General features: G+C 39.1%; 1 protein-coding gene and 1 long non-coding RNA gene across 9 annotated transcripts; both read left to right on the top strand.

Moving 5' to 3' along the window:
- The first annotated feature begins 24,271 nt into the window (after positions 1-24,271).
- Positions 24,272-58,280, top strand: LOC18426041 (actin protein 2/3 complex subunit-like protein). Of its 8 annotated transcripts, none has more exons than XR_016059675.1 (13): positions 24,272-24,392; positions 35,753-35,936; positions 36,010-36,072; positions 36,171-36,276; positions 42,265-42,369; positions 42,467-42,527; positions 42,676-42,805; positions 44,967-45,033; positions 45,265-45,456; positions 47,476-47,601; positions 49,285-49,405; positions 57,644-57,868; positions 57,955-58,280. XR_016059675.1 is itself a non-coding variant. In XM_088872567.1 (12 exons), exons 6-12 carry the CDS (start codon positions 42,513-42,515, stop codon positions 58,012-58,014), a joined length of 810 nt encoding a protein of 269 aa, XP_088728693.1. In that variant the 5' UTR covers positions 24,272-24,392; positions 35,753-35,936; positions 36,010-36,072; positions 36,171-36,276; positions 42,265-42,369; positions 42,467-42,512; the 3' UTR covers positions 58,015-58,280. The 8 variants fall into 8 exon arrangements, 3 of the variants coding, with proteins under 3 accessions (XP_088728693.1, XP_006830635.2, XP_011620361.1); XR_016059674.1 differs by lacking the exon at positions 47,476-47,601 and adding an exon at positions 43,299-43,396; XR_016059670.1 differs by having other exon boundaries at positions 42,451-42,527.
- Positions 37,358-40,180, top strand: LOC148781275 (uncharacterized). The gene is made up of 2 exons (XR_016059676.1): positions 37,358-39,372; positions 39,523-40,180. It is a non-coding gene; the product is annotated as an uncharacterized LOC148781275 (long non-coding RNA).
- Positions 58,281-72,089: the final 13,809 nt, after the last annotated feature.

Raw genomic sequence — 72,089 nt, 5'->3', positions numbered from 1 at the left:
CCATACTGCATGACCCTAAACTGCTCAGCCTCGGTCCATACTACATGACCCTAAACTACTCAGCGTCGGTCCATACTCATGACCCTAAACTGCTCAACCTCAGTCCATACTGCATGACTCTAAACTTCTCAGCCATGGTCCATACTGCATGATCCTAAACTGCTCAGCCTCGGTCCATACTGCATGACCCTAAACTGTTCAGCCTCAGTCCATACTGCATGACCCTAAACTGCTCAGCCTCGATCCATACTGCATGACCCTAAACTGCTCAGCCTCAGTCCATACTACATGACCCTAAACTTCTCAGCCTTGGTCCACACTGCATGACCTTAAACTGCTCAGCCACTATCCATACTGTATGACCTTAAACTGCTCAGCCACGGTTCATACTGCATGACCCTAAACTGCTCTGCCTCGATTCATACTGCATGACCCCAAACTGCTCAGCCTCGGTCCATACTGCATGACTCTAAACTGCTCAGTCTCGATCCATACTTCATGACCTTAAACTGCTCAACCACTGTCCATACTGCATGACCCTAAACTGCTCAACCATAGTCCATATTGCATGACCCTAAACTGCTCAGCCTTGATTCATATTGCATGATCCTAAACTGCTCAGCCTCGGTTCATACTGCATGACCTTAAACTGCTCAGCCACTATCCATACTGCATGACCTTAAACTGCTCAGCCACGGTCCATACTGCATGACCCTAAACTGCTCTGCCTCGATTCATACTGCATGACCCCAAACTGCTCAGCCTCGGTCCATACTGCATGACTCTAAACTGCTCAGTCTCGGTCTATACTACATGACCTTAAACTGCTCAACCACTGTCCATACTGCATGACCCTAAACTGCTCAACCATAGTCCATATTGCATGACCCTAAACTGCTCAGCCTTGATTCATATTGCATGACCCTAAACTGCTCAGCCTCGGTTCATACTGCATGACCTTAAACTGCTCCGCACCATGGTCCGAACTATATGACCTTAAACTGTAGCGGAGGTCTAGTTTTAGGACCTTAAACTGCATAGTCCTAGTTATATGACTTTAAAACTGCATAACCATGGTCCAGCTATATGACCTTAAACCATAATACACGTCCTAGCCGCATGACGATAAAAGGTTCAGCACCATGGTCCGAGCTATAAGACCTTAAACGATAGCGGATTTGTAGTTGTATGACCTTAAACTGCATGGTCCTAGTTGTACGACTTTAAACTGCATCACCACGGTCCAGTTGTATGACCTTAAACCATAGTGCACGTCCTGGGCGCATGACGATAAACTGCTTCGCCTAGGTCACGGAGGCATGACCATAAACTCGCCACCACATACGTGCACATGCCTTTTCGTGCGCCTTCTCTAACCTACCTGTGTGCGCGCACCACCTTCATTGCCTTCCCAGTGAGTTCATTCCTTTCATCATCCTACATCATTCCCCAGTGAGTCTCACCCATACTCACAAAACGGCGAACCATTATGCCCTCCATACTCGCTGTAAGTTAGTGGGTCACCATCATCCACTTACATTTCATACATCGTCCATCTCTCATAGGTAGCCTCAAGTCATTTCCCCAAGTGAGCCAAACCACCACCATACTCACTCCATGGCCTTCATAGGCTGTCATCCATCACCATTACGGTCCAGCTGTATGACCTTAAAACATAGTGCAAGTCCAGGGCGCATGACGTTAAACTGTTTCGCACAGGTCCCGGAGGCATGACCTTAAACACGCCCTCACAAAATAAAATTAAAGAATAACGGGCACGACGTATACCTAAACAAGGGAACGCTATGAGTAAAAATGACGGACGGGCATGGTCACGAAACTATGAGTAAAAGACTTCCGTGAATAAATATTGGGCACGATGAAAACCCGAAAGGGCATCGTGAGTAAAACTGGACAAAAAGGGGACATGGCCGAGAGGTTATGAGTAAAAGAGCCTCAAATAAAAAGAAGTTGGAGAAAACCGTCTCCACAATGCCGCTTCCCAATTTCAAGCGAAATTCGCAAAGGACGCTTGGACCAATCAATAGGTTGATGCAGCACTCATCTCAACAGGCAGCTTCAACCCTCACTCAAAGGAAGAAAATCTCTGGTGGCATAAAACTAGGGATCCAAAAAAATGAGCTTCAAGGAAAAGATTCTGACAGTCTGAGTCCAATTGTAAAAAGGATTTAGAAAACAGAAGACTCGCCAAGATGGTAAGACAAGTCTCATGACAAAGAGCATCATTCTCACAAGGTCATCAACATACTTTCAAAAAAGTTGAAGATGCCCCAAGGAAGTTAAGTCAGCTATGACCTTGGACCGGCAATCGGGGTGATTGTCCTAACAGCACAGTAGTTGGTAGGGGTGGTTGTACCTAGAGGTACCCTACTCTCTAAGGAATAACGGGTCAGTCAGACTATGGACCGGCAATCGGGGTGATTGTCCTAGCTGCACAACAGTGGGTAGGGGTGGTTGTACTAAGAGCTGGTCACCTCGACTAACTGAGGTACCCTACTCGCCAAAGAATGACTAATTCGTAAAGCAGACAGCGTCAACGCAAGGCTCTTCAACACACCATTCATCCTCGAAACATGGCTCAACACCAGAGGATGCAAGAAAACTCAGACCAAATGAGAACAATGCCCTTCAACATGGCACTCAATTGCCAGATGGGCCTGATTATAGCAGACGAGGTCCGTACAAAATCCTCAAATTCATAATCGCAAACAGTCTACATGAGGGTGAGGACTTCGACAAGATCCCTCAAAAAAGTCTCTTCTCCCCATAGAGTCTCCACGGACGAACCCGCAAACAATGCATCCCACGTTTGAGCAGCCTAGTTACACCATTACGTGAATCTCTTCGGCATTCACGTGGTCTTGTGGCTACGAAGAAAAAAAGTAAAAGCTGAAGGAAACTTTCCAAATGATTGTCCTCCTCGCTTCTCTTGAACAACAACATTTGACGAGGCAAGCTGTTTGAACGTATTTTTCATCACCTTGGTCCCTAGTAGGAATCTGATCAATAAAGCCTACAAAACAGTGAAAATTCATGACAGCCTCAAAATGCCCCCAGAATGGGTCAAGATCTTTGTCAGCACTTTAAAATACCACCTGCCAAGTTTCATCCCGATCAGACATGTCTAAGGAAGTGAACACAAAGAAACATTTCCAACAAAATCGATTTCTCACACCCTAAAACGGACCCTATAACTGGAACTACATTTTTTGTATCTCAAATCACTGTGAGACCACCGCCGTTTGATCTGGCAAGGTCGAAAACCACTATGGGTCAAGTTTCAGCTTAATAGGACACCGCTGAACAAAGATATGAGCAAAGCATGAGGGGTCGCACACTATTCCTGTGTGGCCTCACTGCGCAAAAACACCATTAAGAGTGGTTGTTTTTACAGTCATGTGTAGTCACTTTTGAGACCATAACTCATTCATTCCAAGTCGGATCGCTCCCAAATCTGGTGAGTGTATTCGTCTCATCAAGACAAACAATTCGATATGTGGTACGGCCCATGACGATATCCGAGTAGGATGAAAAACTAGAGAGAAGTTGACAATCCGTAAAGAAGTTGCAGAAAATTCAGCAACGACATGCCTCGCTCGATGGATCAAATCACGACGCTCGCGCAACAGATCAACGTGAAATTAATTTCATTGTGCGCATAAGATCTACGACTATCATTGGTCTGAACCCTGTACATGATGGACAATCAGATTTCATGCATGAAGCCGATGAAGTACTGAAATTTTGGACACCGGATTCTAGATTCCGGTCAAGACTCAAAAATTGTGAAATCTTCGTTCGGACTCTAAACCGCGTTCCGTATGTTGCCACGCGATCATGATGGCATGCTCAGTGCACTACGATGAAGAAATCACAGAAAAAATATTAAGAAACGATCGCACTATCGATTCGAAGATTTCAAGACTGAAACAAATTTCAAGTCTCATGATGATGGCTCAAAAACATGATTCATGGCTCAAAGTTGTTATCAAAACGATCGCCATGCCAAGCTCTACAAGAAAACAATAATCTTTCGATCAAATGGGCATCAGAGCAACCCCGGGTCAGCCATGGAAGATCGCACAAGTTCTCGGGCAACAACATGGACTGTTCTGGAATTGCACACATTCTTAGGCACGGGCAAAACAATCTTTTTGTACCCATTTTTAGTTTTTATTTTAATTCAATTAAATCTTAATTTTCAGCCATTAGGTCTAATTTTGATCAATCTACCCATGTTTGGGCACAATTCTATATAAACAGGCACTACGTCATTATAGAAGGACAATAGACGCTCGATTCATTCTTTAAGGATTCAATAAAATTTTGATTCCTTGCTTGAGCTTGTGAGTACATCTTGGAGAGAGAGAGAGAGAGGAGAGAGAAGAGAGAAGAAAAGGGTTGGTACCCTTCGACCAGGCAACTTTCTTTCTCTTCTCTCTTCTCACTTCCTACTTTCTCTCTCTTTTCTCTCTCTTTCTCTCTTCTTTCTCTCTCTCTTCTCTCTTTCTTTCTCTTCTCTCTCTTCTCTCTTTATCTCTCTTCTCTCTCTCTCTCTCTCTTCTTCTGTCAACTGACGAGACCTAGCGCCGGTTGATCCTCTCTATCTCCTTCTGTCAACTAGCGAGATCTAGCGACGGTCGGCCTTCTCTATCTTCTTCTACCAGTTAGCGAGACCTAACGCCGGTTGGTCTTCTCTTTCTTCTTCTGTCAACTAGTGAGACCTAGCGCCGGTTGGTCTTTTCTATCTTCTTCTGTCAACTAGCGAGGCCTAGCATCAATTGGCCTCCTCTCTCTTCTTCTATCAGTCGGCGAGGCCTAGTGCCTGTTGATCCTCTCTCTCTTCTTCTACCAGTCAGTGAGGCCTAGCGTCGGTTGGTTTTCTCTCTCTGCTTCTATCATTCGACAAGACCTAGAGCCGATTGGTCTTCTATCTTTGCTTCTACCAATCCGTGAGACCTAGTGCCAGTTGGTCTTCTCTCTCTTCATCTATCAGTTTGCGAGACTTGACGTTGATGGGTCTTCTCTCTCTTCTTTCACCAGTCGGTGAGATCGAGCGTCGATTGGTCTTCTCTCTCTTCTTCTATCCGTTAGTGTGCTTTGGCACCGATTGGTCTTCTCTCTCTTCTTCTGTCAGTCGACGAGACCTAGCGCTGGTTGCTCTTCTCTTTCTTCTTCTAGCAATCGGTGAGACTTGGCAACAGTTTATCTTCTCTCTCCTCTTCTGTCAGTCAACGAGACTTAGAGCCGACTGTTTTTTCCTCTCTTCTTTTGGCAATTGGAGAGATTTAGCACCAGTTGGTTCTCTTCCTCTCTTCTCATCTAACACAGTCGGCGAAGCCTAGCGCCGACTGCTTCCTTTCTCTCCCATCTCCTGAAACAGTTGGCAATGTCTAGTGCCAACTGCATCTCTTCTCCCTCCTCTCTTCCTTCTTCTCTCTCCTTCTGTCCATTCCCTTCTTCTCTTTAACCATTCATCTGCTACTCTTTCATTCGACCAAGAGGGATGGAGGTTAGCATCTCATCGCAGTCCTGTCGTCTAGCCGTAATGTCATTGCGTCAGGATCGCTTGGCCCGTTTTACTGCCACGACAGACCGACCATCGTGCTTAGCTAGTCAATATTGGTAATAACGTCTAGTAGCAATCTCGTGAGTTGGTCTCAATTACCAAGCCCGTTTCGCTACCATGTTATGTCAATTATCCACCTGCTTAGTCACTGCTCTGATCTTCTCGCTTGGTCGAATTTTTCTCTCCCCCTGTCTTTCTTTCTTCTTTTTTAATACGCATGCTTGTGTATGATTATCAAAGGGGAAAAGGGCGAGGTCTGACCCACCTGTCCATAACCTTTGCCATCTATGTGTGTGATTGCAGGAAAGCAGAAAATAAGAAGAATACGAGCCAAGGGAGGCAATTCTAAACCAATTTCATTACTGGGGGGCTTTCTTCGTGATCTAAGAGGGCGCCCAAGCGAGTCAGCCCGAGTAAGTCCCGAACCCGCCTTTAAATTCATCTCTCACCGGTTGGTAACACCTGCCCCTGTTTTTGAACGAGGTTCCTGAAAGAGCGATCTCACAAACGTCTCAGGTCCCTGCCGAAACCCTGAGACGCGTGCCGCCCGATCCTCCAGGGAGCCGAAGGGCGAGATCGAGGCACCAAACCAATTAGAGATAATTGTTTGAGGTGACGCACTAACAACCCCAATAGAATTATAGAGGAGGCGGTTAGAACCCAGCCCCGTAGGTACTAGTCACACCTATGGGCTACAGAAGCCTACATCAATGAGCCTAACTTTTGAGCAATTTTGAAAAGGTGTCCTCCTGCCCCCAAAAACCATGTGAGGGTGGCATTGGATGATTTTAAGAGTGCTCATTAAGTTTCGTCCCAATCCAATAATGATAAAGTAGATCAAGGAAAAATTTACATTTCGTAATGCTGCTCTCTAACATGCTGAAAGTTACCTCATAAATAAAGCTACATTGCCAAGGTCTCATATGAGTATCAGATCACGACCATTGGATTCAGAATGCTCATAAACTCCCAAATACCAATTTTCAGCTCATTTGGACACTTTTGGACCATGTTAGGCCAAACGTACCTATATCAATTAGGTCTTACACTATTCATGCGTAGCCTTAGTGAACCAATTTCCACAAACGATGATTCTTTGAAAAGGGGATAGGAGGCCGATCTAAGAGGTCACTTGATTGGTAGTCGGTCCCCTTTTGCTTTCCCTTCTTCTTTCTCACCTTGCTTTCCACTTCTTCTTCATATCTCTTTTCTTGCTCTTCTTCATCTTGTTAGGAGGTTCTTCATAAAGCGATTCCCTACGAGCTCATCTCATCGACTCCACTCTTTTGAATCGTTCGAGATACTTTGGCGTCGTGCTTAGTACGTTCTCCTTCAAGTACCTGGTAATACCTCCTGGGGGAAGGACTACCCAATTCCCAGGAGGTTAACTGTTTCTTTTTCTTCCTTCTATATCATCCCATTTCACCCCCTCATTGGTCCAAAACCCAAACCATCTTCTCTTAAGCCACCTCCCGCCCCCCACCCCCACCCCCCCCCCCCCTCCCCTCTTCTAACCTATAACCTTGATGGGTAATTCAACCCCATATATCAAAAAGCGTGCCAGCACATGAGAGCAGTAGTGAACCTGAAAGGGAACAAATTCCAAACCGTGCCAAGAAGGCTAGTGGGCTTTGATGCAATTGATCTAAGAGGGCCCACAAGGGCTCAAGCGCGTCCACGAACCCAACGCACGATGAGGTAGGCATCTGAACCCCTCACCATGTAAAATGCCTCTCACATGTTAGTACACCTATCTGCACCCACACATGGGTGCGTGCCATGCACACGCACGGGCGCGATGCCCCATGATTTTTCGAGAGGGCAATCCGGAATCATGTCGTAAACTGGTTCCCAATCCAAGACGAGATCGAGGCCCAACCAATAAGTATGCCCAAAAACCATAAAATGTATACCATGATTGTTTCTCAAAACCTCAATTTCATAAAACCTCTAGAGTGGGTCCGTTGCGACCGTGACTCGAGTGGCTAAGATTTGAGGTAAATTTTGCTCAAGGTTGAGGTTAGGAAGGCATCAGATTCAAGCTCGAATGTAGGCACAATTTTTCAATGACCTTCAAAAATGAAAAAGTGATCAAATGGCACTCAAATCGAGGGGTTTTTGTTGCAAAATGATCAAAAGGAATTCCCCTCCAATTTGTGATAAGAAAGATGACCGAAAACGCAATAGAATGTGCAATATCGAATATCAAAAATTTTAAGTTTATGGGTTTGGCCAGATTTTGATTTCATCATCAAAAGTTCAATTCAAGCCTAAATCGATTGTCTCAAGACTTCCAACGTTTCTACGATATTGGATAGCTCGAAATGTCACCAAGAAGCACCAAAAATAGTTCGGAACCATAGGGTAGGCAAGAGGCTCCTTTTGAGGGTTGGCCTTGTCATTTCTACAAAAGTATGAAGGGATAAAATGGTCATTTTTTCCCAAAAACGAAATTCACTTTTAATTACTTTAAATTGCATTATTCATAGATTAGGTTAGATGATGAGTATCCACCCATGTTTGGGGATGGCTCTGTATAAGCACTTCTACTTCATTTTATATAAAGTTTGCAAATGCAATCAAAATTAGAGTGATTGAATTGTGTCTAACCAAAAGAAGAGAGAGAATATTGTGCTTGTGAGAGTAAACCCTTGGATCATGAAGACCTTTATCATAGACCACCCCAAACCTTGATCATAGTCCACATTACCCATACTACCCTAACACTAGACCATAGTCCAAATTACCCATACAACCTCAACCCTAAACCACGGTCCATCTTGACCACAGACCTTAGACTACCCCAACCGTAAACCATAGTCCATCTTGACCATAGACCTTAGATTACCCCAACTATAAACCCTAGTCCATCTTGACCATAGACCTTAGACTCTCTCAACTATAGACCATAGGTTATCCTAACCTCACCCAACCCATATCAACTATACACCATACCCCTTTGACCCTTACCCTTTAGCCTACCTTGATCCTCCTCCCTTGCAAGGAACGCTCAAGGAGCATTGGGACCGAGCCTAGCCTTCGAACCCGAGCCCTTGGCTCGCATATAGGTGCCTGGTTCCTTCTCTCTCTTTCTCTTAGTCCTTATTCTCTCTTTCTCTTCTTCTTCTCTTTCCTCTTTATCTTCCTCTCTCTTTATCTTCCCTTTCTTTCTTTCTCTCTCTAGCATTTTCCCTTTCTCTCTAAACTGAGACAATGGCTAAGTCGATGCCTCTTCTCTCTCTCTCTCTCTCTCTCTCTCTCTCTCTTTCTCTCTCTCCCCTAGCTCGAGACCGTAGCTAGCACGTTGTCCCGCACTCTCTCACATTGTCCCGCACTCTCTCTCCCTCCCTCTCTCTCCTTCTCATTCTCACTCTCTATGTGCTTCCCTTTCTCTTTTCTTCTCTTTATCATTCTCTTCTCTCCCTCTCTTGCTCTCTCTCACTCTCTATATCTCACCGCCTTTACCTTTCCTCCATCTCTCTTACTCTAACTCTCCCTCTTCATTCTTTATTTCTCTTATCTCATTTAAACCATTACTATGAAGCTCTTATGAGTCGCATCCTGGTTGGGCTTGACCCACCTGTACGGTGACCTTAAGACTCCCCTCGGGTAGAATGGTGACCTTAAGACTCCCCTAGGGTATTTAGGTTTCTTGTCTAATACCTTTGAAAAAGAAATACCTCCTTGGGGAGGTGACGCCGTGAGGCTATTTAATTCACTTACCCCCTCCCTTGTTGTTCATCCTCCATTTTTTATCTTTCTTCTCCCCTTTTGATTACTTTACGAGGATTCAGATCATCTGTGGTTAGGATTAAAGCTCGTCGTCCAACGACTTTGTGATTCTTTGAAAGTACCTCCCCTTTGCTCCCCCCTTTCTACTTCTTCCTTCATCTCTGATCTCTCTCTTCTCCCTTTTTTATTACTTTATGAGGATTCAGGTCGTCTGTCGTTAGGATTAAAGTCAGGTATCCAGCGATTGTTTGATTCTTCGGGAGTACTCCCCCTCCACTTCTTTCAAGCATCTCTTCCTTCTTCACTTCTTACCACTGTTTTCTTTCTTCTTCGCTCCTGGTTGGGCTTGACCCACCAGTATAGTGACCTTAAGAATCCACCGGGGTATCTGAATTTCGTGCTCAATACCTTTTTTGTTGGCTTCGATAATACCTCCTGGGGCAGAAAACGCTAAAAGGCTGCCCAATTCTCAGGTGACTTCCTTCTATCATTCTCCTCTATCTTTTTTCATCCTCTTGCTATTCTCACTACACCACATTCCTTCATCTCGATTTCTTGAATTTTCAACCCTCAATCCCTCTAAAAATCTCACAAAAAAGTCGATTCAAGGGAAGAAATATTGAGCCATTCAATAAGTTGGTACGTGATGTTGTGTGTAGATGCAAGGGAGTCGAAGCCAGACCGAACCAAGAGGCTGGGGGGCTTTCGAATTGATCTAAGAGGGCTCAGTGCCCAAGTGTGTCCCAACCCAAAACAAGCAAGGTAGGCCTTACCTCTCACTTCTATTTCTTTTGTTGGTTCGAACCGAACTTACCGCACTGCCCGACCTATATCCTAGTGAGCACCGGGGTCACCTCATGCCCACATGCCCGTGAACCCAACAAGGGGGGGGGGGGGGCACGACACACGTGTTTTTCTTCTTCTCCAATCAAAAAGCTAAAAGGCACATCGACCAGCTGGCCACTCTACAAGGGACACACCACCCCAAAGTTGGCCTGGTTTGTTTGTGAACTCACACAGCACTCAACTCACACTTGAATATGGCTTTAGAGTTAACCAACTCCTACTTCTAGGTTGGGGATTTTATGATCCACGCCCATGAATTCTTCCCTTGGGAATAAAGTTCTTCAAACCACATCTCTCACCTTTCTTCTGCGAAGTGAGCATATAGCTCGCACCTGGGCTCCGACTCAGCCTAAGGTGAGAAGGGTCCCTCAGTTCCCTCACTCTCACATCCCGACACTAATGGGCATGTCGTTGTTGTATTGTGCTTCAGTGGCTTGAGAGCCAACACACACCTTGTGTGCCCAACCACTGGTGATCCATCTGCTTGTCTCAAGTCTAAGAGTGGCCCTAAGGCCACCCTTCTTCCTTACACAACTGGCACCTTGACCTCCATTGCTCCTGTGGGTAGCCGAAAGGCCACCCCAAACCCACTCCACACGGGTGTCGGCCGCTTAGCCACCGGCATTGCCTTTCTCACACACCAAACTGGTGGCTTAGCCGCCGACTCATCTCAATCGAGAGGCAACAAAGCCACTCAGCACAATCCCACTCATCATGTCAGCGGCCTATCTAATGGCCCATCACACAAAGGGCATCCAAAGGCCACCCTTTATCACACACTCACTAGGACTAGCAGCCTAACCACTGAGCTAGCATCCAACCCCGACCCACTCTCCTGCAGCGAGCCTCTTAGGATCTGGGCCCGCATTTGAGAGTGGCCCGAAAGCAACTCCACCCGCACGACATGTCAAGCACTTACCTTGGGGCAGCTCAAAGGCTATCCTTCATTCGGAGGCAGTTCTACTAAGCCATTAAGAAGAGAAATTATGGTCAAGCCCGGATATGGGGCCAAGTCAACAAAGCAGTGAGGGCCCTATTCAAGGGTGAAGAAAAGAATAGCATGAGACATTTCCCCTCTTCAACCAAGGATGTGAACCCCTTGGAGAAGGAGTTTTGCTTCTCTCCTCTTGCTTCCCTTGGTGCCAATGAGACCAAAGAAGCTTGCCACATGGTGCGCCTCAAAGGAGCTACACCCGAGCCCATTTCAAGCCGGAACACCCAGAGCAACAGCCTTTTCGAGCTGATTAGGTTCGAGCATGTCATGATGCTGGAGCCGAAGCCAATCCAATCTGAGCTAGGGGCTTTCATGAGCCCGAAGAAGTCTCGCTTAGACTCATGTTAAGACGGGAAACACCAACTCGGGGTAGTCTCGAAGTCTTAAGAAAAATGGAATCCGAACCCACAAACAGGGCAAAGACCCAAATCTAGAACAAGGGCCTGACTAAACCGGTAAGGTCCAAGACATATCAATGGTGACATGCCACAATCTTAACTGTGTGACTTTGAACCTTGCCATTGCTTCTTCGTGAGAAACAATGCAATATCCCTAACAGAGGCGTACCACAGTCTCGACTGTGTGACTTTATACCGTCACACCCAATAGGGCACTTCCACCACCTGTCTTATCCATTTCATGCATCACCTCATCCACGAGCATTTTCTCCCCACCAACCTTTTCATCTCTTATGACTCTTTCTAGTTTCCATTTCCCCAGTCGAGTTACACAACTTATGACTCTCTTGAGTCTTCACCATTCATGTTTCAGGGCAAATCAAAGGACCATTACCCTAGTCTCGAACCGTGTGGCACCTCAAATGCCCCGTGTGGGGCCTTTTTCCATAAGTCATTCTTCACCCTATTGAGAAGCCTCAACCATACCATTCTCCACTCCTTTCCCCTCAAAAGCTCATGTTTTAGGGCAAACCACATGACTCTCACCTTACACGACACCTTAAATGTCATGCGTGGCCTATTTCCTCAAGAGTCAAACTACCCCAAGGGATTCCCAAAGTTGCACAACACCCCTCTGGAGTCTTGTCATGAGAAACAAAGTCACAAACGCCCCTCAAGGGCCACATATTTTACAAAAACCTGCAGTTGTCCGTTGGACCCTGCACCTTATGGTGCCCCATGATCCAGTTCCTATCATGTGCACCCCTACCAACATGTCCCAACTTGAGTGAGGACTTTAAAAGCACCCTTACTTTGGTCTTAAGTGGGTGATGACCTTAAACTTACCCTCAACCATCCAATAAAAGTGAGGACTCTAAAAATACCCTACAGCGGTCCATTAGGGGTCAAGACCCCAAAAATCCCCCAATACATCCAACAAGAGTCATGACGTTAAAATGTTCTCGTTTACGTCTAATGAGAGTGAAAACGTTAAAAGAATCTTTATGTCCAACAAAGGTGAGGACTTAAAAGCATCCTTATTTGGTCTAAACAAGGTGATGACCTTAAACTTTCCCTCAACCGGCTCAGTACGGGTGAAGACCTCGAATGCAACCCTTCAATGTGGCATTTTGAGACTTGAAAAGGGGCATGCAAAAGTCAAACCTCTACCCTCTTTGTTCCGCGTTGAGTGAACCTATGGAGTTTTGGATGGCTGGTCCGAGCACCCCTCACTATTCCCTTGTTGCGAGCCTCCTATACCTCTTGCCATCAGTCAAGACTGTTTATTCGATGGTGCCTTGCTACTCATCGTTCTCAGGAGGCTGAACAAACCATCTTGGGTAGACATCACCAAAAGCTCCCTGAACTTGTCCTCAAGCACATGGTAGACTGTGTGAGGCCTCATATCTGCAGCCTTATCGTTACTCACCCCAAAGCATGCTGCCCCCAGGGAGCCTATACGATGCCAAAGTTGACAATCATGAGCGTACCCTTGCTCTACCCCCAAGCCTTGTCAAAGGCGGCACTACCAATACCCCCAGTGGATCAGACACTTCCACCATTATCCTGATTTCATTGGAGGAATTTTTCGCTCGAGACGAGCCAACCCATATTAGTCGCACCTCTACAATGAATCGACACCAAGGGATGCTCGCTTCCACTTCCCAAATGAGGCAGCCACCCCCACTTTCACATCATTCATAACCATCATGAGGCTACCACTCTCGCATGAGTCCTCCAACTCCCTAGTCGAGTCACACCTCTTATTGCCCCCTTTAGCCTCACCACTCCTCATCACTTGCACCATTCAAACCCTTTAATGATCGCTTCCATTTGACCACTTCAACATAGTCAACTCGACTCTCTCACTTCCCATCGAGAATCATTCGAAAACATGAATGAGTGCTCTCACTCAACCACTCGACTCCCCAATTGAGTCTCGCCCACGATACCCATCTCCCCAAGTGAGTCTCACTCAAGGGAGCCTCCCACTATTCATCATCCATTTCTTCCTTCACTTCTATTCACCATGTGCACAAAGATACATGGCTTCTCAAAGGCCTCTTTTCATATGCAATCCTCAAAGACTTCAGTCATGAGTGTCTGAATGACGTCAGACCCTTGAGCCTCCTAAAATGCTTGGAAACACCAAGGTCTTCGCCCATGAGATTATGAATATGTCATTTATCTCACGAAGGCCAGTTATGTAAAGAAAGCATAAGGGAGAACCTCAGGTCACCCACACTTTCAATGGTGCCATTATCCAAGACCCAACAAGCCTATCTTGGAAGATACCAAAGTTATGCCCTAGTGGGCAACTTCATAGTGGCATCGTCCCATACCTCCATAGTGGGCTGCACCCTCGGACGTTATGGAACCATGCTTATGATCCTTACTGTATAAATTGTATGGAACTTTGTGTCGCAACACTCACCATAGTTGCACCAAAGATGTACAAACCAGGCATGGTGAAAACCCGAAAGCATGCCACGAGTAAAAGCAAAAACAAAGGGTCGACATGGCCCTGAAGCCAAGGGTGAAAATGTTGAAAAGAAAAAAAATGGGCGTGGTGAAAGCCCAAAAGGGTGTCACGAGTAAAAGTGAAAGAAAAAAGAAAAGATGGTCATGGTTTAACAATGATGGGTAAAGCGCCACAAAATTTTTTCTAACAGGGTTTTATGAAAACTAGAAATGGTATATACCATAAAGGCTTGGATGAAAACTCAAAAACATCCCCGTCCTCTTCCACTCTCACACTTTATCATCTCACACCCCCATCCTCAACCAGACTCAACAAACCTAATTGAGTCATGCCATTCACAACTCCTACGAGTCTACCACTCCCCCAATGAGTTGCATCCCTCACAATCTTCAGTGAGTATCCATCTCATCCATCTCACAAATCAAGCCCCCACTCACCAGTTGAGTCACGTCCTTGCCTCACCTTAGGCACCATTCAAACCCAGAAATGGTTGCTTCCATTTGATCGTTCCACCTCAATTGACTCGACATCTTTTGTCACTCTTTGAGCATCATATAAGATCATGAATGAGCGCACCCATCTAAATCAATTTCCTCCCCAATGAATCCCCATCACACGCACCATTCAAATCTTTGGATGGTCACCCAGGTGGAGCACTTCACCACGGATCAACTCGACACCGCCACAATCCATCGCCCCTCAGTTGAGTCACACCCTTCCCCCAATTGAGCATTACCTTACCTGGCTCACTTCAAACCATCCATTTTACAAAACACTACCCCATGACTCACCAGAATCCCTATCTCTCCAATAGGGTCGGGTCACCCATCACACTCATGATCCGCATGAGACCACGAGTCATACCCTTGGCCAACCCAATACTCACATTCCCATCTCACATGCAACATGCAAACCCATGAGTGGTTGCCTCCTTCAACCACATCACTCCTCAGTTGAGTCATCAATCTTCTGAGTGACTGCTTCCATTCGATCAACATTCCCACCTTCCACTGGGCATCATTCGAACTCATGAATGAGCGCTCTCACCAAACACTTCATCCCCATTAGAGTCTCACTCGAGACCTTTGTCTCCCCAAGTGAGTCTCACACCTAGTATTAAACCCACTGTTCCATCCCCATCACCAATAAGGGGAGGACCTTCCCATCATGTATCATACATTCCAGCACCATGTTATTAGAAAAGTGAAAAGAAAAAAGAAATAGAGGCGGATGTAGCCACAATGCTATAGGTAAAAGAGTCCAAAAGGAAAAGAAATCTAGCATGGTGAAAAGCCGAAAGGGCGTTATAAGTAAAAGTGGATATAAAGGCAGGCGTAGTCACGAAACCACTAGTAAAAGCATTCAAAAATAGAAACAGGGCACGATGCAAGTCTGATAGGGATCATCATGAGTAAAAATGAGTTTCAAGTGGATGTGGCCACAAAGTAATGGGAAAAAGAGCCTAATAAAAAGGGATTTGGTGAAAACCGCTATGTAGCACCACTTCCACCCAATCTAGGTGAAAACCCGAAAGGGAGCCTAAACTAATAAACATGTTGATTCAACGCTGGCCTTGATAGATAGCTTCAACCGACTCAATATGCCAAAAGTTCAACAGCTTGGAGGCAATGCCCCTCAAAGGCACCCTATTATTGAAACCAAAAAGAGCTTGAAAAAAAGCTTCAATAACTTGGCTCAGCCCCTAAAGGCTGAAAGTCAGAAATATCACAAAGATGGAAATCGGATTGGCCGTATGCCCAAAGGATTTCCTCGTCAAAAGGTTAATCATAGTAAAGTCATGAGGACAACTTGGGCTATTGACTGTCAAGCCAAATAAATACCCCGACACGAAGGGTAATCATCTTATTAAGATTCCCAACTGCTGAAGGTTTAGAGTTTCAAGATGGCCATTAAAAGGCCCCTGACTAAGCCCAGTAGATTGGGGTTCAAGCCCCAAAGAGGTCGTCTTATTAAGGTTCCTAGTTGTCGAAAGTTTAGAGCTTTGGGATGGCCACTAAAAAGCCCCTGACTAAACCCAATAGTTTGGGGTTCAAGCCCCAAAGAAACAACCTCCTGTCAACCAGTTTGAGTCCTGATGTAGCAGTTCATGTGCCCATCAAGGCAATGTCTACTGAAGTGGGAAGGAAGCCCTTAAGTAATGGCCCCACCAGTAGACCCAAGAAATCTTGACGGATCGGGAAAGAAGCCCTTAAGTAATGCCCCCACCAGTAGACCCAAGAAATCTTGACGGATCGGGAAAGAAGCCCTGAAGTAATGCCCCCACCAGTAGACCCAAGAAATCTTGACGGATCGGGAAAGAAGCCCTTAAGCAAGGGCCTCGCTGCCAGACCAATCCTGATTCTAACAAAACCAAGTTATAAGCCCTTAAGCAAGTTCGTTGGTTGTTGGAACCAAAAATATCTACTGAAGTGGATTTCCATGCCCTTAAGCAAAGCACCCACCAATAGACCAAATTGGTGCATTGATGAGTTGAGATGAAAGCCCTTAAGCAAGACCCCTAGCCACTAGTCTCCTTCAAAATTTATAGTAGGAATGGATTTCCAAGCCCTTAAACAATGCCCCCAGTTGTTAGAATTGAAAGTAGCATGATTGGATTTTCAAGCCTTTAAACAAGGTCCCTAGTCGTTAGAACTGAAAGTAGCAGGACTGGGTTTTCAAGCCCTTAAACAAGACCCCCAATAGATAGAGCTGAAAGTAGCCCCAGTCATTCCTAGGGAAGAAGCTTGGCATAATTTCCTCTCAAAGGTCATGTCAATGCTAGTGATCGGGAAGAAAATAAAAATTGAGAGGCAATAATGGCACCACTGTAAGGATTCAAAAGATGAACTCAAACAATTTTGTTCTGAATGTCACACTTCTCGCTCCTCGCGAAGAGCGACATTCAACGGGACAAGTTGTTGTAGGGTATTTTTTAAACGCTTGTCTCCACGGTAAAAATAAAGGAGACGACAGTTGTAACTTAGGCCCACATGTACCAAAAATGCTTGCAGACTACAAAAGCCCATGATTAAGTGAGCCTAATTTTTGAAGAATTTGAAAAGGTGTTATCTTGGCCTTAGAAAGCATAAGAGGTAGCATTTGATGCCTCAAATATGCCCGTCTAGACAAAGATTCGACATATCATAACGAAATTCCATTTTCAATGCTGCTCTCTAACATGCCCAAAATACATCATAACTAGATTTATATTTCTAAGGTCTCTGGTGAGTACCAGACTACCACATGTGAACTCAAAAGGCCAATTAAACTCAGAATACCAAGTTTTGGTATATTTGGACCCTTGAGGGCTAACTTTCCTAAAATGATTAGGTCTTACACTATTCACGAGGAGCCTCAACAAACTAGTTTTCATATATGGAAACTATGTTTTCTAAAAACGAGATTTCTTGTGATGGTCCTATCTTAAAGCCAATGAATGACCATAACATGCAGAATTTTATGGCATGACATCCCTTCACTCTCATAATTATTTCTCGAAGCCCCGATTTTAGATTGCCTCAAGAGCAGGTCTATCACCCTTGTGACTCGAAGGTATTCAATTTGAGGTAAAGTTTGCTCAAGATTGAAGCTGGGAAGGCACCAGATTCAAACACGGAAGTAGGCACAATTTTTCGGTCGTCGGAATCCTATTTTTTAGCAACTTTCAAAAATGGAAAAGTGATTAAATGACACTCAAATCGAGGGACTTTTGTTGCAAAGTGATCACAACAACTTCCACTCCTATTTGTGATAAGAAAGATTACTGGAAATGCGATGGAATGTGCAAGATCGAAGATTGAAGATTTCAAGTTTATGGGTTTGGTCGGATTTTGAGTTCATCATCAAAAGTTCTATTCAAGCATCAAAATACATATCCAATCAATCGTCTCAAGATGACTACGTTTCTACAACATTAGGTTGCTCAGAATGTCGTTGGAATGCACCGAAAATGGTTTGGAACTATAGGGAAGGCAAGAGACCTCTTTTGAGAGTTGGTCATGTCATTTCCACAAAAGTATGGAGGGGTAAAACGATCATTTTTCACAAAAACGAAATTCACTTTTAATTGTATTACTCATCAATTAGGCTAGATGTTGAGCATCCACCCATGTTTGGGAATGGCTCTATATAAGCACTTATACTTCATTTTGTACAAGGTTGGCGATTGCAATCAAAATTAGAGTGAGACCAATTGAATTGTGCCCAACCAAGAGAAGAGAGAGAAATGTTTTGCTTGTGGGAGTATACCATTAGATCATTAAGACCTTTAGAATAGACCACCCCAACTCTAGACCATAGTCCACATTACCCATACCATTCTAACCCTAGACTATAGTCCACATTACCCATACTACCTCAACCTAAAACATAGTCCATCTTGACCATAGACCTTAAACTACCCCAACCATAGTCCAGCTTGATCATGGACCTTAGATTACCCCATCCATAAACCATGGTGCATCTTGACCATAGACCTTAAACCACCCCAACCATAGTCCATCTTGACCATGGACCTTAGATTACCCCAACCATAAACCACAGTCCATCTTGACCATAGACCTTAGACTATCTCAACTATAGACCATAGGTTATCCTAACCTCACCCAACCCATATCAACTATACACCATACCCCTTAGCCTCCCTTGATCCTCCTCCCTTGCACGGAACTATTAAGGAGCACCGGGACTGAGCGTAGCCTTTGAACCCGAGCCCTTGGCTTGCCATATAAGTGCCTGGTTCCTTTTCTCTCTCTTTCTCATTCTCCTTCTCTCTCTTGTTCTTCTTTTTTCTCTCTTCATCTCTTCCTCTCTCTCAATCTTCCCTTCTCTTTATATCTCTCTCTCTCTCTCTCCCCCATAGCTCGAGACAGTTGCTAGCCTGTTGCTCTGTACTCTCTCTTTCTCTCTCCCTCCTGCCCTCTTTCTCTCCCCCCTAATTCGGGACAACGGCTAGCCCAATGCCCCGCACTCTCTCTTTCTCTCTCTCTCTCATTTTCTCTCTCCTCACTCAAGCAGCTACTAGCCCATTGCCCCTCTCCTCCTCTCTCTTCCTCTCTTCTTCTCATTCTTGCTTTCTCTCCTTCCCTCTTTCCTTATCTCTCTCTCTCTCCCTTTCTCTCTTCTCCGTTCTTCTCTTTCTCATTCTCTTCTCTGCCTCACTTGCTCTCTCTCCCTCTTTGTTTCTCACTCCCCTTTACGTCTCCTCAATCTCTCTCACTCTAACTCTTCCTCTTCATTTTCTATCTCTCTTATCTCATTTAAACCATTACTAGGAGGCTCTTATGAGGCGCATCATAGTCAAGCTTGACCCACAAGTATAATGACATTAAGAATCCCCCTGCGTATTTAGGCTTCGTGCTTAATACCTTTTCAGTTTCTTCCCGCAAATACATACTTGGGGAGATGATGTCGTGAGGCTGCTCAATTCTCTTACCCCCCTCTCTTTTTGCTCATCCTCCATTTTCGATCTCTCTTCTCCCCTTTTTATTACTTTATTAGGATTTGGGTTGTTTGTTGTCGGGATTTAATAAGAAAAGCAATAAAAAAAAAAGCCATGAAAATGTTATGCATCTAAATACCATCCAAACAATTGAAATCTTTTTAAAAGGAAATACTTTTCTTGAAATACATTTCAAAGGCAATAGATTTTTCCAGGAAATATTTTTTCACGGATCTAAACGGCCCTTTAAAGTAAGTAATTGTGTTGTGTACTTTGCATACTAAAAGTTTGTGGTGCTTGATTATGTGTGCCATTTAATTCCACTTTATCTTTTCAGTCACAAAATCTATAAATCCCCACATAGCACATACAATGCAACATACCCTTTCTAGTAACTTTGTTGCGGATCGTCCACCCCAATTGGTGAATTTTCCCACTCATTTGCTTATTAGAGCATGATTTCTGAGTACTTGTCTGTTAACATAAATGAGGGAATTAATATATGGGATGGCTGATACTTTTCCCTCCTTAAATCAAATTGAATAGTATTTTTTTACAAATTTACTTTTCCAAAATAAAGTCTAATAATTCCACTATTAAGGAAATTTGCAAACAAAAAAGGAGGTCTTTTTATTTTTAAAATTAAAAAATACCCATCTATAATGCATGTGTTACACTCAAGTACCACTTTTGAGGTGTATAATGTATTTTTATTTAATTTATTTTTTGTAGCTCAAATTTAGTGTGTGTATTTCTTTCGCCATCCCCCACCTGAAATAAAAAAATAACTTTTAAAAACTAAAATTATCAAGATACCCCCAAATCTTGTAGTGATATTTTGGTTATTTTATATTAATAAATTTTTCATAGTTTTTATAAGTGTGCGTTGGGGAGAACTTCAAATGCCCCAAATTTGATCTAAATCCTCTATATAAAAACAATTAAAAAGAAAAAGTGTTTTATGTATCTAGGGACACAATTCTACATTTGCATCTCCAACACATCAAATATCCAGGATTTAAAGTGGTGATTCCTCTAGAAAAAATTTAAATTCAAAGGCCTAAAAAAATTCTTAAAAACATTATCATTTTTAAAATTAAAATGTATTTCTTTATATATTAATTACTCCATATCAGAGATTAATATTCCTCAAAAATTAGATACAAAGATATCTAAAAAATAAATCATAAAAAGGGGGACGCACATTTACATATCTTTTTTTGGGTAAGTCAGTGGGGGAGAAGATCCCCTACCCATTTTTTCACTAATAAATGAGAATAGAAAAATAATTATTGTACAACTCTACAGTAGGGCAGTTGCACCAATTCATGTAATAAAAGAGAAGAAAGAAAATCTAGTGGTTAACGACGCCACACAGTAGCACCGGGGCCAACATATGCACTCTTGGAGAGGGCATCACAACCATATTTGCCTCCCGAAAAACATGTGCAATGAACTATTGATGAGTAGAAAGTCCGGTACGACAATTATCTACAATCATCTATAGCTGCTATGGAGCACGACATTGATTTTGAATGACATCCACAAGCAGGGCTGAATCACTTTCTATCTGTATTGAAAAGCAATTCCTTTGATGAACCAACTGATTCCTTCTTCAAGGGCCAAGAATTCTACATGGTTATTAGAAGCAAAACCAAAATTCTATATAAAAACAACAATGAAACCATTCTTTCTATTCCTGATGACTCCACCACCTCCTGCTAAACCTGAATTTCCCAAAGAAGCACTTTCAATATTGAGTTTATAATTCTGAGCCTCGGGAAATGGCCATACCACTGAAATAAGGGTTTATGAGTTATGTTGACGCCAAATTGTTTGAAGATTACCAATGATGGCTTTTTTCGATAAGTGGAAATACCACTTTTTAACAGCTGCTAATGCCTAAACATGTAAGGTAATATGTTTCATAATGTGCTCTCTCATGGTGGATCTTGACTCAAAGACTTTCCTGTTGCGCTCCTCCCATAGAAACCAAATAGTAGTAAAAGAGATGGAACACCAGATATTACGGAGTCCATGAGATTCTAACCTGAAAAGCAATCACCTCCTAAGTATCTCAGGGGTAGAAATACCCAGGACGAACCATTTTCCACATCTCGATGCTAATGATCTTCATACTCCATGAGCAAAAACACATTGAAATAATAGATGGAAGAGGCTATCATCATGGTTGCCACAAAAGGAACATAGAAAATCCACCTGGATGCCCCGTTGCTGCAATAAAAGTGAAGTGGGTAATCAATTATGTAGTGCCAGCTATGAGAGCCAATTCGCCTGTGTGTGGCATCTAGAAGACCAAAGTGCAAGAAAAATTAGATGTGATAAACCTTGATGCCTAATAAAATTGCATGCCCCTTTAATTGAGAACAAGTCATCAACAGAGTGAATTCTGACCAATGAATCGTTTTTGGGTTGTAGTGGAAGAGTATGGTTGTCCACCTGCCTCCATATATTTCTCAAAGAGGTAGATGTAGAAGGGGGCAAATCCCAAGATTGAGTTGCACCACCAATAAAGTCTGAAAAGTAGCAGCTCCCAAATCCTCCTTAATGTCGCTACCATGCAACTCCGATAGTGATTGACCTGCTAACTATGGATCCACTCAGAAATTCACCATCTGACTATTACCAATACTCCACTATACATTGCCTTTCAAATGCGATAAGTCAAGTAGAATCCCCTTCCAGGCATGAGAACATCATCTTTTTGTTTCAACCTCCACTATAGAAGAATTTCTAAACTATTGATGTTTGAAGAACGGGCCAACAACGATGATAGGTTTTCTAAAATCCTCCAGGCTAACTTCATCATTCTTGCAATATTGAAGTCCACCATTTCCCCTACCCCCGAGATCTCCTTCTACCTGAGTGAGACACACTATCCTCTCTTTGACAAGATGAACACGTTTTTTTTTTTCACTGGCCCATAAGAAGTTCCTCAGTAATCTCTCTATCATATTACATGTTTTCTTCGAAAGAATGAAAAATAGCAGTCAGAAAGCCGCTGATGCAATGAGTACTGACTTAAGCAACTAAAGTCAACCTGCATATGAGAGACGTAAAGGTTGCCGTGACCCAATCTTACTGAACAACTCACCCACTAGACTATGGCAGTAGCTATGCCTCAAATGTCCATGAAATAATGGTAGGCCCAAATAACGGATTGACAGAGATCCTTCAAGGAACTCCAACACTCCCAGGATTCTCCTACGTGCTCCCCGTGGTGCACCAAAGAAGAAAGCCTTGTTTTTAAAGGAATTCAAGATCTGACCAGTAATCCTTTCAAACTTAGAAATGAGTTCTCCCATTACAGTGGTTGAGGAAATGGGTGCCTCACAAAAAATAAGCCCATCATCAACATAAAACAAATGAGAGACTACATAATCACACCCTGAAGGAAACGCCCTAGGAATCATGCTATGCAACATAGCATAATCAAGTTGCCTACTGAAGAAATCCATGATCAACAAGAATAAATATGGAAATAGAGGATCCCCTTGTCTGAAACCTCTTTTTCCTTTAAAATATAACTTAGGTGAACCATTCTTAAAAATAGAAAAGGAAGTAGTGGAAATACACAAGCGCACCCATGAAACAAATGGACCAGTAAAGCCCAAAGCATGCAATCTACCCATAATAAAATTCGAGGAACCCTATCATAGGTACTGCTTAAATCAATTTGCAGATACATTTTAGGTTGAATGAATTCCTATGGCAAAGAGACATAAGTTCATTTGCCATAAGGATGTTATATGTAATAAGCCTACCTTTCAAGAATGCAGCCTGCCTAGGATCAATAATATCAACAAGAACAACTCGTAAACGATTAGAAATTATTTTGCTGATAATTTTATACAAAACATTACACAACCCAATAGGTCTAAAGTCTTTCATCACACTAGGTGCATCCACTTTAGGAATCAAACATAGAAAAGTGGAGTTGATTTGCTCGAGAAGCTTACCTTTAGTGAAGAAATCTTAGGGGTAAAAAAAAGTTCATTCCCATCCAAACTTCTAGAATTCCATTGACAACCCATCCGAACTCGAGGCACTTTCACTTTTCATGTCTTGCGCATCTGCATATCAACACATTAATCACGAGACTCATAAAAATGGTGTCCAAAATATGCTATATGGCCTCAAAAGTGAGACTTAGTGTAAAATATATGAAAAATTGTATATTTTAATTATTTTTACAATGATTTCTTTTGTAAATTCCTGGTTATTATTTTACGAGAAATGACTATAAAAATAAGTACAGCCTCATCTCATAACTCATAAAAAATTGTAATTTAAGCGTTGAAAAACTTTTACATCAATCATCTCGGCTTGAACAATATGGTTGTGAAGAGAAATTAGGATTTCAAGCTCTAAAAATTATATATATTAATAAATTATCTGGACGGTTCATTTCATCCAAAAAAATAGGTGTTCATAGATCTTCAAGACCTGTACATTTTTTGAATTTCAATTTTTATTGTCAATATAGGAAATTGACTTTAGTGCCATCTTGAAGATTTGTTGCTAAAATGCTTTTTAGATGAGGATTTGAGATAAAGGTTTTATTATTTTGTTTTCATAAAACCTAGCTCTATAAAAACCTCCCCTCTCTCTTCCCTTACAACTTGTATGAAAAATCTGTCCCGACAAAATAAATGGAGGCTCTCTCTCCCTCCTTATAGCACGGGCTAATTGGTAGAGTTAATGAATAATCAAACTCCGTCGGGGGAGGAGTGGGTATTTTGAATGTAAACGTTTGAGCGGCTTACCTGGTAATAAACAGCCTCTGTGGCGCTCATTTGCTTCTGGGAGAGAGAGATGGTGATGGAGATGGACGGTCCCCTTGACTTCGAATCAGAAAACCTTGCCTTCAGCTTCAGCATCAAGAAAAAGTATGCTTCCTGTATCTCTCTTTCACTCTTCATCATTTTCTTCTTCTTTCAAACAAGGCTTTATGCTGTTATACCGATCATCTTTTCTTTGAAGTTTGAGCCATTTGGAGATGGTTTAGCAGTCAAGAAACTTGTAATTTGCTTCCATTTTTCTCCCGTCTTATGCCTTAAGTGCTTATTTTTGCCTGCATCTTTTTTTTCCTTCCTTTTATTTATTTATTTATTTCATCTTTTGAACTTCTAGCGATGTTATCTGGCTTCGAGTGAAATCCATAATTTTGAGTTGTGTGATTGATGTTCTTTGCGGTACAAAAAGAAATTGCTGAAACAGCTCGATCGTTGTCGACATTGTCCTGCTAAAAAACATCGACGTATAATGGATTTCACTTACAAATTACAAACTTAGCCTATGGGTACATTGCCACCAATAGATTTATTTTTCGTGCCACTAAATTCCTTCCCAAAAGATGTTACATGCCTTACTTTCTATATCCCAATAGGTTTTTAGTGACATATTGCTTGCATTGCTTTGTCTCTAGGCTAACTCATGCTGGATATGCTTAAAAGAAATGATGAAAAACTCGTCTGGGGCTCAGGAATCATCCCCTGTACGGAGTAATTTGGACTTGCTTGAGTCATGTCCAAGCCAAGGAAGGGCTAATTTTTTTTTTTTTCAAAAGCAATTTTTTTTCAAAGAAAAATTGGTAAAAAGCAAACAGGAAACAACATTCAAACTCTAAAAGAGATGGAAAAATATATAAAAAATGGAACTTGGAAAATACTGATTTATAAATGGAAGCAATTCAAAAAAATCCAAAAAGGGGAAAATAGAAAAATAGAGGATGTGATAAGAAAAATTCACCAGTCATCATAAAAATATCAAAATCATATATAACCATATTTATACATTGATTAGTACAATAAACAATTTTTATATTTTATAATTTTTTTGGTGCTCCTGAGTTTGTACCCAAGACTCGTCTTGGCAAGCTGCTGAGTCCGAATTGAGTAGCATATTAATTTGGTAAATTATTATTTTGCATGTTATGATAATCAATGATTCTCTTTCTTTAGTTTGTTACTATGGCTTATCTAGAGCCTAACATTATGGTAGTCATTTGTTGTCTTTATTTATTAAATAACCTAGGATCAAGATGTGTTTAAAGAGTTCCTGGTTGTTCAATGGTGATGGCTTTTGGGTCACTTGATTTCTCTATTGTTTGAATGGATCTAGGAGATGAGACCTAAAACACTTTTTTATGAGAGTTGGTTGGTGTTATGACAATCATTGATTGTCATTATTTAGTTCGTAAATCTAGATTATCTAGTCTCTAACATTATGGTAGTCATTTGCTGTCTTTGTTTCTTAAATAACCCTCAATCGAGTTGAATTTATAGAGTTTCCTGGTTGTTCAATTGGTATGGCTTTTTGGTCCTTGATTTTTCTGTTGTTTGAAACTTCGAATGGCTCTTTGAGATTCATGTTGACTCTGGATATTTAGATTCTGCAATGAGAATATGATTTTGGGAGAGATTGGGGAGGTGGATTTCAGCGTGTTGGACCCATTCTTGTTTTTCAATGATGATGAATGGGTCGCCAAGAGGATTCTTTCGAGCAACTAGAAGTCTTAGGCAAGATGATCGTTGTCACCTTTTTTTAATGCATGGCACTTATGGTGTCAGTGGATGGCATGAAAGTTGACCAAGAGAAGGCAGGGGCCATTGTTGAATGCCCAACTGCCAAATCCTTCATTGAGGTTCATAGTTTCCATGGATTGGCAACATTTCATCGGTCCTTTTTTCATAATTTAGCACCTTAATTGCCCCTTTTACTAATTGCCCTTAATAGCTTCTAAATCATTAAGAAAAAGATGGCAGAAGCCCCTTTATTGGCAGTACTGGAGTTTTTCAAGATGTTCGAGGTTGAGTGCATTGCCTCACATATGGGGATTTGTGCTGTTCTCAACCAAGAGGGCCGAGCAAGAAGTTAGGCAAGGCAATAGCATCATACCCAACCTATGATATTTTCTTCTATGGGGTTGTGCAAGTACTAAGGTTTTGCAGCAACTGCCTACTCCAACAAGAGTTTGTAATCTATTTTGACCATGAAGCCCTCAATTTTCTTAGTGCACAACGAAAGCTGAGCTGTAGGCATGCGAAACGACTCTCTTATTACATTAGCTCACGTTTGTGCTGAGGCACAAGTTCAGGGAGCCAAAACCAAGTGGCAGATGCACTAAGCCAGAGTGGATCATTGCTTGGTTCAATGGCCTTTGAGGTGATTGTGTTCGAGGTGCTAAAAGATCTTTATGAACATGATTACTCATTTTGGACCTATATTCACCACTTGCAAACTAAGCCTGGGAAAAATGAAAAGTGAACACGTAATCCAAGGTAGGTTTCTTTTCAAAGGCTCCAAGATCTGTATCCCGAGGGCTTTGTGCAAGAAAGCTTGATAAAAGTGCTGCACAAATGAAGGGAATTTTGGATGGGACGAGACATTGTTGATGGCAATGGAGAAGTACTATTGGCCTAGATTCCATCTTGGTGTGCTTCAATTTGTAGAGCAATGCGATGCATGCCAGACAGCCAAAGGATGACACGAAATGCTGCTTGTCCCAATAGTGCCATGGGAAGATGTCAATTAGCTTTTGTCCTCAGTTTGCCATGCAAAAAGATGTATGGATGCTTTCCAGTATTTGTTGACTGATATCCAAGAATGGCCATTTTCTCGTGTGCAGAAATATTGTAGATGCATTTAATATCTGAGGTCTTTATTTCAAGGAAGTTGTGTGGTTGCATTGTGTACCAAAGACTATTACTTCCAATTGCAACATGAAATTCATGAGCCAGTTTTGGAGGTCTTTATGGGGTAAGTTGGGGACACTACTCCAATAATTTTTTTTTTTGATAATTGTTAACATTGTATTACTAAAGAGGGTCCGGGATTACAAAAAGTGTAGGACTGAAAGCACCCTCACAGGCACATGGGCTTATAAGATTCGCCCTACAGTCAAGATTTACAGAGAGAAGAAAGAAAGTTGGGGACCCTACTCCAATATGTTAGGGCCTACAACCCTGCTACTGATGGGCAGATGGAGGTAATGAACTGAAGTCTTGGAAACTTGTTGAGCTACTTGGGGAGTGACAAGCTGAAACAATGGGACATGGTGCTATTTTTTGTGTAATTTGTCTATGACAACTGTCAGCTGAAAGTCACCATTTGAGATCCTATAGTGATGTGCTCCAATTTGTGTAGTGGACCTCAATATGTTGCCTTACATGAAAAGGATGCATGAGGGTGCTGAAGCATTTGGTGATCACATGCATGAGGTGCATTTACAGCTCCACGGAAATATACTTGAGAGTAACAAAGGCTACAAGCCCCTGCTGTTGATCCTCTTCCGCGAGGGGTAAAATTTTCTAAGGGAAAGACTCCAACAGGTACTCATTACAACCTTCAAAGTAATAAAATTTAGCCCCACAATGTGAGGGAAAGCAAGGGGATAATGCCTACCTGGTAGGACTACCAGAGAATGTGGGTATTGTGCCTATTTTCAATGTGGCAGACCTATATAAGTACCACGGAGAAGAACTTGAAGAAGCAGGCAATTCATCGTGTCAGATCCTTTCCGACTGAGGGATAATTGATGATTCAAAAGAAATAACTAGAATAATAGTTGTGTTAATAAAGTAGGTATAAATAACCCACATTCACTTCTACTTTTTGGATAGGGTTTTTGGGTTTGACCTTGTAACGTAGGATAGTTAGTGGGCTGTCTATGGAGACAATTTAGAAAGTTCAATTGTCAAAGTATTAGCTGTTATTTCCTTTATTTACTTCCTGAATTGGTGAGGAGGCTTCGAGTAATTGATGAAGAGAGAGAAAGTTCACTCAGGTGTAGATATAGCTTGGACATAGGTCCAGGAAGAATTTCTCTAGAATTTTCTACCTTGTTATTGTGAGCTTATGAAGCTCTCGCTCCAAGCCATGGAACTTGAATGAAGTTTGAGGTGCGCTTCGATCTTATGTGTTTACTGTCTTGTATTACATTTCTTTCAAGCATGTATGGATCAAGAAATCTTGATTTATGGGCTAGAAATGATGGCTTTTTGGAAGGTCGGAGTGTTCTAGATGGTGAAATCCATATTGACATTACCCAATCAATTATTTGGTGATTGGGTTTCTAATTGGATCTTTGGAGGGGTTCCAACCAATATAATGACCACGTCCTGGATGTTGCCACCCTAGACTTCGAAGAATACATGTAAGGTTGCCATTTGGGCATTAGGTGCTAAAATTGTCAGGATGTAATGAAACTTTATCGCCCAATTTTTCTTTCTACTTATTAATCCCTTTGGTACCCACACAATAGCTTGCTTCCCTTCTTGATGTGGTGCACACCATTTGAGTTGGGTTTTGTTTTGTATGTTAACCCCGTTTGTAACCTAAAAAATGAGTTCTTTGAATCTTTGGACTTGATGAAAGCACATATGAGCCATGGAGAAAGATAAAGGGGACCCTAAGCATGGAGACTTTGAACATAGTAATCGCAGTCGAAAAGTATACCTAGAGAGCTAGGCTTGCATTACAAAGCCCCTAAATGTTTTTGCTTCGTAATCTCTCTCTTAATTTTTGCATTTGCATTTTATGAGGGATTAAGTTTGGAGGTGTGCATGTTACCTTTTTTTTGCTAAAATGTGTTTCAAAACATCTTTTTTTTTAGCTGCTATTTTATATTGCTTTGTGTGGTCTTGTAGGACCACTCGCTCTTTTCCCCTCCTTTTTACTCTTCTTCTCTTATGCATTTATTGCTCACCCCTCTTCCCTCTCCTTTTGTGCCATGTCTATAGCACATGGCACCCCTTCCTCTCCACGTGACTCTCTTGTTCTCTCTCCTCTGGACACCTCTTTAGAGTTCTATTAAAATATCGTATAACTTATAGTAAATGTCTTTTTGGAAGAGAGAGAAAGAGAGGAGGTACGAATGAGAAGAGGTCTTAGACAAAAGAGAAACAATGAGGTACGGGGCACATAAGGAGAGAGAGAGAGCTACCTGATGGGTGAGTTTTCAAGCTTAGAAAGAAAACAGTGAGGGCATACTCTCTCTCTAGTAACAGAGAATTGATTTGAAGCTATGTTCTCACAATTTTTTCTGATAACATTTTTTGTTAAAAATGTCTTTTAATTTACTGTGTGAGGAACTTTTTGTGCTTCTTTTTCCTGATTGAAGTGTGTGTTCTACCAATCGGATGATGTTTTTCTTGTGAGAGAAGTCTTGATCCAATTGATGATTATTGCATAATAATTGGAAGGACCTATCAGATTAGTAGATTGTGGTTTTGTATGGGTCTCTTGAGTGTGCAACTCAGGGACTCGAGAGTTTATTTTTCAATTTGGCTGTATCCTGGGAGTGTACTCGCCGGGACCCCTTTGCACCTCAGGATTTTATCGAGATGGGGGTGTTTAACACTTCGAAGACAGCGAGAGCATCTCGTGCCTCCAGATCCCCTATTTTTGGGTTCTGTGTTTGGGAGTTCATGTCCACCGTGATATTTCAAAAATGGCAGTGAGACCCCCATATAATTAACAATTTTCAAAGTGTTAAATAGGAAGTTTTTTTGGAGATGTCTTTTGATGACTCGCTATCTTTAAGTATTAGGATAGTGTAACGTCGGATTCCGGATTTGCATTGTCACTTTGTATTACCTCTGAATCCTACTCTGATTCCTATGGGAATCCGACTGGTACTAGGAGTGTTTCGATTTCCAGATATTGCCTCTGAATCCTACTCCGATTCCTAGGAAATCCGACTGGTACTAGGAGTGTTTTGATTTCCAAATATAACCTCCAAAACATGCTCCGATTCCTGTGGGAGTCCGACTTGTGTTAGGAAGGTTTTGATACTTTTCTAGCACTCTCCCGGACTAGGGTAGGTGCTACAAAATTTTTAGGGTATTGAGAAAGTGAAGATTTATTGGCGTTAAGTCACACTATCGATTGTAAGTCAAATTATGGACTGTAAGTCAGGCAATCAACTATAAGTCAGATTATGGACTGTAAGTCAGATTATGGACTGTAAGTCAGGCTATCGACTGTAAGGCAGATTATGGACTGTAAGTCAGGCTATGGACTGTAAGTCAAGCTATGGACTGTAAGTCAAGCTATGGACTGTAAGTCAGATTATGGATTGTAAGTCAGGCTATCGACTGTAAGTCAAGCTATGGACTGTAAGTCAAATTATTGACTATAAGTCAGATTATGGATTGTAAGTCAGGCTATCGACTGTAAGGCAGATTATGGACCAAGGTTTCAAAAAATGCTAGGTGGCCCCTAGGCAGCCAACTTGGCGCCCAACACCCAAGTGGGCGCCCTGTTGTACAACTTATATAGATATGTGGTTTATATACACATATTTGTGTCAATTTTAAAATTTATTACATTTAATAATATTGTAACATATTTTTTTATATACAAATATATGACATATTGCATGTTGAGAATCAACTTGTTCAAAATTTCAAAATTCAAACCATACAAAATTTAGAAGTCTAATAGGATATATATTAGTAGTAGTCTCCAACTCTTCATATTTCATAATAAGTGAAAAGGTTTAGGAAGCTTCTTCAAACCACAAAAAATACTTTTGATTCTCAGAAACAGGTATAGCTAAGAGATTGAGGGTTTATGAAATTTTTCTTTTAACTTTTGGGGGTTGAAAATAACCCCCATAACCTATTTTCCCTTTTGGGTATTTAAAAACAAAAAAAAAGCTGACGTCCTTGGACGCCCGCCTGGGTGCCGGCTTAGGCGCCCACCTAGCCCGCCTGGGCGCCCGCCCAGGTACATCTGCCCTTGTAGGGCCGCTTGGGTCTGGGCGTGCGGTATTTTGGTTCAAGCCACCTAGCGGGCGCTTAGGCCGGGCGCACTGTTTTTTAAAATAATGTTATGGACTGTAAGTTAGGGTATCGACTGTAAGTCAGATTATGGGCTATAAGTCAGGCTATCGACTGTAAGTTAGATTATGGATTGTAAGTCAGACTATTGATTGTAAGTCAGATTATGGACTATAAGTCAGACTATCGCCTGTAAGTCAGATTATGGACTGTAAGTCAGACTATTGACTATAAGTCAGATTATGGACTGTAAGTCAGACTATCGACTGTAAGTCAGATTATGGACTGTAAGTCAGACTATCGACTGTAAGTCAACTTATCGACTGTCGGTTAAGCTATCGATCGTCAGTTAGGCCATCGACTGTCAATAAGGCTATCGACCATGAGTTAAGCCATCGACCATCAGTCAGGCCATAGACTGTCAGTGAGGTACTCAACCGTTTGTGAGGCTATCCATCATTTGTTAGGTTATCCACCGTCTCGAAGCATATCAATTTTGAAGTGTTGATCTACGAGATGATTGTTGGAAAATCGCTGAAAGTAACAACCCATGATTTTGTAAGGCCAGATCAGTTTTGAAGATGCAAGTCATTTAAGATGTTAGCAGAGGTTCCAATTTCTTTGTAACTTGGAAGGTATGTTTTGTACAAACCTTTGGAGTTTGTCTGCTTGCCATATATTTGTTGATTTTATGGTTGATCATGTCACGTGCAGATTTTTTGTAGACTTCGAAAGAAGCAAAGGCCTTACGCTTAAGTGACCGATGTATATAGTTTATTATGATCTCCGAAGTCAGTGTAGTAGGGGATGATCTGAAGAGCCACTTGAAATGTTGTTCAATTTTGAAGCTTGTTTTTGGGACCTACAGAATGGTGGGGGTGTCATTGACCTGTAAAAGGACTACCCCCATTGTCAGGACTCTTGGCACAAGGACAACTGAATTAAATTCATGTCCGGTGAGGTCCTTATGCCCCCGATATCTTGAGATATTTTTGTTACTAAAGGCATGTATTGTATGAGATTTATGGTAAGGTTCCATGACCTTAAGAGGCCCAAACTTGGACCTAGTTCTCTTATGTGTGTTTTTGTGGGCTATGTTGAGCACAACACAACATATAGAATTTTGGACCTGGAGTCAAACGTGGTGATAGAGTCCAGGGATGCAAAATTTTCTACACACACATTCATTCGTGAGCAGGATAATGAATATAAAGTCCGATATTGTGAATGTAAAGTTGGTGAGCATGGAAACCTTGAGCACTTTGAACCCAAGAGAAGTATGAGAATCAGGAAGACAACTGGTTTTGGTCTTGATTTACAGTTGTATATTTTGGAAGAAAATTCTAGAACTTTTAAGAAGCAATGTCTTCACATGATGCTCCTTTTTGGAGAGAGGTTGTCAACAATGAGATGAAATCAATATTGGAGAATGATACTTGGATATTGACATATTTACCTCCTGGTGCTAGGCCCTTAGGATGTAAATGGTTTTTCAAAAGAAAAATAAAGGTGGATGGTACCATTGAAAATATAAAGCAAGACTGGTTGCGAAACAGTTTATACAAAGGCATGTGTTAATCTCTTTGATGTCTATGCACTGTTGCTTGTATTCTACCATTCAAGTTCTCCTTGTTCTGAACGTTGTATACCATCTAGAGATTCATAAGATGTATGTCAAAGCTGCTTTTCTCCATGGTGAACTAGATAAAGAAATTTATTTTAATCAACCTGAGGGATTTGTCCTTAAGGGACAAGAGCACAAGTTTGCAAACTTGTGAAATCCCTATACGGTTTGAAGCAAGCCTGCAAGCAATGGCATAAAAATTTAATAGAATATTTTATCACATGGATTTCAGATTAGTGATGTTGATACGTCTGTGTACGCCAGGGCTTGTGATAGTGCAGTAGTTATAATTTGCTTGTATGTAGATGATGTGCTCATACTAGGCAGAAATATTGCATGCATCAAGGACAAAGAATTTATTGTCTTCTGAATTTAACATGGGGCCAGCTGATGTGATACTTGGAATTAAAATAATGAGACATCCGACTGGGTATGTTTTAACCCAAAGCCACTATTTAGAGCAAGTGCTCAAAAGCTTTGATCACTTTGATTCCAAGCTAGTTTCAACCCCTTATTATGCTCACATTAAACTCGGAAGAATTGTGAAGGTTTTGTTTCCTAATTTGACTATGCTAGAGTAATTGGATGTATGATGCATGCAATGTCATGTACTTGTACAGATATAGCCTTTGCTGTGGGTAAACTGAGTAGAAATATCGATACCCATGTTAAGAGCATTGGATGCGGTCTTTAGGGTCCTAAGATATTTGAAAGGAGCTATAGATCTTGACCTACATAATGTGAGCGATCCATTGTATCAAAGGTACAAAGGTGTTTTCTGGATTTTTATGAATCTATGACTTTTAGATGTATCTCCACTTGTGGTGGGGGTGTATTTTTGGGATTCCAAGAGGTAGATTTGTATCTCTAACTGATTGGAGAAAATTGCCATGACCCATGTGTGAAGGTTAAGTGGCTAAGGACCTTGTTGGGAGACGTACCACCTGTTCAAAGCCCAGGCCTGCAGTCTCATACGGTGTGATTGTGAAGTTTTGTATACCAAGCAAATGGTTAGGGATTTACTTCGAGAAATCCGGTTATACTCGATTGAGGCACAATCTGTTGAGACTTATGCTTAAAATGAAGTCATAGTTGTACTCCATATCAACGATACCTAGCACTTGGTAGAATGCTTTATGTGGTCTTGTAGGACCACTCTCTTTTTCCCCTCCTTTTTGCTCTTCTTCTCTCATGCATTTATTGCTCACCCCACTTCCCTCTCCTTTTGTGCCACGTCTATAGAACATGGCACCCCTCCCTCTCTACCTGACTCTCTTGTTCACTCTCCTCTTGACACCTTCTTTTAGTGTTCTATTAAAATATCTTATAACTTGTATTAAAGGTCTTTTTGGAAGAGAGAAAAGAGAGGCGGTACAAATGAGAAGAGTTCTTAGCCAAAGGAGAAACAGTGAGGCACGGGGCACAAAAGGAGAGAGAGAGAGCTACCTGATGGGTGAGTTTTCAAGCCTAGAAAGAATACAGTGAGGCATACTCTCTCTCTAGTAAGAGACAGAATTGATTTGAAGCTATGTTCTCACAATTTTTTCAAGTAACATTTTTTGTTAAAAATGTCTTTTAATGTACCGTGTGAGAAACGTTTTGCGCTTCTTTTTCCATATCGAAGTGTGTGTTCTACCGATTGGATGATGTTTTTCTTGTGAGAGAAGTCTTGATCCGATTGATGTATCTTATATAATATCAATTAGAAAGACATATCAAATTAATAGGCTGTGGTTTTTTACGAGTCTCTTGAGTGTGCAACTTAGGGATTCAAGAATTTACTTTTTGATCTTGCTGTATACTGGGAGTGTGCTCACCGGGACCCGTTTGCACCTCGGGATTTTACTGAGGCGGGGTTGTTTAACACTTTGAAAACAACGAGAGCACCTCGTGCCTCCAGATCCCCTGTTTTTGGGTTCCGTGTTTGGGAATTCATGTCCACCGTGATGTTTCGAAAACCGTGGTGAGATCCCCATATAACTAACAGTGTGATGTGCACAGGAAGAGTTCTGAAAATCACAACTTCTCCCTCTCCAAGTAAATTTTAAGCTCAAAACTTCCTTTTTATCCAAAAAATTATTGTGTATTGTAATTTATAAGTGGTTATCTTAAGCCACAAATCAGACTGGTTGCTGCTTTTTAGGTTCCTGGATTCTTTCCATCTTTCTTGTAAGACACCACATGGACCATAACTACCATGGGGAAGGGTTTAAGAAGAGGCTCTTAGTAAGAGTCTGGATAGGTTACTTGAACTATTCAAGCTTTTTATACAAGCTACCTATTACTGGGGTAATCCATACACACATTGGTTTGAGGTAGCCTTTGGGAGCTAATTGTATGTGTGAGAGATGTACTCTTAGGCTGTTTCTTTAATCGTTATTTTCATTTTATATTTGGCCATTTTAGTCTTGTATAGTTGCAGTTATGGGATTCATCCTTTGCTTTTTAATTAATGAACTTTCACCAAAGTTCTATTTCAAAGTTTAACACAAAGGCACTGTTGATTGCTCTGTGACCACTAGAAGAGTCTGCGTGTCTTGCAATTATATCAGGCTAGTTTATTTATTATACTTACTATCAATTTAGTTATCGATGGATACTGTACTAGGATTCCTTTATTTAATTTTCCTATATTCACATTCGTAATTGAAATTTTATTATCTTAGATGATTCTAATCTCTAATGTCCCCTGAAATTGAATATGAAAAGCAATTATTAGTGTTTTTACAACAAGTTTTCAAATGGTTAATTTTTTCTTTTTGCTTTGAACTTTTTATATATTTCTATATGTTACTTGTACAAAGAATTGTTTTTGATTTCACGGACTCATGGTTCCCAGAAAAAGAAAGGCTATCGGTTTGGATGATCTTATTACTGATTATTACAAGGAAAAAAATAAAGTATTCGAAAGAGACTTGGCACGAAAGAAATCGTATAAAGGTGATTCAGATGAGGAATGTGACAGAACAGGGAAAAACAAAGAGGCTTTGTTATCCAAGTTCGTTGATGAGTGTGAAAAACAGGTGAGAAACTTCTACATGTCTTTGTCAATTAATTTGTTTTCTTATGCGACAATCAACACAATTTTGTATCTAGGTTCATGAAATTGGAACAGATGATGAGATTTCTCTATGGGGGCTTCAGGTTTTTGGACTTCAGGTAAATGAAAAAACACCAAAGTTGTTCTCTCTTAATCTTTGATAGTGACAAAATGGAATTTTGCAAAAAGTGATCTTTATCTCTAATATGAACTGTAGAAAGCTCGTCCATCACCAGTTCAACCTGGGCCAGACACTTGTGCTCTTTTGCAGTCTCTCTCTGACAATGAGCTCAATTCATTGCTGGGCATGAATTCTGAGAAAGGTTTGTAATTTCTGATTCATACTTTTGAGATAAGGTAACATGTACAGTCCTTGACATGCTTTTGCCATTTTTTATTTCAGCTTCTAGAACTCTGCTTGATATTGCTTGTTTTGTTTTTCATTATTCAGATTAGGATTTCTCCTTATATTCTTGAAAATGATTATTAGTTCTCTCTGTTGCTTATAGTAGAATTCATCATAATTTTCCTTCCCTTTTTATCCACAAAGCTTAAGTCACTTTATAAATTACTTTTTCTATTTAACACTCCTAGAACCCTTTTGGTTGCCAGATTCAACCCCATATATTTCGAATGATGTCTCTGAATGATATTGGGGATATGCAGATTGTGATGCATAGTGAACACATGATGCTTTAGCAGATATAAACTGAAATATAGTGATCTCATAAAATTCAGAAAAGAAAGAAATGGCAAGTGTTTAAAGGGCTTGATTTCAGACCTAATATCTTCTCGTCATGCTTGTGCCTTTGTAATCAATAGGAATATAGTTGATTTTTTTTTTTTTTGTGTGTGTTTTGGGGGGTAGTGATCGATCTGAAATTGAGAAAGATTAAAAAATAAATAAAAAGAAGAAACTTGAGAGAAGTGGAAAACTCATATAAAGGAAGAAAAGAAACTAACCTACTTTGGAGTTCATCAAATCGTGGGAAATGGTGAAGGAACCCCCATGCCTTAAAAATCAGGTTAAAAGATTAGATGGCAATTGTAAAGAATGGATCTTATTTTTGAAAGACTTTAGTTTCTACTTCCTAGCAATTGTGAAATTCCCATAACATGTACAGATTCACTTTATCTTAGAGAAACAACTGAGCTATATTGAGTCCTACAAGGATAAATGACTATCTCTAATCCTGCAATTTTCAAGCTCAGATTCCTCATTTAAAAAATATCTATGGAGGAGGTATGCTCTTGGTTGGTTTTATGTGATTCATTGAAGTGATGTATGTCAAAGCTGGTTCAAAATACCCAGGCAAATAGATGCTACCTCAGGCATAAATGACCCAAAAGGGGGTATTCTATTTGCCTCGGTATTTTGAAACAACTTTGACATACATCACGTCAGAAAATTACATAAAACCAACCACGAGCATACCTCCCCGGTATTTCTTTTTTTACTTTGGGGGTTAGAATACCCCCTTTTCATGGGTCAAAATGACCCAAAATGTCCCCAACAAAAATAAAATAAAATTCTGCCATTTTTATGTAAGTTCCTAGGCACCGCCTAGATTGGTTGCTGGATGCCCGCCTAGGTACTTCCACCCAAGGAGGCCTGCCAAGACCTAGGCGAGACAGATTGTGGCCTCTTGGGCCCCTAGGTAGCTGCCAAAGCACTGGTTGGGCTGTTTTTTGAAACAATGCTTTTACTGTTTAGTGCTTACGACTTTACATCGATTTCCTAATTACCAAGTTTGATAACATGCTCAATCTATTCATCAACTATACTTACCTGAATCGCGTACCAAGGTTGTGTTTCTGATTCGGAGTCGCGGTTCCCAAGATGAAACCCGAATTTGAAAGATAGGAATCATGTTTCCCTGTTTCATGGAACGCGTTCCAAATTATTATTTGAATCTCGATTTTTGGAAGGTTGGAATCTAGATTCCATATCACATAATTTGTGTCATAGCTGTACAACAATGCGATTCAACGTGTGCGAGACGATGATTCCAAGTTTTTAGAAATAAAAAATCCATGTTGTTTGGAAGCGAGTTTCACATCATTAAAAGGCGCAGTTCTTAAATACACCAAACAATGCTTCGATCAACATTGAATCAAGTTCTAATGAAAAGGGATCAAGATTCAAATGCAAATCTTGAAAGAAATATGTTTGCAAATTATATCTTGTGGGAGGAGCTTCAGGAACTGATTCTATGTTATCAGAGGAGTTCTAGGAACCTTTTCGTATCATGTTACAATTTTGTGCAAAGTCAAATACCCTTGATCTGGGTTATAAGACTGTGACATTGTGAGAGCCAAAAAGCCTCAATAATTTTTTGAGATGAATCCATGTACAATGATATTTGCTAACTTATCCAACAGATTTATCAATTTATAAATCACGAAGTGGGTACCAGTCCCACTTGAAGGTAAGATTTTTGGGTGGCAGCCCCATCTCAAGGTAAGACGTTCATATATGATGCTTGCAATAACCAAATGTTTATTATTGATCATTTATTGTAAAAACAAAAAAGGAAATGTGTTAATGGTGATCGAAATTCATGACCATTTGCAGTCTTTGGATTCTAAGAAAAATACAACATCTTAGTCTTTCTAACTGATACCAAGCTATGATATTATCTATGGTATTTGCTTGGTTTTACTTTTACACAACTAATTTGGGTCAATCTATGGTATCATCTATGTCTATCTCCAATCATCATCTTTTGTCGCAAACTACTAATCTCCCATACTGGTTGGGATGGGTGCATGATTCTTGAATTGTGGGCATCTCGATTCCCAATTGATGGGGACAATAATTCCAGTTATGTAGGAATCATGATTCCTATTTCGTTGATTCACGATTCCAGACGTCACTGAACTGCGTGGGGTCATGTACGATTCCTGAAAGGTAAGAGACTCGATTCCAACATGATAGGATACCGATTCCTACAAATAACAATCATGGCTCTTGTTTTATTGGATCGCTATTCCTATATTCCAATTATTGGGAATCACACCGTCGATGGTTTTCATTGTACGGACAACGATTTTGAGGTTAGAAATCATCTGGCACATGAGATTCCGATTCCTGAAACGAATGGGAATCGCAAGCGTTCCCAACAACTATACATCAAACTGAATAATAAACAATGATCCCAAGACCATTACTTCAAATCGATTCCTGCTCTAATGGTTACTATTCTCTTCTTTAAAGAGATAGTGCGGTTGCTTGGGCTTCCCAAGACCATTATTTCAGACCGTGATACTCTTTTTCTCTGTCATTTTGGAGGACCTTATGGGAGAAATTGGGTACTAAGTTGCAATTCAGCAGTGCTTATCATCCACAGACAGATGGCCACGCCGAGGTGATCAATAGAAGTGTGGGCAACATGCTAAGGAGCTTGGTTGGAGAAAATGTGAGTGTCGGATTTATGTTACCACTAGCTGAGTTTGCTTATAATAATTCTTCAAATCAGTCCACTGGGAAGGTTTCTTTTATAGTGGTTATGGTATGTCTACTTTACATTTTTATGATTTAACTCCTTTACATGCACGTGAAACTGTAGATACAGATGCTGCGAATATGCTTGAATATATGAAGGAGTTGCACAAGAATATCCGTAGAAAGCTAGAGGAGAGCTATGACAAGTATCAGGGTGTTGTGAATCGTCATCGTCGTGAGCAGTTGTTCGATGTGGGAGATTTTGTGATGGTGTATTTGAGACCTTAACGGTTTCCTATTTGCACCTATGGAAAGCTTAAAGGCAAGAAGATTGGACCTTGCCGGATCAAAAAGAAGATTAATGACAATGCTTATGAAGTGGAGCTACCGAGCGTATGAAATATCTCTCTAATCTTCAATTGTGGAGATCTGTTCATGTTCCATGGTGATGCTGACCTGACGGAGTCGAGTCTTCTCCAATCCAGGGAGGATGATGTCAATTAAATTCAGAAAATTTGATTTATATCACACTTCATTTTACTTTATTTTTATTAGTGGTAGGGTTGTAATTTTTTTATTTTTGTTCGCCACCTTTTTTAATTAAGGCATGAGGGGACTAAAGGAGAATTTATTTAATGAATAGGGGATAGGATATTCATTTCTATATTTTGATAGGTGGGGTAGACGAAGATAAGGAAAGTAGAGGTTAACATGAGGGGTAAAGATATCCCTACATTCTTGGGATAGATTTATGGGATATGGGTCACAGATATTAAAAGAAAGAGAGAGAGAGAGAGAGAGAGAGAGAGAGAGAGAGAGAGAGATTGATGTGGTGGAGAGAGAGAGTTGCCTTTTTCTCTTAGTTTCTTTTTTGTTTTTTTTTGTTGAACTTTGTATTAAAAAGGGGGGACGTGCCCATAGAAAGACTTGGTAGTTTTTTGTAGAGAGCCCATTCTTATCAAAGAAGAAGGGGTTTCTTCTCCCTTTGGGCTTGATTTACTGCCACTTTAAATTCTCCATTGTTGCTGATTGTTTTTGCGTTTGAAGACGGAAAGAAGGCTGAATTTAATTTCTGGGCTCCTTTCGCATCAATTGTGCTACTCTAAGCAATATTTTATATAAAATTAATATACAAAACTATAGTTTATTAGAAGGAAAAAAGTTTATATAAGGTTGCAACCTTAAAAATATAGAATTAAGGTGCATTTAAAAAATCCATCGTAAAATACTATTTTGAAGTTGGAAAAACCTCTAATTGATCATTTCCACATCGAGATGTATGAATATGAAAAAGAAAAAAGATTGAGTCCCTAAAATAGTGCATCTTGCAACATATTATCTGGACTGTCAATTTTCAATATTTTTATGTGTTCATAAATCTACTTGATTTGAACCATTTTTTGAGTCTAAAATTTTATAATTAGGGATGAAAATAGATTCTCAGGACATCCTATGATTTTTTATGCCAAAATTACATCTTATGATGAAATTTGATGGTGCACCTTACTTTGATGGTTTAAGGTTGCAACCTTATGTAAACCACACCCTTATTAAAAACCTTCTAATTTATTTTAAAAGAAATGAAATCATGTGCGGAGCACGTGGATTCCGCTAGTAGTTCTAAATATTAATTATGCTAGAAATGTGATGTCAGCTATATTTATTTTGCTGCTTGCTGATTTTTTGGTTCTTGGCGAAATCTGTTTTCTGCTTGTCAAAATCTATACTCTTTTTTATTGGATTGGTAAACTCTATTATTCTATTTGTTATATTTGTAAACATTTTCTTGTAAGTATACTTAAATAAATTGTATGATAAATGACTTGTGATCACGTGACCTAATTGTTATGGACATCTCATTGGTAAATTTTACTTGCTCCAAAAAGTCATTCCTTGCTTGAAAGAGCAGAAAGTCATAAACTCTACGCTAGAACCTCTTCATGACATGTAGTGGTATGTAGCATTTTCTATTTGAAAGGCCTTTATATTGTGTAAAATCTGAAGGATATGTAAGTTAGACATCTGCACTCTTTAATGAAATGATTGCCCATGTGGCTTTCAAGTTTGGCTAGGATTATGAGTTATTTATCTTGATCTTGTGCTCTAATGGATATCAGTTGTTGTGTGACAGCGTGAAACTCTTCAGGTGTAAGTGTGTGGCATGGTTACCTTTTCATTTTCACCAATGCTTGGAAGTTTTTAGGCCTTTGAAGTGTTAGTGCTTGATTTAGTACTAGTGTTTTTTTTTTTTTTTTTGGTGGTTCTTCTCCCTTGTACCCAGATGGGTATCAAGGAACAAATGAGAACGACTAGTCATTTTCCCTCTATGTTGACCCTATAAGATCAAGTGACATAATTAGTTGCTAAATAGTAATCGAGGCTTATTTATTGCATGCACAATTCACATATATTCAACATAATTTACTGTAGTACAAAATATCAGTTGGTATTCTTTTGGGAAGACAATGTGTTTTTCATGTATTTACAAGTTACAATAGTCACGGCATTTTATTAGACATTGATACTGTAAGAAATTCTTCATCAAAATCTATTGCCTATAGTTTTTATAGATTGGCGAAGGTAGAAGTCTTGCAGGTATCATGTTTATTCAATGAAATCGATGTCTTTCCATAGTGATTTAGTGGTAGTTAATTAGACTGCGTATAAAACATAACATTTTAGAAATAATGCTTTTCAGGTTTTCAATCTTTGTAGAGGTTCAAGAATCATCTTGTCTTTATGTAAATCATGCTCTCATAATATTTCTTCTGAAATTAGTCTGGAAAAGATACACTGCATATGTTGCTGTAATGAAAGTTCTATCCTTTGACATTTTTACTTAGTAGTCTCCACATTATTCTTTCAGGATTGAACTTCCTAGAAGGTTTGTTACTAAATGGATGGCTTTCAAGGTTTGCGCTTACGTCTGGATATCTTGAAGATTCTATAGCTTCTTGGGCCTTCTATTTAAGTGAGTTTGGACATACTAAGCAAGGCTTTCCACTACATTTCTTTTTAAAATTTTATTCTGTCATTGATTTTTGAATATCAGTGTTGTACTCTACAAGTGATGCATTGCAGACATCTGCTTGTGATCTTTGGTCGACAATTCTTATGTCTGATGCCAATGTAAGTACTCCTTAAAATGTCTGTACTATTGTGTGCCTTTTCTTATTATAGCAAAACATTTGCATTCCATAAGTGCATTTGAGGTTTTTCTTGAGGTACAAATCATATTCTACTTCTGGACCTTATACAGAGTATTACTCTCTATCAGGATGGTCAACCATTAGTTAGGTTAGATTGGATTCCAAGCCATTCACATCTAAAAGAAGCTCTGGACATATATGGATTTCTCAGAGACGTCTCTCTTACAAATTATGGGGTCTCGAATTTGGAGCTCAGTGGTACGCTATGTTCCATGTGGATAGAAACCTGTATTGTATGCAACGAGCCTATCTTGTATCATCATCATCATCATTATCATCATCATCCGAGCCTTATCCCATCTATTTTGATTGGGCAGCTAGTGCAAAACTTTGCCACATCTTTTCATGAATCCTGAACCAACAACCTTATCTTGTATACTTGAAGAATATTTTGTTGTGTCTTAAGAAATTCACTCTTACCCTGAATTTGATGAGGTTTTATGGTTCTTTCGATTATTCAACTTGATATCTCGTTCTCTAATTCTTTTTTGTTTGTTAGAGCAGCAGCCTCATTTAATATTCAGTAACTAATACATTACCTTTTAAATCATTAAATTTATGAAGTTTGCTAGGTCAAATAAAAACAGCATAAAAACTTATTCAAATCAAATATAAAAACATTTATTAGAAATTTCCGTAGCATCACATTTTTCTGTTAAAAATGTGCGGAGCTTGTTGTTTTATCATGCAGAGCTGAGGAATTTTGGAGTAAGGGTGTGGAAATATGGGTCCCTGCGGCAGCAAATCAATTTACACATACGTGACCAACGCATATGGTTATAGATACATGTATGCATACCTACATAGACCTTCTGACCTTAATATTTCATGCACCCACACACTCACACATGGTGTCCGTCGCAAATGAAAGACCCGATAACTTATTTGTAGAGAACATACTATTAAGAGAAGGATAAAAGATACAAGAAAAGAACATACATCATCAACACTCATTTCTGAGAGGAACTTCTGGCCCACAGGAAACTGGTTTCGACGTTTGGTTGTAAATCACCAAAATTAGTGTGTGCTACACAATTTGTCCTGGTTTTGCACCCTTGTCTTTTAGGGGGGATGTTCAAGAAGTTCTTTCTGTGCAGGCTTTTGCAGATTTTTTATTCCCACTGTATGCTGGATCTTGACACATCCTGCATCCCTATCCTTCTATGTAGTCTTTAACTAGAATCTTTTGCACCTAACGATTTTGATGTTTTAGATTTCAAGCTCCATCTTGTAAAATTCTTTATGCTGTTCAATTTCCACCAAGTTTCCTTGTTTACGACAAAGGCTCCTTACATATGATTTTGCTTTTAATTTTCATAGGTCATGTATTTGGGGAAGTAGCCAATCACTAATATGTGAATAGGGAAAGCATGCTGTAATCAAAATGATCATATTGGGCAGTGATCATAAAGCCCATCATTATCCAATAAATAGCTGGATGCTGATGGACATTGGTAATCAACCCATTGATTGAACAGTCATGTGCCTGATGATCACATGGTGACCCATATCCCTTTTTGGTTTTGCAGACAATCATGTATGGATCCATTTGATTAAAGTTTGTTGATGGCCTTTCTATAATTCTAGGCTTTCAAGCTGAAGTAGCCATCACTTGCATACTTCTGCATTGACTTGAATGTCCAAGAGTAATGAATGAGCCAATAGATTTTTGGCTTTGCACTGTATTTCTCCCTGGTTCTTTCATCTGACTTTTCCTTGTATTGTCTCTGATTTGTTAGTTTCTCCCATCAACATGTTTGCTGCCTGAGACCACTGGGGAAGAATCAATGAAAATAGTGAACAATTACAAAGTATTTAATGTAATAAAATTCTTGATAGATCTTTCTCCACTTGTATTTACTTGCGTGGTTAATGATGTGAAATGAAAACAAAAGCTGCAAAATATCACATAATACTAAAGTTTTCGTTCATGTCAGAAAATAATAAATAAATAATAATTTTCCCTTGACTAATCAAGGCACAAAAATGCATCCACCAGCTCATGGCTTGGATATCAAGAAAGTTGAAAATTTAAATTACTCTCTTTCATCATTTTCTTCTCCATAAATTATTTATTTGTCAATCAATTTTCATAAGTTGCATATCAAAAACTACTCACTGAAAAGATATTAACCATATGTCCTCCTATAATATGGAATTTGAGTTGCCCTTATATCTTTGTCTGGTGTTCAAAATGTGAATTTCTTTGCTTACATGAGTTCTACTGTTATCACTAACCTTGCCAAGTGTTGTTTTCTATGGCATTTAAGAATCTCATGTTATCTTAAAGATGTATCTCCTCCTTGACTATAAGACTTATGATTCATTATTATCAATAGAATTTAAATTACTGATGCAGAATCTGAAGGGCCACCCCAGAATATAAGGTCATGGGTCAGATTTCTCACTGCATGTTGTCAAGCAAGGTTTGTTGTACTTTTGCGTGATATAATTTGAGCATCTGACATTCTGCATCTTTTTGCCTCATGATACCATAGATATCATTTGGGCAGGTTTTCTTTGCATGCCCAATTCCCTTCTTACCATTTCGATGTGAAGAATTGTTGTTTGCATGAGTTACCATAGGAACCTGAGGCTTGTGTGGTTTTTCATGTAATACTAGTTGACCTTTATCAACTATTTCTTTATGCTTGCAGGAATATGAAAACAATGTTTTTGACCCATGAAGTGGAATATTTTCTTGGTGTGGTTATTAATTTCTTCCTAGACAGAAAGCTTCTTTGTAAGTCCAAGTTGTTGCAAGAATGCCTGCTCTCAGTTATGAGTTTTTTTACTGATGATGAATGGAAGGTCAGCTCTGAGAAGGTTTCAGATTCATTGGCTTGCCGGTATTTCCTATCATTTACAATCCTCATGAGTTGGCATTCTTTTTTGGGTTGTGTATATTCAAGACGGTTTACAGTGTTAGATCATTTGGTTACTTCTAAATGGATGACTAAGGCTTTCATCATTGTTGAACAAGACTCTCAGGGACTTCAAATCTAAATTATTGAGATCGGGGAAGCAAATCTTAATGGCATTCATAAATTTGCTGTAAAGTTTGTTCACTGTTTTTTTTTCATTTGTCTATACCATTAAACAAGTGAATGAGCTTAAAAAAGCATGAACACTTTAGAACTACTAGATTTTTCTCAATAACATAATTAAGTATTATATATATATGTGTGTGTATATATATATACACACATAGGAAAACTTTTCCCAACGCCTATAGGCGAAAATGAACAGTGATTTCGCCTACTCTTATCATCATCCAAACTTCATCGTATGGTCACAATTGTCCGATAGTGCTTCAATTTTTATTTTTTTCTACAAATCCAAATTACTTGAAATTTGGAACGTGTATACATCTTAATGAGATGCATCTAATAAAAATATGAAAAAAATAATTCGTAAAATATAAATTGATCAAAATACCCCGGAAAATTTACTAGGCTATTTTGTTTAATTTATATTTTGTGAATTATTTTTTTTATATTTTTATTAGGTGCGCCTCACTAAGATGTACACACGCTCCAAATTTCAGATCATTCCGATTAGTAAAAAAAAATGAAAATTGAAACACAACCGGACAACTGTGATTATGCGATGAAATTTGGATGGTAATGAGGGTAGGCGAAATCACTGTTCATTTTCGCTTATAGGCGTTTTGTAGTATCTTCCATATATATATATATATATATATCATTATCATCATCATCATCATCTTTAGAGCCTTTTCCTAACTAATGGGGTCAGCTACACAAATCCTGGTGTACTATTCTATTGTATTAAGGGCCATACCCTCAGTGAGGCCATAAGTCCCCATATCTTTTCTAGCCTTTTAGGCCTATCCCTTGCCTTTTTTTAGCCTTCCACTTGAACGAACTCACCCTTCCTAAAAGGTGTTGTACTGGATCTGCGCCACACATGGCTAGCCCACCTAAGTCTACTTTTTCTCACCTTATTGCCTATTGGTGCCACACTTAAATTCTTCCTAATGTATTCATTTCAAATCTATCTCTTCTTGTCTTGCCACTTATCCATATCAACATCCTCATCTCAGCTACACTCATTCTAATCAATCTCTAAATGAATTTTCGTTTTTTAAGGATTGATTATTGGGATGAAGAGAGGGTGTGTGTAGTTTTTGAGGTCATATAGATGTGTCAAACATGGTTTTCTAAAAGTGTGGTTTCATTATATTACAATGATGTGATGACATGAAATCTCTCCCCTATAAACCTTTTATCTTTCTCTTTCTTTTTTTTTTTTTTTTGTGGATCCATTTGGAGGCATCCTACAAGTGTATGAATTACAATCTTGGGAACCTAAGTTTCGCAGGTCTTTTTTGGCTGTTACTCTTCTCTTTCGGTGTATCATCCATGTATCCCCTAATGATTATTGATGTACAGTTGTTGCAGATCTTAAGCATATCAAACCTTCTTGATTTCATGTGCTATTTAAATGTACTATTTCATGCGGCCTATTTGGATTCCTCGAGACAATATATCCTTTTGGTAGTGATAATATTTTGGGTATCACTTTTGGTCAAGATCTTTCTTATGTGTCTCCTATGGATGTTGCTTTATCATTTTTGCTTGCATAGTTGCTGGTCCTAGCATTCTCCTATAAAGAAGATAAAGTTTTATGAGAAAGATCTAGTATATTCCACATTGACTTGGGGTTCAAAGTAGTATTTGCATTTGGTATGCTTAAGGTGATTTGCATTATCATTAGTCAACCCTGCTTTTTCTTGGAGTCTTCTATAGTCAGCTATCTTGTTCTGAAATCTTTTGTAATAATGATTTTAAAGTTAAAACTGTCTTTCCTTATTAATCCTCTACTTGTTTTATCATTTTGTGCAGAATACTACGTCTCACTTTCCTATACTATGTACAGTACTTATTATGAAGGTTGTTGATCTGTTGGAAGTATATAACAGCAAATGTGATTTTTGAGCTTTGCAAAAGCTCTCAAATTTCACGCAAGAGGTTGTGGAGTATTAATGTGAATTCATAGCTGTATTAGTTTTGTACTTTAATAATTAGTTATATGCCTAGCCACTAAAATGAGATTATAATCACATGGTTTCCATCCTACATTCGACCCTAAGAAGCTAGCAACAAGGATATTGATGCTTTCAATTTTTTTCTTTGGAAGATGAAATTGTATGAATCGTAGCAAACTTTTTCACGAACTGGCTGAATGTAAAACTATCCGGCCATGCCATTATTTGTCATATTGTGCAGATTACTAGCCTATATAGATGAAGGTATACTACTTATATGGATGCTAGTGAAGACTTGGATGGCAATCCAATAATTCTGTGCTTGCATAATGGATCTTAGGTATCTATTTCGCATGAATTGCAAGACAGGATTTTAGGTAAGGGTTTTCAGTGAAGCAATTACTAATAAGGAGGTTGCCTTCTTCCCGAACTTTACAAGAAGTGTATTGCCTCTAGATGTTCCCAGTGTGAATAACATAACTTACCTGAAAAACCATGTCACTGGACCACTGTCTGGTGTCACTGGACTACTGTCTGGTACATACAGGTGACAGCAGCTTGAATCTGTCACTTCATCAAGAGATTCGCACCGCTTGTCTTTCTCTCCAGATCCAGAGTGACAAATTTGGGAAGGAATGAGGAATATGGTTGCTTTTTTATCGCAGAACTGCTCCAACTATTTTAGCGATGTTCACTTATACTACTGGGGACATTATATGCCACATTTAATGTATCATTGGTATGATCGCCCTTAGAATTTGAGAATAATGTATCAAAACCTATGCCATCTTAGACAGGCATTTTCTTGGACAGAATAGTGCTCTTAGAAAGTTAATCTCTTTTTATAACATGGTAGGACATGTTTTATTTGTGAGATTAGACTTTCATCACATCAAGAAGTCACTCCATGGAGAAGCCTGATTTTCAGCTTTGCGATAAATGTATTTTGGCAGTGTTATTTTATCCGTTGTTTATTTACAATCATACTTTTCATTCTTAATGGTGCTTGAGATATATTTCATCATGGCTTTGTTATGACATTGATATATGGCAACTTTATGAATTTATATACCATGATATTTTGTTAGACGTGGAATTTAGTTAATTTCACTACTAAATTCCACTTAGCAAGATATTTTGCAAATGTTCTGCATGCAGTTTCTATTGATGAAAATTTCTTCTACAGTATACCTCGTATAATTTAGTCAAAATTTGAAGTTGGATGCTATTAGTGGTGTCATGCACAAAACTTTCTTTCATGTATTCGTGTGTGCACTTCCATGGTGGCAGATGCATATACCCAGAACCCACAACGTAGTTCAAGTTTGATATTATAGTTTATGGACCACTCAATTGACTCTTATGGCATAATTTCTCTTGTATATCATGAAACCTTACCATTTGGAAGGTGCTGAATTTACGTTTTTTCGAAGTTCTATCCTTTTTAAAATTTTATCATGATGTGTGTACGATCCCAGTGTCATATGGGCTGCAGTATATATAAATGTGATATCATTTTGAGTCCATAAAACTCTACCTCACTTGATACTTCCAAAATAATGAAATACTATGTATTGCTTTATAGCTGGCTGAGTTTATGATATTATCAGTTTCATCTAGCCATGTCATGATGATAAAAGTTCAAGTTCTTTTTGTAACAATTCAGTATTCCAAAGGACATGAACTGCTTGAGGATCATCGAATGCATACCTGGTTCAAACACACGCAGTAAACACCTCCGAAGAGAGATTGCCTTTCGGATCCTAATAAATTGCTTGAATGTGAAGGTGATTTTCCTCCTTTTATAATGTTCTATCTGTAATTTTTATATTTCTTTGATAGATTGCAGTTTCTAAATATTTATACTTTTGAGAAATACCTTCATGACTTGCCATATCTTATAGTATACATTTTTACTTTATTTTGCTATCACTCATCTTCCTACATGTTGTAATTTTTTTACGTCAAAACTTTCTGTGTTATAGGTCGACTTGGTGCTATGTGACTTTCAGAGTGCCATAATTTCAACTTTATATACGAATAACAAGTGGGAGAGTTAGCTATAACTTACTTGGTTACTCTGGTATATTTATATCTTAGATGCGTTAGATCAATCGACATGCTTTGGTAGAAAATCGCTGCCTGCATAATGTAGACATGTTAGAAATACTTTTGGGAAAGTGCAATGTCCCCATGAATCAGCGCCTATATACTTGCAGCAGGCCAAAGTTGAGCTCATTTCTGAAATCTCTTTTCTACATAGTTTTTTAGTTGATACGAACCAGTGTTAACAAACTTGGCGAGTCAGAGTGTTACTTGGTCTTGGCAGCCTGCTGATCCCGGGACACCCCTGCTTGTTTAGGGGGAACTCTTCACCTGCTTACCCAAGTAACTTGGGTGAGTTTTTTTAGACTCTGCAAGATTCTGACAAATTTATCAAGTCTGTCGAAACTTGCCGAATGCGACACTTTTATAGTCCAAAGGTAGGAGGGGACTGGGGGACCCTACTCCCCTTTCTGCCATGTTTTCTTCAGTCCAGGGTCCATTGCCTCTGAATGTTGATCCGTAGGCATTTTTTTTAAAACAATTAATGATTGAAAAGATCAAATTCGAAAGAAAAAAAATAATAATCATAATCTCAGATTTGAGGATTTTGATTTTCGAACTAGGGTTTGGCTGAAGTTCAAAAACTTCCTAAACTTTTGCATCTCAGCTTGTTTCTTGGCTGAATTTCTCCCCTAAGACTGCTTTGAGTATTCTATTAAATTCATGCTTAATTTCGACAAAAGACACTTTTACACCAAAACACTATTTGGCCCAAAATTTCAAGAGAATGGATCAACTAAATCCAGACTTGAACCCCAATCTAGTTTATGGGTTTCGATTTGGGGTATTTGAGGACTTATTCACAAAGATTGGGATAGTCAATTCGTAACAAGTGCAAATATTGGAGGATCAGCTTCTAAAATTTGGGCAAGTGAAATTAGGTTTTATTTTTTTAATTTAAATTTATATATTCAAAATTTTCAACAAATATCACTGGATTTAAGTATATTTTATTATAATATTTAAATTTTGTTGCAATCTGTCAAAAAATCAGTAAGTTCGTTCCCCCCCCCCCCCCCCCCCTCCCATGTACACAGATAATTTTTATTTTTTTACAATGTTGATTCTGATTAGATTTCTTTTATGTCTTTTTATGCCTTTATCATTCTTGGAATGTTTCAATTGGTACTAAAATTTACATATATGAACTTTTTCGAGATATATCTATTGATGTAATAGCTTAATGTTATTAACGAGTCTTTTTATCTTAATGTTGATAGTGGGTATTTCTTGGTGGTGTTTTATGCTTAGTATTCCTAGTTTTTTTCCAAAATTTCCTCCCGAAAAGCTCATTAGATTAATTACTTTTCATATATATATATATATATATATATATATATATATATATATATATATATATATATATATATATATATATATATATGGGGAGTGATTTCATGTAATGGTTCTATAGTAACATAATGAACCAACCTTCAAAAATCAAGTTAAGGCCATTTGTTTGACCCTAATTTTTAAATATACACTCTTTTCATTCTAATGAACAATAACCAAAAGGCAAAATTTGAAAACACATCCTAAAAAGTGTTTTAAGATAGGCCATCCATTTTAGTTAGGTGCGTAGGCCTTAGAATATTTTTCTCCATTCCAAATTTTTAAGATAGCTTTACTTTCATTAGATTAACAAATTTTTAAAAACAAAAAAGACTGATTTTGAATTCATAAAGGCCTAGATCTTGAAATATACCAAATGGATGGTGTAGATTTATTGTTGGAGGGGAGTCATTCTGACCATATCTACAGCGCAAATTGAATTTTATTTTTTTAGCATTGATTATTGGGATGAAGAGAGTATGTGTGCAAAATTTGAGGTCATACATGGTTTCTAGAAGTGTGGTTTAATTGTATTACAACAACACAGTGATATGAAATCATTCCCCATATATTTTGTGGTTGGGATTTATAAGTGACTTTGTTCCTTGAGTAATTATTTTCTCCGAAGAAAGCAATGCTTATTTTCGTAGGTTTAAGAGATGTTGCGAGGGGTGGCATTCCAATATAAGTGAATATTCTCAAAAAAATATGGGGTGAGGTCGGCTCGGGGTACAGGGTGGGCGAAGTGCATGTATTGTGTGAAGGAGATATCAAGCAGTATTAATTGCCTGCCTTAAACATCACCTGCAAATATTCAAGGTGCAGCCTTGTCCAAGTGAGCTTGTGCAAGTAAAACAAGAGATGATATCCAAGCAACAAAATGAAAATAGTTCAAAGACAGGTGAGTGAGGAGAACAGGAGAGAGTACTATGGGCCTTCTTGTGAGGAAGCAAGGTGGGCTAATCTAGAAGGCATGTATTCTAGACAGCAAGCCACCCTGGGCATGGGGTCCTCGGGAACAAGAACCACCTGTCCATTATCTCCCAAACTAGTACTTGGCTTGGGGGAAGGGTGTGTTTGTGCCAGGAATCCCAAGACCATTCAGGTCTTCCAACTTTGTTAAAAAGCATAGGCATACTACTTTGCATTTCCAATGATGTCCAATGCTAGCTTGCCCAACCAGCTAAGGCTGCCCAACATTGAATTACCCCTTCCCATATGGGCCCGAAGCAAACCATAGGACCCTAAAGTCTACATGGGAAGGAGCAATAAAAATAGATTATAGAAGGCTGTAGCATAGGTGATCTTATAACATTGTGATCCCATTCAATGCAGTGGTTAATGAATATTATCAAATGATGCTAACCACTATAGCAGATACATTGCCGGGATTCAAGACCCAACATCACATGAGCTCATAGGGCCTTTGCTTAGATGAGAAGGTGGCCGAAGATGATCTATCGCTTGATTACTATAAGGCCATATGATGGCCTGGGATAACTATTATGCATGGCTGGAAGCATGGGAAAGGAAAAACTATTGGAAATAATTAATTATTGTTATATTTGAGGGTATAAATGTCTTCAATTTTTCTGTAGGACTTATATGTCCTATTTCATTGTGCATGGGCAGTATTCTAATTAGTTCATTTTATTAATACAAATAAGACGTGTGTGCTGGTCATTCTTCACCAACATGCCGCTTTCTTTCTCTTTCTCACTCTCTCTCTTCCTCTTTCTTCTTCCTTCTCTTTCGCGCTCTTTCTATTCTCTACTATCTTACTTTTACTTTTGTCCTTTTCTTTTCTTTAATTTGCCTTTTTTTTTTTTTAATAGTGTTAGCTGAAGTACTCAATTAAAAGCAGTGGTTTAAAAATCGAATCGGTGCCCCGGATCGGGCACCCCAAAAACCCATCCAGATCGGTGAATCGGCGTTTCGGATCGGGAATCGGTTGAATTAGTCGAATTTGGCTTTAAAAAATTTCAAAAAAATTATTAAAAATCATTATAAATATTGTTTTTTAGGAATCCAATAAGAAATGAGGGTACTACATTAATGACTTTCATTTTTTGTATCAATATGCGAATATTGAGATGATCTTTCCCTATATGAAGATTCTCATAAAACATTTATTAAAACCTAAATAAATACAATATTATACATTGAAATTAAAAATATTGGTTTGTATTTTATTATTTTATCATCATTTTACTATACAAATAAGAATAAATTTGAAATTTGTCTTATTGTATCATCTAATTTAAAAAATCTAATTTACAACTATAATAAAAAATAATACATTGCATAATTTATAATGTAAATAAATTAATAAATAAAATATAAGACTTTGTTATCATTGTAATTAGTATAATTATTAATTACAATATTATAAGAAACGTGATTCGAAAGACAAGGGTATGACCTTCACAAATAAATAAATCTAATATATAATAATTAGTGTGGATAGAAATATAGAATTAAAAAATAAATAAATAAATTCATGCTTTCAATGTAGGGTAATTGATAAAGTAACTTAAAAATAAATTCTTAAGTGGTATAAGTTAATGTTATTTTTCTCTCTTAAAATATCTCATAAACTAATATTTTTTTGAATATTCAATAAACTAATATTAGTATTGTTTTTTGCTTTTATTAAGAGCCTATGAGATAGTACTATTTTTTTTTAATTCTAATTAGACTAATAGTCTAATATTAATCATATAATAAAATAATCCCATGAGATAATAGCCTAATAGTATGAGTCTCTTTATTTTGATTTTTTGATAAGTAAATTTAAATTTTTTTGGTGAAAGATAGGTGTGGTGGGCTCTATCACCCAATTATCATTTTTAATAATTTTATTTCTTTTTTTTAATCATGTATTTTAATGCCGGGCGCATACCCCTCTTATTGACAAAAAAAAAAAAAAAGACAGTGCTGCCCAAGTAAAAAAACGAAAGAAGTTTGAGGTCCATAAAACCCTCCTTGGTACCATGATTTATCGCGTGCGCAAAAAGCTTGATCAAGTGTGAAGCTGACAGAGGCACATGTGGCAACATGGCCGCGTCATAATCCGTCATCACCCAACTCGCCTGTTCTGTGACATCATAATCTGTTTTGTGACGTCAAAATCACCCGACTCGCCCGGTTCCTTTCTAAACACGGGCGGTTTCCTGTTTTGAGCTAGAATCGACACGGGGTAACCGATTCCCGTGTCGAATGACCCTAGTCCGTGCGGACTCGGCGATTTTTAAACCACTGATTAAAAGTAAAAGATACAAGAGAGAAGCTATAGATTAGGCACCCACAAACTGGGTACCCTGTACAACAAGGTCTAAAAAATGGTGGCGACCTCTGCTGGGTGTCAAAAAATGCTATACGGCAAAAGCGAAAACTAAAAGTGTACAAAACGTTGGGGGTTTTGTGGTCAAAAGTCACTCAAAAGGTCCCCCAAAGAGTCGATCTGTGAGCTCCCTCCCTCCATGAGATGTGAATATCGCTGCAAATTTGGAAAATTTAGTTTAAAATGCCGTCCAGTCTCCATGGGCAAGATGAGGCTTTAGAGGCCCATGACTTAACAATTTTGGAGTCCCCTTGATTACCAACATTGGGCTCCAGGTGGGGTTGAAGCTTCTGTGGCCTTCAAGGAGAGATAAAGCCTCAACCATGTTGCAGTCAGCATGACCAGTTGAGCAGGAGTAAGAGAATAGGATGCTGCCATCCTTGTCCCTGAATAGGCCCCCAATGGCTGCAGGGCCTAGCTTACCCAAGGAGCAACCGTCAAAATTGAGTTTGGTTTGGCCGAGCTCCAGTGGCCTCCAGAGGGAGGCACGAGGAATTTGCTGGGGCCTGAGATGGAGTAGTGCCAATCAGTCCTGGTGGAAATCCAAGTAGCAGCAGTGCGGGAAGTGTTTGCTTCTTTTGCCCTAAAGATGACTAGGGTCTTGATCTTATCCTTGAGAGCCTCAATCGATGACTTGTTGCCATGGAACATACTGGAATTTCTTTCGGTCCAGATAACCCACAAAGTGGCAGTGATGGCTACCCACCAGAGAAGGATCCCGGACTTTGACATTGGAGGAGAGTGGAATGAGCAGAAGAGGTGTGGTGTTGACTGTGGCGTAACTCACGATCAATTGAAGAGTCGCCAGAGGCATACTCAGAGGGTGCTAGCAACCTCACAGTGGATAAAAACAAGGGCGTTGGTTTGAACATCATTTGTGCACATGGTGTGTCTGTTTGCAATCTGGACTCCCTTCCTTTGGAGCTGGTCTACGGTGAGTGCTCTCTTAGATATTGCTATCCAGCTGTAAACTTGCACTTTGGGGGGGAGTAGTGTCTGCCACACTTTGGTGGCGGTGGCTGGGGGTTGACGTTGGTAAGTGGGGGTTTGATTAGATGGAGCTGTAGAAGGAAGACACTTAGAAAACCCTGGAGGGAGAGGGCGACTAGATAATCTTGTTGCTCTCAGTGGAAGGGAGAAGGACTAAGTGGAGGAAGGATGACATTGAAAGGAAGTCAGTAACCTCAATGTCCCTCAAAAGGCTTTCTAAAATTTGGGTTCCACACCCTGGCTGAGCCTGTGTTACCAAAATTTTCTGCCACAATTGCCTGGGGGTCCCTAGCAAGAAGAAAAAGTTTGGGGTAACTGTCCTTCAGAGGGGAGTAGCGAATCCAGAGGTCGGACCAGAAGAGGACCCTATTTCGATGTCGACGTCTAAACTAGATGTTGGCCTCGAAAGGATTGAAGCTTCAGAGTAGAGATCTCCACAGACCGGAGGAGTTGTTGTTGGCCCTTCACCTGGGCAACCAAGCCGAGTCCTCACAATAGTGCTTGCTTCTAATCACTTCGCCACCACCATTTCCCTAAGAGAGCCATGTTGTTAGATTTGAGATTGTGGATGCCGGGCCCACCCTGGGACTTGGGCAAACAAACTTTGGCCCATGAGATTAGATGGTATTTCTCTTCCCTCACCCGACCAGAGGAAGATCTTCATCAATTGTTCAAGGCAGGCTGCTACATATGGAAGAGGGACATTTGGAAAATGGGAATATTGGAAAGTTGAGGGTTATGCGGCTCGCTGAAGGGAAGAATCTCCCCTTTCATCCTGCGAGCTGCCAGTTGAAATAAACTGTAAATAAAATTCCCCTTTAACCCACCCCCCTGCTCCCCAAAAGACAACAAATTGTTCAAGTCCAAAATTTCAGCCAACAATAATAAAAAATTGCATCCATGCCCCTCAATATTAAATAAATAAACAATAAAGTAAAATTCAATCATCCCATCTTCTAATTTGATTTGCAGCATTGGGATATGTCATTCCTCGACTCAAAGTCTGTCAAATTCTGACAGAATTCAAGTGGAGTAAAATTTTTCACCCAAACTGCTCCTTGCTAACATTGGACAGCTAGGAAAGTGCAGGAAATTGTTTAAAACCCAAATGATAGCATAGAATATTTAGTTCATGTCATGGTTTCAGATTTCAGACTGCATTGGCTGGTTTTCCTTGTTCGAACTGGAATAGGTAAGGGACCTTTCCAAGTCCTCTCAAATCACAACATCTTGTTGATCTATAGTATCCCTAAAAAAAATTTAGGATCAAAACATATTTTTGGCTAGATTGAGAGATTAAACACTTGCAATGTTTGAGCTCAAAACCCCTGAACCACCATTTATTTGTTTATCTTGCTTTCTCAACTAATATTCACGAAATGTTTCAAAAAACATACAGTGGAGCCCACTAATAGATCTTTAACACAATTTCTTCAATCAAACACTCTGTTGAAGAGATCTAGCATCAAAAGTTCCTGTAATTTTTTATAAAAACCCTGAATTTTCATACCAATCATATATGTTGTCCTTTATTCAAGTTTTGGATGGTTTCTTGTTGTAGAGAATGTTATCTTCAATCTACAATGGTATGGCATGATTGAAAACACATTTTTTGTGTGTTTTCAATTTTTTATCATTTATGATTTTTCTGAAAAGCCTCTGATTTTCTAAAAAAGATCATACAATTCATTTCATTTTTTGCTAGATTTCATTAGGATTTTTGTTGTTATTGCATGCTGTAAAATAATATTTCAGTTTATTTCTTTTTTATTCTTGCTACTTTTTTGTTTTTTTTGGGGTCCATATGGACATCCCAAGACTCGGCTATCCATAATCACAAACTGATCACTTTTGGAACACAGGTCCTAGTTGAAGGTGTATGTATGTGTACCATCATTATCTGTTTTATTTTACTTTCATATTTGCTGAAAGATTTCCCCCTACACTAGGATATCATTTAGATCCCAAATTTGGGGGATGTAATCTCTAGAGCCCTGCAACCAACCTTAAAGGAAAAAAAAAGGGCATCCTGAGATTGCACTGGAACCATCCAATTTTTGGTTGGAATGATCTAGATATTCAAGAACTCAAAATCCTTTTTTTTTTTTTTAAATAATCATTGTCTGACATGAATATCCTTATCTGGTGTGGTCAAATGTCATTCTCTCAGATGATGAACTGGATTTTCCTTTTCACTTGAGCTTTTGTTCATTTTTTCACAATGGTGTCTCACATATTCTTGTCGCTCTTAAAGGGGAAAAATGCCGAAGAAGTGCTGTCATCACTCGTGTCTATTAAGATCAGGGAAAAAGATTGTGATTTTTCTCGGATCTACATCTATCTAGTTTTGACGGACAAGTGGCTTTGGTCTAATCCTTTATTAAAAGAAAAACCAGTTCTCCTTGAAATGTGGATGCTGTATCTCCGGAATTGTTCCTGCCAAGTTACAAGCACCGATTGGAGGCCCTATGCCTCAAAGGTAAACAATATGATCGCATACTTCATTATATTGCCAATTTTTGTACAAACATATGAACAGACGATGTTTATTTCTATTCCTTACAGGTGCGTAACAAAGCCTCGTATCTCATACAAATCTATCAGCGTCATCAGAAGCAGATGTAAATAGAAGGTGTTCACAATGAGATGAATCCATTTTGCTTTAAGAGGTACTTTCCCACAAGGAAAATATGGTGTATTTAAGATGAGCGGAGCAGCAATTTTGGTTTGTGCTATGGTTAGTGGCTATTCCATGTCCTGATCTATTGCCTCCTGTTATTTGCATTGGCCTCTTATCCTTTGGGGAGTTGGCACCTTTCTTGGGCCTTGTAGATGAGGAAACTTCTTTGCCCTCCAATGGAAATGAGAACAATTTCTAGTTCATGGCTAAACTCTTTTTATTTATTTAATCGTGTTGACATTGCCACTACAACTTGCATTACCACTACACTATCTTTAATATGGCAAGCCTTGGTTGGAGTATCAAGTGAACAGTCGTGGAATATTTACCATCAAGTGTTAAGTATTAAAAGAACTATATTTACAACTATCAATTATTTGATTAGGGAACTACTTCAAAATTCCCCTCTTTTAACTGGAAACAGTTTTTGTTCTCATGTCAATATCTTGGGTGATACCTCCTATAAAACGACGGTATGAATAGAACTGTTGATGGGCCAGGCCAGCCCTTGCCCTAGCCCAATTTTGGTTTCTATAAGGGCAGCTCAAGCTTGGCTTGCACTTGAGCAAATAGGTCTTGGTCCAGGCCAGGCCCTAAACAGGCTGTGCTCAGCCAAATACAATCAAAGTTTCTCGAAAAATAAAGAAGAAAAGAAGTTTTGGGTCGGGCTGGTCGTGTTGGCCCAGTCCAGGGCCTGTGCCTGGCCCTCCGGCCACATTTTGTGGCCTAGGCCGCCCGGCCCATTTCCACTTCTAGTTATAAAGACTGTTCTTTATTTGCCCTTTGGATTCCTGCGGGTTATCTTCCTAATTAGCCATTAGGAAAGGGAATGGTGACATTGTCACTAGCTAAGTTTTCAATAACAAAAAATAAATAGAAACACATGTTGACTAGAAAGACACCTATAAGACTCCTCTCAAAACAAAGCTGAACCCAGACCTGTAAGGGGCGAGGAGCAACGTTCTTCTTATTAGAGGATTCTTTACTTCCTCTAGTGGAGCTAAATCAGTCTATTCATCTTCACTGTGGCTAGTTCTAGTTGCTTCTTTGCTCTCTGTTGTACAATAGTGTTGGTAAAAGATAAGCAGCTTTGCCACAGAACTCACCCCCTGGCAAGGAGCGCAGTGGGGTAAGTACCAGTCCACTCCCTTGAGTCACCGAGCAGCCAAAAGAAGCCCAAAAGATATTATCCTCTTGAGGGAGCATACTGTCCATTTACTCCCTTGGGTAAAACCCCATCAATGTTTAATTTTAATTTTGGGTCAACCCCTAGATTAACTTCAAGAGAAAAAAATTTCCTACTTGCACCCTCTTTTCACTTGAAAGAATAATGTCTCAATATTGAATAGGTTGTCCAATTTTTAAAGGATGAGATTTGAGTGTTAGAAAACTCAAAATTCAATATTTTTCTTTTGTGAATAATAATCTAACGATTTTTAGGGGTTCTGGAAAGTTCAGGTTGAAAAAATCTTCCCAAGCAATTCTTCTGACGGAGGGAGTCAATGTACACTATGTTCGTGTAGGAGATTAGTATAAGAGGCTAAATATCATTTTCTTAAAATATGAGAAAATTATAAATATTAATCATAAAAACAAAAAAAAATTAATATTTGAAATAAATTTTAAAATGAAACTCACCCAAAATTTTGTGGCCAAACTCCCAATCTTTGTGCTCAGTGCGAGTTGCCTCCAATCCTTGTCAAGGCTACCGCAGACATCTCAATCATAACCCCCAAACTAGATTTGGGTATCGAATTTGGATCCGAGTGATTTGAGCTCTTGAAAATTTTGGAAGAATAGTAAATATGAATTTGAAATCTTATAAATTCAAAATTTTTGTGCATTGTTATGGGAATTTATCAAAAAACACCTGACTTTTCAATAATTTAACATTTTACCCTTTTTCAACTATTCCAAATCATGTTTACGTATATTTGATAGGTATTGACCAAGTGATTAAGACAAATCTAGAGTGGCACCCTTTTTTTTAAAACATTGTAGGAAAGAGTCTCTAGTGAAACCAGTGGACTCAAATCAGGTACATAATTTAAGTGAGTTCTAAACAAAATCAAAGAGTAGAAATGACAGTAAGAGGCATCAGCTCTCTGATGTGTACTGTCAGAACATCCAAATTGGAATTGAAACCCTGACCAGAAAAAACAAAGGAAAATTTGCATGGAGTAATCAGAGAAGTTAGGGTGTAATCAGAGAAGCCAAGACTGCAGACCCTCGAGATACAAAGCAACTTAAGGTATATTAACTCTGCATAGAAACTGTAATCCTAGTGAGCGAACTTAGTGATATGTTCTTACAGTGACAAGCAACCCAGGCCCGTGGATTAATTGTGAAAAAGCATTGTGAGACTTGAAGCCAGTTCAATACTAAGTGAGACATTCGGAAGACATAAAAGCAAATATCTACCAATATTAAGACAGCTAGACCTCTAAAATGATTGGATATGCTTATAAAGCTAGTATTTTAAGCACTTGTACATTAAGAAGAGTGAGAATGCTGCTGAGTTGAATATAAGAAGAAGCTTGATAAAAATCAACCAAAGATTCAATGAAATTGATCAGAAAATGAAAATGAATAAGGGAAAAAGTGAGAATGTGGCAAACTTGCATCAATTGAAATCCATTTCATTCCCATTTTTACAAATGAGAGGAGCAATACAGTTCGCTTGGAAGAGTGGTGGGGGGCGTGAGGGAGGAAAAAGAAAAAGAAGAAGAAGAAGAGTTAGCGTTTGTTTGCAAGAGTAATTCAAATTTAGTAAGATATACACCTGCAAGAAGAAATTAATGCTCAGCTGCAGTGTTATCATGACCACCTATATTTTGCATATGGTGAATTTTAAGTCTAATAACAGGCGAAGACTGAAAATACCTTAATGTTTGTTTTGTAAGAATGTACAATATCGTTCTTAAACTACAACTATAGAGCTAGAGAGCAAGGCCAGGGGATCCTCTCCTAAAAAAGTGGCACAACGTATGAAAAGCCATCTCCATTTTCATAAATACGGTGGATAAATGGGTGACTTTTCTAATGCTCATTTTCTTGTTTTAATAATTGGTAGTCCTAAATGTTTTTTTTCAAAGCAATCAAAGAGAGTAGACAAGGTGATCTTCTTTCCCCTTCCTTATTTACTCTTGTTGCATGTCTTTAGTCTAAAATTGGAGAATGTGGAGGATAAACGTAGATTTTGTGGTTTTCAGGTTGTTTCCAGTAGTCCAAATACATCCAACCTTCAACACGCAGATAACATTTTAGTTTTTTGTGATGCAAAGGAGATCATATCCTTAATGCTAGCAAGTTTCTGAGATGTTGTGAAATGGTTCATCGGTTGAAAGTTAATTTTGAGAAAAATTACCTTGGTCGCAGTAGAATGCCAAGAGATATATTTAGCTCTTTTGCATCTTTAATGAGGTGTAAGGTTGAAAATTTTCCTATTAAGTATTAGGGCTGCCATTTTCAGATACAAGGATAAATAGAGCTGCATGGGATCCCATAATTCAGAGATTCCAGGTAAAGTTGGATACCTAGAAAATGAAGTTCTTATCCTTAAGGGGAAGATTACTCTTATCAAGTCACCGCTGGTGAATTTACCTCTTTATAAAATGTTCATTATGTTTATGCCAAGCTCGGTTGTGAAGATCATTAAGAGGATGATTTGCATTAGGGTTTATATGATGAGGTTAAAAAATATTATCTTGTAAGTTGGGATAGAGTATGCACTCCTAAAAAAGAAGGGTTTAAGCATTAGAAAATTAAAATTATGAATGAAGCCTTATTAGCCAAACAGTAGTGGAGATGATGTGAGGGTAAGGATCAGCTCAGGAAACAAGTTTTGGTGTTTTGGTGGCAAAGTATGGGATGGATTGGCATTCTCGGTTCATATGTTGTAGTAGGGGAGGTAGCCAACTTTCTTATCTGTGGGGAGGGATTTCATGGGGTGAAACTTTTGTAGTGACAAACTTTAGGTTGGTAGTTAGGAATGTAGATTGTGTGCCATTTTGGTTTAGAAAATGGTTAGGGGACAGGCCACTGAGGATATGTTATCCTAAGCTTGTTGCTAGAGTACCTTAGCCAACCACTAAAGTTAAATGAGTTATCTCAGCTAGTTGGCTCAAAAAGGATAGGGAATATTAATTTTGTATATAATAGGGTCCCAGAGGTCGTTACCTCTCAACGTACTGGACTTTTGAAGGAACTAGTAAGGTATCTATCTTTCTGAAGGTGCAGATGATGAATAGTGTGGGAGGATGGAAATGAGGGAATTTGTATATTGGTTATTGTTTCATGATCATGCCCATTGGTGCAACTTATGCTCAAGAAGGTGTGGAAGTGGCCCATTACTCACAAAGTAAAAGCTTTCTTGTGGATTGCAATGCAAGGTAGAACTTTGACTAATGATAATTTAAGAAAGAGAGGAAAATTTTTGGTTTATGTTTGCTTAATGTGTGGGGGAATCAGGAAACAAGAGATCATTTCTTTTTACATTACACTTTTGCTTCGAATATTTAGGAATGAGCATTCAATTTAGTGGGGATGTCATTGTTGTTATACTAAGGGACCATATGAACATTATTGGGCATTTGAATTTACCTGGACTGCCTAAAAACAAGAGGTTAATCTGGAAAGTTTTTCAAACAGCTAGCCTATGGGAGTTATGGAAGAAGAGAAATAGAATAAACTTTGATGGCATTATCTTGAGTGGTAGGTTGACTAAAGATAAGATTTTACATATAGTCTGGAGTTATTTTCTGTCTCCAACAATGGACTGGGTGTTTCAAAAGTGGGAGTTTTTATAAATATGGAAAAGGTAACTAATCCGATTTCTTTAAAAATTAGACCTAAAGGAAGATGGATTCCTCCTTCTGTGGGTTGTGTTTAAGTTAAATTTTGATGGGAGTTCTTGAGAAAGAAAATAGTAAGGTTGGGAAGAGCCTTCTCTAGGTTTTCCTCCTTAGTTTTCCTTTTGCCTTGTCCTATCATCGATGCCGTTTCCCGTGCCATGGAAGCCCAGACGGTTACCATTCTAGAGGCCAAGAACCAACCGATACTGCTCCAGGAGCCGATTCCTTTCCAACACTTCCAAATTGGCCTGTAAAGAACTTTGCTCAATGGAAACTTGAGGTCAATTGGGGGCATTTGTCTAACAAAGTTCCTTCTTTGATTGCTACTCCGGAGCATCTCCCTTGTGCTTTGATGTTGGCCTCCCGCCCAGGCACCCTGCTCATTTTGGTTACCGAATCCTCATACTCCTCGGAAGAGGACCTTTCGCCTTGCTCTCGAAAATGGTCCAAAAAATCATACAAAAGAGTGGAGGTCTAGGGCAAGGTGGCTAAAATATTGAAAGCTATGAAGGTGGAATATACAGGGTCCATTGTGGTGGTCGAAGAAGCCATAGGGATTGGTGAGCTTAATTGGAACCCTGCACCTAGGAGGAGGAGAGGATGCCAGAATTTGGCCAAGCGGCTTGCTGCGGATTTGCTGTTCGACCCACTTACTGCTGGCCCTTGGAGATCACCAAGGGTGGGAATGATTTCCATCCTAAATGAGGATCTACTTGTGGAACATCATGAGACAAGGAGATTTGAGAAAAATAAGAGCTCTTAGACTGTTGGTGCATCCAAACAAACCGCACATTTTGCTTCTCCAAGAGACAAAGTTGTCTTCCCTTGGTGTGTCGGATGTGTAGAGCTTTTGGGGCATAGGAGCCATGGCTTTTTTTTTTGCTCCTTCTAATGGAGCTTCTGTTGGATTTTATTACCTAGGACCTTTTACTTCTTTTTGGAACCATTTTTGTGTGATGAATGTATATGGGCCTAATGCGGTTGGTGAAAAAGCTTCTTTTTTTTTAGACTTTTGTATAGCTTTGTCTCTTGTTAATGATTTGTGTTGTATTACTGGTTACTTTAACCAAACCAGGGGTCCTTCTAAGTCCAACAATGGTCATGGTTTTAACTATTTAATGATGTTGTTTGACAACTTTATCTCTTCAAATGGCCTTCTTGACTTGTCCATTTGGGCACCCCATTTACATGGTCTAATAATTCAGTCTTGAACCCCTTTTTGTCCAAATTGGACAAATTCCTGGTCTCGCATGATTGGGAAAATGATTTTCCAAAGGTCTTCATCAAAGCGCTCCCCTAATGGACCTCTGACCATGTCCCTATTTTGCTTGACACGGTAGTGGCATATTTTGGACTACCACCTTTTCATTTTGAACTCTTTTGGATGAGTGAGTCGTTTCTGTGACATGAAGTTCATTTTGTTTGAACTAACTCAACCATTAATGGGTGGTTTGGCTTTAGAATTGCCCAAAAACATAAAATTATGAAACACATATAGCTCCTACTAGCTGTAGTTACTCATTCTCATTAAACTTTGGGCAAAATCTAAGTTTAGAAATTTGAATGGCAGAATTGTCGAGGTATCTAATTATTTGGATAACCTTAACCAATTGGAACAAAATCAAGGGGGTCTGGATGATGATCATTTGGCACAAAGGGAAAGTCTGAAGCTTGCTTTATACGATCTTCTTAACGAGGAGGAGATTTATTGGTTTCAGCAGTCTAAATCTAAATGGATTAAGGAAGGTGATAATATTCCAAATATTTCCATGCTATAGCTAATTCTCGCAGAAGGTCCAATAACATTTCCTCTATTCAAATCGTCGGAGTGGTACAATATGATTCTTTAGGAACTCAAAATATTATTGTTTATGTTTTTCAAGATGCCTTCAATATTGAGCCGAGAATTGACTGTTCCATCGACCAGTTTCCTTTTAAGAGACTCACTGCAGAAAGTGCATTGGATCTCAAGAAACCTTTTTTTATGGAGGAAATTGAGGTAGCAGTTTTTAGCCTCTCTAGAGACAAGGCACCGAGACCTGATGGGTTTTCGATGGCCTTTTTCCAAGAATACTGGGACATTCTCAAAAGGGACTATCTTTTGTTTTTTCTATAATTTTTTAATGATGGTGCGGTTCCCAAGGCCCTAAATTCCATGTTTATTACTCTTATTCTCAAAGGCAACACATGGAGACTCTTCAGGATATTAGGCCTATTAGTATGTTCTCATCCTCATATAAGGTCCTTGCAAAGGTCCTTGCCAATAGACTCAAGAAAGTTGTGGGTGAGGTGATTCAAGGGTCTCAATCAACTTTTGTTAAAGGTCGGTAAATTATGGATGATATTTTGGTAGCACAAAAGTTTATCTATTCGGTTCACAGTCAAGGAAAAAAAGGGCTTCTTGTTGAAAATTGATTTAGAGAAGGTCTATGATAGAGTAGAATGGGATTATTTTGATAAAGTAAATAGATCTTATGGGGTTTATTTTAAGGTGGAGGACATGGATTAAGGGTTACCTATCTTCTTCCCACTTTTCTATTTTTATAGATGGCAAAGCTTGAGGTTATTTCAAGGCTCAAGAGGTCTGTGCCAAGGAGACCCGCTCACATATTTTCTTTATATGATTGTGGATGAGTCTTTTAGCCTAATGCTTGCAGGGGTTGTTGATAGTAATTTGATTATAGGTTTACCCTCTTCTACTGGTGGTCCCTTTATAACCCATCTACAATATGTTAATGATACTTTATTGATGGTTGAAGGGGATTTTACTCAGATCCCATCACTTGGCTCAATTTGCGTAAAACTTCGCTAATGGGTATTACTTATTCTGAGATTGAGTTCTCTAATTGGCCTTTTGGTTGCAATGCAAAGTTGACTATCTTTCTACAAACTACTTGAGGATTCCTCTCACAGATGGTCGTCAATCTAGAGCCCAGTGGAATCTTATCATATAGAGATTTTAGTGCAAACTTGATAGTTGGAATTGTAGGTATCTGTCCTTAGAGGGTAGAGCTACTCTCATCAATTCTACTATGGCTAACCATCCTGTTTACTTATTCTCTTTGTTCCGAGCCCCTCAATTTGTTATCAAGATTCTTGAGAGAATGATGAAGAGCTTTTTGTGGAGTGTATCTCAAGATAAAAAAAAATCTGATCTTATTAATTGGCAGGTTGTTTGTTTGCCCAAAAAGGAGGGGAGGCTTGGTGATTAGGAAACTACGAGCAGTTAATGACGCTCTCCTCACTAAATGGTGGTGGAGGGCCACATCATCACATTCGCAGTTATGGCTTCAGGTTATTACCTCTAAATATGGATAGGATCAGTGCTATCTAATCCGTTAGAAGCTAACAAATGGATGCAGTCATCCTCTGTTTGGAGGACATAAATTCAATAAGATTGTTGTTCGTTGCTTATAGTAGGATTTTGGTTGGAAATGACTTCGATATAGTTATGGAATTTTAAGTGGATAGGTTGTTGCTCTTTAAAGCTTCAGTACCTAGAACTTTTCTTCAAATCCACTCAATAAGACTGCCAAAGTGACATTGTCCAAGTGCAGGGACACTATGTTTTTTGAAATCTGAGGTTGAATACTCGAAAGGTGGGCCAGGTTGTTGAGCAATGGTTCTTTCATCTGACAAGCCAACTTTATGATTTCTACTTTGCATCAGTTAGATGGAACAATGTGATTTGGGAATTGGAGCCTAGTGGTGTCTTCTCTGTGAAATCATTGTATAACTTGTTGTTGGTGGACAAATTTATTCCACAACTCTTTTTCCTCAAAGGTGTTGAAATGTAAGGCTCCCCTCAAAGTGAGAGCCTTCATATGGCTTCTTAGTTGGTTGCGTATTTTAACAATTGATCAGTTGTGCATTAGGGGAGTTCCCATTATCAATGTGTGCATTCTATATGAAAACAAGATACGGAAAACGCTTCACACATTTTCCTCACATGTCCTTTTGCTTCACAGATTTGGGATCGACTTCTGTCTAAATGTAAATGATATTGGGTGATGCCTTGTCAAATTAGGTGTGTTTTTTAGCATGAGTGGTCGCCTCCCTTCTCAAAATGGGGCCTGGTTTTATGGCACATATGTGTGGCTGCAGTTCTTTGGACAATTTGGAAGGAGAGGAATGCTAGAAGTTTTGAAGGTAAAGCAAGAAGTGCTGATTATCTTACCCCCTCCATTTTGAAAACTATTGTTGGATGGGCCCATGCTCATTCACCTTTTATGCATACTCAAAAAAGGTTTTTTGGTTCACACCACAATGAGCTTTTGAAGTTTAAGAAAAGGAGAATCATCAAGGATAGTCGGTAGTTCCCTCCACCAAGTGGGTGGGTCAAGCTTAATTTTGATGGCGGTGTTAGGGAGAACGAGCAGGTGGCAAGCTATGGCGGTCATCTCAGGGACAATATGGTAATACCATATGGACTTATCATGGAAACTTTCACTCTTACACAACCAAGGAAGCCGAACTATAAGCCCTTTTTATGATATCAGCAGAATAGCGGAAATCTTTCATAGAGTGGTTATCAAAGGAGATTCTCTTAATGTTATTAATTAGTGCTTAGATCATGCTGCTACACTTTGGTAATGAACTCAGATTAGAGATCACATCAACCTTTACAGGTAGGAAAGTTTGTTTGTCCACATCAATTAGGAGAGGAATGGAGATACGAATGCCTCACCCTTTCTAGAGGTGATGTAGCTGTTTGATTTGTGGATGACCTCTATCCACCAACTCTTGCCTCACCCCTTTCTTTTTTCCTCTTTTTCCTAGTTGTCTTTCTTTTTACTTTGTCGTATGGTTTCTTTTCCTTCATCAATGAAGATCGTTGTTAATTGCTCAAAACAAATGAACTAGAGGAGTGCTTAAGGATCTAGATGGGAATGTCATCTTTTGTTATTCTAGACTGTGTGGCATACTATGCCAAATTAGGCATAGTATTTTTCTCTTTTGCAGGGTGTGAAGATATTTCTGGACAAGGGGATTGGAGAAAGGTTGTTAGTGGAGGGGGATTCACTAAATGCTATTTCTTAGTGTAAAAAGGCGCAAAAAGTGTTGTGGTCTTGATCTAGCTGGTTAGACATCATGGATATTTGTGATTCAGTCGAGATCCTTTCTGTACATGTTTATAGAGAAACAAATGACATAGCAGAAAACTTTCTAAGCAGGGAAAAACTTCCTACGCAGGGAGTATATATGCAGGAATTATTTATTCCAGAAGACTTCTTTCATGTCTATAATTGATTTGTATTCACCGCTGAATCAATAAAATTATTGTTCAAAAGAAATGATTTCTTTATAATTTAACTAAGTGAGAAAAAATGGTAGTTCATCTTTGTTTGCTATTATGACAAAACTTCAATGGTAGAATCCTTGAGCTCCTTTCATTGGACCAAAAAGCCTAAGGACAACCCAAAGCATGGCGTCAAAACTTGCCCAATTCAATTTTTTTACTTTTTAAGGGAGTGTTATTTCCCTAATGAAGTGCCATCTGATGGTCATTCCTAGGTGCAGTTGGCATACAGACACCTCCGTAGGTGTAGAGGTACGGTGCCCTTCAAATTTTATCATGGTATATAATTTTGATGTAAAATGTTATTAGGATTATCTCAAAATCTATGTTTATCTCTAATTATAAAATTTCAAAAATGGTTAAAATCAAGTAGATCTATAAACATATGAAAATCTTGAAAATAGACTGTGTAGATAATATGTTGTAAAATGCAATATTTTTGAGACTTTCAATCTTTTTATTTTTCATAGCCATACATCTCGAGGTCAAGATGATCAATCAAAGGGTTTTTCAACATTAAAACTACATTTTCCGATGGATTTTTTACGGGCACCCGTAGTTCTATATTATAAGGTAGCATCCTTATATAAACGTTTTCTTTCGTAATAACATATGAACTTGTGTTTAAAAGTTGGAATGTTTGGCACATGGATAAAATGATGAAAGATGCCTCAATTTCTTCTAACCAAGTAAGATCACAAATGAATTTGAGGCCCCATTGATAATAAAGATGGGCACTTCATAATTATGAGTTAGAAGATATAATGAGAATTTGGGACAAACAAAATAATGGCAATCATCTCCCATTTCGAAGTGGATATGCATTGGAAAATGAATAAATAGATATTGTTAAGAACATTGTTGATTTAGAGGGCAGTGATAATGGGTGGATCCCCACTCTTTTCAAGTTGGAAATAGATCATCATCGTCATAACCATCCCTCTCATCCAGAATAAGGGTGTAAACAGGTTCTATCCAGACCCAAACCCAACCAGTCCCGGTCCGGCCAGATATTAGGGTCCAAAAGACGACCCACGAGATATAGAAGTTAGATCTGAATGTGAATCTATGTCAAATCGACCGACTAACCACCCGATCCAATTACCAGGCCAAAAGAGAAGACTCTTTTGCCCTAAATTTATGGCCATCTCTGATGCACACTGAGTCTTATCACAAGGAGAAAAAAGGTGATAATTGAGACTTTAGCCTTAGGTGAAATTTAATATATGATTTGGAGATTTGGAGGTGTGTCACCAAGATTAACCACTTTTGATCCCTGTTGTGGCTTCTAAGATTAATGGAGATACACTTTATTCACAATTTACCAAGGGATGTCTTTTTCCCATGTTTTGCTATACCATGGTGAAAATCAAACCACTTCCTTTTTGTTTTCTCCATTTTCTTTTTTCTTTTAAATCCTTTGGGTAAAGTTGAACCCGTGATTTATTTTGCTCCCCGAAAGAAGAGAGGTATTTGACCACCTTTGAAGCTTATATTTCTAAATAGAAATACTATCAGTGTCGTACCCATGAGCAGCCTGGTATAGGAAATACCCATTGTAAGATCTCATTACTAATCCTGACAAGTGTGTTCTCTCTAATTGAGAAATGTTACGGGCGCAATCATGCATACGAGAAGAATGTTAAGCAAGACTCTACTAACCCTTTTCGAGATATGGAAGAATTCCACAAGGAATGGGATTTAAGGGTTGGGTGTGTGTTGTGATACATTATTAATGTAGGTGTGATGTGATCTACCCTTTAGCTTTGCGACCTGTTTTCCTTATTTAATTCTTCAAGTTTTTCTGCTAAAGATTCTCTCTCTCTTTCTTTTGGGAAGGACATGTCTTTCCTCCCCTCATTGATGAGATGAAAGAAACCTTGTCCCTTATTGGCAGGGCAAAATTCCCATGTAGGAGCCTTGGCAGTTTGGCCCTTTCTCCATTTTCAATGGGATCATTGGCCCCCACCCAAGTTGCCCTCACTCTTTCTCTCTTGTGAGAAAGTGGGGTAGTGTTATCGTAAAAACATACCATGATCTATTATTATGATTGTGGTTCAATCATAAGGTCGTGACCATCCAAACAATGTGTGGAATGGTGATTGAACCCAACAGATTTCCTAGTCCCGTGAAAGTTTAGATCTAAAATTTTGAGGAACCCATATACTAATTTCAGGAAAAATAAATAAAAATTTTGAAATAAACTCCTTTTGTACTAAAGTTAATAATGCCTCAATATCGAATAGAGATTGTGAACGGCTAGATCTCACAAAATTCAAATTTTTTATTTTAATAATAATCATCTAGTACTTCCTATGTGGTTCCCAAAATCTTAGACTAAAAAAAGGTGTAGATGCATAATACGCTCCCGTAGGAGCATAGTATATATGCGGGAGGGTTTGTAGCTAAATTATTGCCATGTTTGATTGGACCCTCTCTCAGCCTCCATCACCGCCCAATTAATTGGATGCGAGAATGACCTTATTGTTGTCATGATCCTATGGACAAAAAACACCCATAAAATATTGCAGAGTTTTGATCTAATATTGTTTCTTTTCCATTATCAAACATTATCAATAAAAAGTAAATAATATCATAAATAAAAAATTTTAAAAAAAAAATTTAAAAAAAAAACAGTATTAAAATGGATTAAAAAGTGAAATTAACCTTCAGCTTTTGTCTTAATAGTTAACGACCAGCGGCCATATAAAACTTGTCGTGGGGACGGTGGATTACGAGGAGAGAGAAAGAGAAGGAGAGAGGGTGTGTAAATTATTGGATGCGGTCGGCGCCGGTTCCAAATCAAGTTGGATCCATGAAAGCAGTTAAGATTCTCTCTTCCTCTACTATTCAAAGTAAGAGAGAGACAGAAAAGGCCGACTTGACCTATTTGGACCCAGCTAACTCAATTGTCAAGAGTCATTCATTTTTATCCGCCAACCCCTCATATAACCACCACTTGAACCCCAAATCCATTCCCAATTGAAACAACTCGGCTACTACTTTCTTCTTCTTCTTTTTCTTTTCTTTTCTTTTTTTTTTTTTTTTTTTTTTTTTTGCCTTTTTTTGACAATGTTATGAAGTTTTATCGATAAAGATTGAATTACAAAGTGATTGAGAAAATAGAGCATCCGAAATCTGAAGAGAATGCAAGGTGACTCCTTTCTTAACACAAGAATCTGCCACTTCATTAGCCTCTCTATACATATGTCTATAGATTACGCAAAGACCATTCTCAATCTCCATCAAAGCCAGCCATGCCAATCTAAGCCTCCACGGAGGCCTTGAAATGTTATTACACCAATTAATAACATCCATAGAGTCCCTTTCTACAATACATGGTTGCTGCAGTCTCTTCTCCTTTAGAATTTTCAAACCTTGCAGCGCTGCTAGATAGGAGAGAGTACATGGGGAAGCGACCAGCTAGTAGGGGTGGCAATGGATCTGACTAGACCCTAGACCCGACGGGTAGACCAGACCTCAGGTCCAGGTATAGGTCAAAATTTTGAACCCGAATAATATTTGGGTCTGGTTCCAGGTCCAGTCGGACCCGACCCATACCAGTAGTCATAGGGTATATGTCTTTAGGCACATGTTAATTGTTCATATTGTCATAATATTGGCAACACTTACAGTATTATTAGCAAAAAAAAACAAGAAGCTCATAGTCATAGGGTGGCAATGGATCTGACCAAATCCAAGACCCAACGGATCCAAGTATGGGTCCAATTTTGGACCCAAATACTGTTGTGCTCGGAAGCTTTAAACCCAATAGGTCAATTTTGTTTTCGCAAGAAAAAAATAAAGCACGAATGAAATTATAGTAAAAGGGAACACTAGAATTTATGTAGTTCACCCCAAGAGGGTT

This window comes from Amborella trichopoda, chromosome 7, assembly GCF_054954075.1.
Source record: "Amborella trichopoda isolate Santa Cruz 75 chromosome 7, AtrichopodaSantaCruz75HAP2 v2.0, whole genome shotgun sequence".
NCBI lineage: Eukaryota > Viridiplantae > Streptophyta > Magnoliopsida > Amborellales > Amborellaceae > Amborella > Amborella trichopoda.
The sequence above is the reverse complement of the archived record's forward strand: the minus strand, read 5'-3'. Positions and strand labels throughout refer to the sequence as shown.

Bases quoted from the DNA above. Each gene is read 5' to 3' on its own strand.
- LOC18426041 (XM_006830572.4), top strand. From the start codon at position 24,319: ATGGTGATGGAGATGGACGGTCCCCTTGACTTCGAATCAGAAAACCTT. The intron at 36,073-36,170 runs GTAAATGAAAAA...TATGAACTGTAG, and splicing joins TTCAGGTTTTTGGACTTCAG to AAAGCTCGTCCATCACCAGT. The intron at 42,806-44,966 runs GTACGCTATGTT...TTACTGATGCAG, and splicing joins CTCGAATTTGGAGCTCAGTG to AATCTGAAGGGCCACCCCAG.